General features: G+C 40.9%; 3 protein-coding genes and 2 non-coding genes across 8 annotated transcripts; 1 reads left to right on the top strand and 4 right to left on the bottom strand.

The window, feature by feature from the left end:
- Positions 1-2,826: 2,826 nt before the first annotated feature.
- b3galt6 (UDP-Gal:betaGal beta 1,3-galactosyltransferase polypeptide 6) lies at positions 2,827-8,843 on the bottom strand. The gene is made up of 2 exons (XM_077204370.1): positions 8,539-8,843; positions 2,827-4,405 (listed from the first exon to the last, which is right to left on the bottom strand). Exon 2 carries the CDS (start codon positions 4,396-4,398, stop codon positions 3,394-3,396), a length of 1,005 nt encoding a protein of 334 aa, XP_077060485.1. The 5' UTR covers positions 4,399-4,405; positions 8,539-8,843; the 3' UTR covers positions 2,827-3,393.
- Positions 8,844-19,888: 11,045 nt separating this feature from the next.
- On the bottom strand, positions 19,889-28,657 carry rab43 (RAB43, member RAS oncogene family). Of its 2 annotated transcripts, XR_013195020.1 has the most exons (4): positions 28,424-28,651; positions 21,562-21,745; positions 20,495-20,825; positions 20,317-20,390 (listed from the first exon to the last, which is right to left on the bottom strand). XR_013195020.1 is itself a non-coding variant. In XM_077204369.1 (3 exons), exons 1-3 carry the CDS (start codon positions 28,610-28,612, stop codon positions 20,572-20,574), a joined length of 627 nt encoding a protein of 208 aa, XP_077060484.1. In that variant the 5' UTR covers positions 28,613-28,657; the 3' UTR covers positions 19,889-20,571. The 2 variants fall into 2 exon arrangements, 1 of the variants encoding a protein (XP_077060484.1); XM_077204369.1 differs by having other exon boundaries at positions 19,889-20,825; positions 28,424-28,657.
- Positions 28,075-49,039, top strand: LOC143712163 (kinetochore protein Nuf2-like). 3 transcript variants are annotated; one of them, XM_077204367.1, is made up of 15 exons: positions 28,075-28,363; positions 29,724-29,916; positions 30,118-30,245; positions 30,853-30,927; positions 31,000-31,076; positions 31,158-31,219; positions 33,957-34,054; positions 37,580-37,653; positions 37,731-37,824; positions 39,565-39,627; positions 44,522-44,659; positions 45,726-45,866; positions 47,850-48,025; positions 48,122-48,257; positions 48,608-48,822. In XM_077204367.1, exons 3-15 carry the CDS (start codon positions 30,123-30,125, stop codon positions 48,713-48,715), a joined length of 1,365 nt encoding a protein of 454 aa, XP_077060482.1. In that variant the 5' UTR covers positions 28,075-28,363; positions 29,724-29,916; positions 30,118-30,122; the 3' UTR covers positions 48,716-48,822. The 3 variants fall into 3 exon arrangements, 1 of the variants encoding a protein (XP_077060482.1); XR_013195018.1 differs by lacking the exon at positions 28,075-28,363 and adding an exon at positions 48,896-49,039 and having other exon boundaries at positions 29,803-29,916; positions 48,608-48,775; XR_013195019.1 differs by lacking the exon at positions 28,075-28,363 and adding an exon at positions 48,896-49,039 and having other exon boundaries at positions 29,908-29,984; positions 48,608-48,775.
- A 1,209-nt stretch (positions 49,040-50,248) lies between these two features.
- trnay-gua (transfer RNA tyrosine (anticodon GUA)) lies at positions 50,249-50,334 on the bottom strand. The gene is given in 2 exon segments: positions 50,249-50,284; positions 50,298-50,334. It is a non-coding gene; the product is annotated as a tRNA-Tyr (tRNA).
- A 110-nt stretch (positions 50,335-50,444) lies between these two features.
- trnae-uuc (transfer RNA glutamic acid (anticodon UUC)) lies at positions 50,445-50,516 on the bottom strand. Its single transcript has one exon. It is a non-coding gene; the product is annotated as a tRNA-Glu (tRNA).
- Between the last annotated feature and the right edge of the window lie 21,573 nt (positions 50,517-72,089).

Genomic DNA, 72,089 nt, shown 5'->3' with positions numbered 1-72,089 from the left:
GCCCTCACGCCGCAGATAAGTGATATTGTAGAAACAACACTGCTCATTCACGTCTGTCAGCTGCCGTGCTGCTGCTCCTCTCTGCCATTCACTGAACAGGGTAGACGCAGAGAGAGGTGTGACGGCAGGGAGAAAGCAAACCTCGTGCTCGCAGGACTGAAAAATACAGACAAAGGCGCTAAATTGGCAACACTAGCACAGAGCAGAGCGTACAGCTACAGAGCGTACAGCAGCAACTGCACAAACCTATGGAGAGGCGGCTGAGACGTGCGAGCCAATCGGGTCGATTCGCGCCCAGGGCGCGTCAGAACCTGCCAGAATGGGCGTGGCTTATGCCTATATAAGCAGACCATTTCGCCATAGAATCAGATTTAATCTCCTTCAGCAAGCACCTTCTTTGCTGATCTCCGAGCTTTCGCCATCGACGAGCCCCTGCAGAGGAACAAATGCCGCGTTCCGGATGCACTTCCACCGAAACTGACGGACACAGTGAGTGCGCGCCATGCCTGGGCCTCGCCCACACCGAGACTGCACTCAACTGCACCCTGCAGAACGACATCTGCCCTCACCGGTCGTGCTTACACCATCGTCGGCCAGGCTGCATCGGCTTTGCACACTATGGCAATACTTCAAGTGTTTCAGGCCAAGCTCCTCCGCTCTATGGATGAGACTGGCCCGGACCCTGAGGCCTTTGGGTACTTGCACAGCGCCACTGACTTGGCTCTGCAAACCACTAAAACCACCGCCCAGGCGATCGGCAGAGGTATGGCCAGTATGGTTGTGCTGGAGCGCCACCTCAGGCTAAACCTTATGGAGATCGAGGACGCGGATTGGATGCCCCAATCTCTAACACCGGCCTCTTCGGCCCAGGGATTCTCAGAGCACTTCACTGAGGTGCAGAAATCGTCGCAGGCCACAAGATATTTTCTGCCCAAACGCTCGAGTTCGGCTACAGGGCGCCCCAAGAAAGTGCCGCCCCCTCAGCCAGCCAGGCCCGCGCCGCAGACTTCTCAGCCCCGCCCAGCGGCTGAAGTTCACCGACGCCTAAAGCCTACAAAGTACTACCCGTTCCCGGCACATCAGGGTCGCAGAAATGCACCGTTTGGCCGGCTGGAAATGTTCAAACATCGTAATATACACGCACCCCACACCACTAATCCTAACCAAACGTATAACAGCCTACATATGTACCCCACACCACTACTAAACCTACCCATACGTAACATATGCACGTAAAAACTCATTTTCGCGTATAAACACAATGCCTGCTATAGAGACACATTTAGTGTGACTGGGTTGGAAAAAAATATGGACGTTAATGGCTACCGTCAACTGCTGGTTACCAACATTCTTTAAAATTTCAGTTATTTTTTGGGTCAACCATTCCTTTACTGTGTTTTCGAAAGAAGAAAAAACTCATACTGGTTTGGAACCGAAATGTCACACTTCATATGCACTTTCGGCCTTGTGGACTTACAATGGCTGCTGAGTGCGCGTGTCCGTTAAGTCCGTAGGGTGTCCCTTAGGGTTCAGAAGGGTGCCCACGAGCGCCCCCATTGCGGTTGTTATGCACCCTCGATGCGCACTTTTGCTGAGCTCGAACTGGTGATAGAGCCTAGAATGATTTCTGAAGGATCATGTGACTCTGAAGACTGGACTAATGATGCTAAAAATTCAGCTTTGATCACATTAATAAATTACAGTTTAGAATATATTCAGTATTTCACAGTATTTAATAAAAAAAAACATTTTAAAGCATTGAATAAATTACTGTAACAAATAAATAGAGCATTGATGAGGATAGAAGTTCTTTTAAAACATTAAAAAAATTGTTGGTGTACCACTGAAATAGGCTAAAATCCTTTTGTAAAAGTATAAAGAGATTTAAATTCTATATTATTACGGTTTAGGAGACTGACTGGACCTGTGATTCTCTCCTTACAGTACGAGCAGGAAGAGCTGAGACGCAGAGAAAACATACGAAACATGCCAGAGTCTGTTCGCATGCGGGAAAACTTGAGACACATCACTATCACAGGCTACTGAACTACAACAGAAGAACAAAATGCTTACACAAGGAATTGCTTGTTCTATCAGAAGCAATCATTCTCATGAATATTATTCACTTTTATTTTGTGCTGTGCCCTCTCACCTTTAGTCCATATGCAACCCTTCACTCTTTGATTCTGTTTTTTGTTTTGTTTTAGATTAACTTTTTTTATAACCAGTCATATTTTTACTGGTCAATTTTTTAATTGCATTTATAATAGACAAGGCATTTTAAAATAAAATACTGTATTATGTAGACAAGTTAACTTTTACTTTAAAACTTAAAATTTTACTGCATTTACTTTATTAGCACACATTACTAGTCTTGTGGTGAAAAATTACAATGATAATCTAATAATTGATCATCTTAAGTCAAGGTCTGAAGACTTGCTTCCCCTCTTCAATGGCGTCCGTTCTTGGACAATGGCTGCGTCTGAAATTGCACTTTCTTGGTACTTATTTTGAACAGTTAATTACTTCACAACAAAAGTATTTTCTATATAGTATGAATGTACTACATCCGCCATGTTGTCATTATCATGTAACCAAGCAGCATTGGTTGGGTCGCTTCACTGCCAATCACAATCCTCTTTTTGTGTGTTCCAAGTTTAACAAACTTGTTTCTGATGCGAAATGCTTGGAATTACAGACTTCATTTCGTCAGGGGAATTCCGCCATTCAAAGGTGATGTGACTGCATCCTAATACTTGGATATGAGGCTGCATAACACTTTTTGTTAAAGTTATTTTTTATAAAAAACTTCATACAAGGCGATAGTTGTGGTGTAAAAACAGAACAAACACATTTTTAATAAAATTTGAGGTACATTATTTACAACTCAGTCACATCACATAAAATACTAATAATAGGCCTACAGCCAAACCTGGCAGCCAAGTCCTCAAGACAGCTTTATCATCATATGGCAAATTTGTGAGCAAAACACACAAATGGAAAAAAATACTTTAGGTTCATTCATCTTCAAGTTTCTTTCCTGTTAATAAACTGTTTGTCTGGTTCACATTTCTTATGTCGATTTATTACAACATATACACTCTAAACTTCTCAGGATTTAAAATGGAAAATTTTATCAGTGTACATCAAGTACAGGTGTATGGAGAGACTACAGCAGAAACATCTGATCACTTCCCAGACTCTCTGCACCAACTGATTATCTCATTTACTGATTAAACTTGCAGAAGGGCAGCTTTCTGTACTCTAACCCATACTTCTCATTTCAAAAGCCTTTTTTAAAGGTTAACTAACCTGTTTCAGGTCGACATTGATAATAAATAAATAAATAAATAGCACGTGGGAAAAATGCACAAGATCACGGGTGTCACAGAGTCAGGGGATGCCATCCTTCCGCTGGCAACACTGGGAAGGTGGGACGCTCCAGTCGTAAACATAGGACAGCCTCAGTTTGACCTCCTCTTTGCACAGGTGCCCATCTCGCTGTAGTGTCTGATGTTTCTCCAACATGTCCTCTAAACTCTGCTTGTGTGTGACCAGGTACTTATTGCTGCATCCGCGCGACTTGTACTCCGTGTCGAAGCGTGGATCGTGAAGCCGCTTCACGTCCACGGGGGCCAACCACGCACCCAAGGAAACGTCCTCACTCTGCCAGATCTTTAGAAACCCCACATTGAGATGAACGTAGTGCACGAGGTCGGCGGAGAGCACATAGCCCCCACCCAGAGCATACGGTAAGTAGTAGTCGCACAGATCCCAAGTGCTTTCTTTCCATTTCCCGGCCGTTTTCACTCTCCCGCGTCCAGAGAAGAAGCCCCAGTAGAGGCGACTGGGCTCCTTGGTCTTCAGCTCCTCTTTGAGGAGATCCAAGCGGGCAAAGGTGTCATCGTCGGCTTTCAGAACGAACTTAAAGTCCACGTTTTGGTCCAACCACGAGTACATGTGCAGCAGTTTCTGCGTGAGGTTCTCATACGAATCTCTGAGGTCAGGGAGCAAGAGGAGGTCATGGTGACGGACCTGCTCGGTTCCGATGTTCTGGAGGTCTTCGGCAGGTAAACCCTCTGTGCCAATGACAAACCAGTAGAGCACTTCGGGATCCTGCTTGGTCAGCCAGGTGCTCCGGATAATACTGCGACGCTCGGTGTACTTTGGCCCCGTGGTGATGAGAATGACCAGGAAAGCCGAGAGCTCTCTGGCACGGGGAGGCCCTGCCGGCTGCTTCTGACGGGACTCGGCCCGCGGCGCCACGCCTGGGGACTCAGCCGGCCTCAGCGTCTCAGACGTACATTTGGCGAGGAACAAAAGGACGACGGCAAATAGGAAGAGGACGCAGAGTGCCAGGGCTGTCTTATGACGACACACAAGACGGACCAAATTCATGATGTCACTGAGGAACAGAAGGAAATCGTATCACTTTTGAAAACAAGCCTAACCTAAAATGTGTGCAACATTAAGGCATGTTCACAGCAAGATGAATTGTTCAGTGCGAAAATTTTGCGGGATAAACATTTTAAAGGGATAGTTCGCCCAAAAATGAAAAATCTGTCAGTAATTACTGACCCCTCATGTTGTTCCAACTCAATAAGACCTTCGTTCATCTTCAGAACACAAATTAAGATATTTGTGATGAAATCTGAGAGCTGGATCACTCCTCCATAGGCTTCTACGGGATTGAAACTTGCCGGCCCCGAAAAGTTATTAAAGACATCGTTAAAATAGTCCAAGTGACTACAGTGGCTCAATCTTAAGTTTATCAAGCGACGAGAATACTTTTTGTGCGCAAAAACCAACAAAAATAATGACTTTATTTCAACTATACATTTCCTTCTCTGTGGGCCTCGCGGTCAGTTAGCGTAGTGGGATAGCGTAGTGGGATAGCGTAGTGGGATAGCGTAGTTGGATAGCGTAGTGGGATAGCGTAGTGGGATAGCGTAGTGGGATAGCGTAGTGTGATAGCGTAGTGGGATAGCGTAGTGGGATAGCGTAGTGGGATAGCGTAGTGGGATAGCGTAGTGGGATAGCGTAGTGGGATAGCGTAGTGTGATAGCGTAGTGGGATAGCGTAGTGGGATAGCGTAGTTGGATAGCGTAGTTGGATAGCGTAGTGGGATAGCGTAGTGGGATAGCGTAGTTGGATAGCGTAGTGGGATAGCGTAGTGGGATAGCGTAGTGTAATAGCGTAGAGCTACATCACACGCAGGCTCACTATTGGCCGATGCTGGTCATGTGGGTGATGCGTGTGACGTACAACAACAGAAGCTTGCGCTGTTACACTAGTGAACTCACGCGAGGCCCACAGAGAAGGAAATGAATAGTTGAAATAAAGTCGTTATTTTTGTTTGTTTTTGCGTATAAAAAGTATTCTCGTCGCTTGATAAACTTAAGATTGAGTCACTGTAGTCACTTGGACTACTTTAACGATGTCTTTAATAACTTTTCGGGGAACAAGTTTCAATCCCTGAAGAAGGCTATGTAGGAGTGATCCAGCTCTCAGATTTCATCACAAATATCTTAATTCGTGTTCTGAAGATGAACGAAGGTCTTACGGGGTTGGAACAACATGAGGGAGAGTAAATACTGACAGGATTCAAATTTTTGGGTGAACTATCCCTTTAACTTGAATGAAGGGCTGTTGATGCGTCTGTTCAGACTTACATAAGCATTGAACGCATGCTGTCAGATTTGTTTCAGAGTGGCATTCTGATCTCTTTTCCATTGCACGGTGAATAAAACTAGCCAATCGATAATATTTGTGCATTTGGTCATGTACTCGAAGACTAGAGCTGCACGATTCTGAATAAATTGAGAATCAAATTTTTTTTATTTAGAGATCACGATTCTCCCATGATTCCGAAAAGAGGACTTAGCAAAATGAAATGTAATTTACTAGAGGTACTGATGAAATGTTGATTGCTGCAACCTATTTAATAAAATCTATTTAAAAATCTTGAATTAATTTTGTTTAATTGGTCTGACTCTGAATGAATGATTCAATGACTAGCTCATAAAGACTCTACTAGTTTGATTACTGGATGAATCCACATTGAACGAACATCTTGAATGAATGATTCCATGACAAATAAACAGTCACAATTCGGCCCTGATGATAGTCACTTCAAAGATTTTACATATCAGTTGTTCTTTGGTCAATAAGAATACGTTCAGTCAGACTGTCAGTGCAAATCCGATTTTTGTGCATATCCGGTTGAAATGTGATCAGATTGTGCGAGTGTAAATGACAAACATTTTTTTCAAGCTATATATGTTATTTGAAATCCTATTCAAATTGACCCTTCGCTAAGCCCCGCCCTCCCTAGTTACTGTTGCTACGCCTGTCAAGCTTTCGCGCCTGGCACGTCTATTACAGTGTGTGTACCGGTGTCAGACATTCCCAGTGAGATAATCAGTAATTTTTGGCAAACATGTGAAATATCTTAGAGAGCAAGACAAAAGGGACTGCAGTATGCATTCGAGCGATATATCCACGACATAATATGCAACCGATTATAGAATAATTTCATAAAAATTGAAGCTAAAGCCTATAGTCGCAGCGCAAGCAGCAGCGCCTCATACGCTGAGCATTCACATGGTAAACACACAAACTGAGGAACAGCTATGATCGTGCACAGCAGGGTAAGTGAAATGTGAAAATAATCTAATACTTATAAATCAAACAGTTTATCCATAAATTTTGTGGAATAACACTAAAGCCCGTTTCACACAGAGATTCCGGAAAATACACGGATAAAGTGACCCGGGTTTGTTTGATTTTTGGATCGTTCACACTGCCAGTGATTTTCCTGAATCAGAGAGTGCGTTCACACACAACCCGTAAAAATCCCGTAAAGACACGTGACATCGATGTGACATGTAATGTCTCAGCAGCGTCTATAGTTTGCATGAGCTGCGATTTCTCCCTGGAGAAACCACGCTTGTGCATTTTTTTCTCTGATTCGATCATAAACTAGCGCATTACGTACCGTTTCACTCCTGCTTTCACTTCACTTCCGCGTCATCAATACGACACGGCATCGAGTATGGCTTTTGTTCACACAGCGCGCGTTCTGGGACTGATCCCGGCAATGTTACTAGGTCCCCGACCCGGCATCGATACCGGCATCAATCCCGGGTCGTGTTTGCGTTCACACAGAAGGCGTTCTGGCAATTTCCCGGGATCAACGCGCTGTGTGAAAGGGGCTTAACACAGGGAGAGCCGCGATCGGATTGGGTTAAAGTTACTCAGTCAGGGGTAGTAGGCCGCCGATTAACAAAATGCTGAAATATATTTTAAAGTATGTCAGTGAGCCTCCGTCTTGTCTTTAATCGTCTTATTTTACGTTAAAATATATGCATTATGAACAAAGAACGGTCATTATTTCCAACTTGCAAGCAATATGTGTTTTTGTTAATCCTGTGGACATGTAGTTGTGAATGGGGTCACACACACTGCTGATCCACGAACATCATTTCTCACCTCGGCTTTCAGATTTTCGGGAAGGAAAAAAATTCCACTCCCTCGTCCAAACTTTTAGGATACCGGGTATCAGATTTGCACAATCCATACACACAACGCTTCGGCATGTTTCACTCGCTGGAAAGCTTGCCAGACCTCCCGCGCCTAGTTACGGTTGCTAAGACACGATTGGCTTTTCGGACGTGGCTTAGCGAAGGGTCAATTGCATTTCTGGAAATCGGTTTCATTCTGACTGCTCTGATCAGATTTCCCGTGGCGGACGACTGTACAGAATTAAAAGAAAGCCGTTATGCTGCCTTCACAAGCTATCAGAAATGTCCTACTTCCGTGATGAGTCCATGACTAATTTTTTAACTAGGAAACTAGTATTTACGATAATTCCAATAGCAAGTGAAGACAGTAACCACTGTACATCTGCTTTTAAATAAGCGCCACCTACTGTCAGGGAGTAAATCTGACTGTTCATTCAGCATGTCTACCATATTCACGTCTAACAGACAAATCACATAAGAAAATCACACGAACTTTCATGCTGAACACATTCATGTTGGTGTGAACAGGCACATGAAAATAACATTTTAAATCTTTTTTTTTTTTCATGTTTACATTTTTGTACACCTTTTTTCTTTAGTTCACTAGTTAATTTAAGTTGGCCTTGATTTTTAAAAGCAGGCTACAATAATTTATGCAGTCCTGGTAAACTGTAGATTTAAAATAACAATAATAATAATAATTTATATATATATATATATTTTTAAATCTACAGTTTACCGTGACTGCATAAAATTATTGTAGCCTACTTTAAAAAAAAAAAAGATATATATATATAGAGAGAGAGAGAGAGAGAGAGAGAGAGAGAGAGAGAGAGAGAGAGAGAGAGTTTTGAATTAAGTATAGCATGATTAAGTATAGCATGTCAACTACATAAACAATAATTAAATAATAACTAATAAATTTAGGTTATTTTGTGGAAACAGATTAGAAAGCCAAATCAACCTCATAGATACCACGGGGCACATAGATTGATCACCCATCAGTGCAAATTACCTGGTAGATTTCCGCCAAAGTGGTCATTTACTGTGTTTATGGCTCCTCCTGTGCATCTTTATGAGAGGCTGTTTTGTTTTGCAGTAGCAGCTGATGTGCTGGAGAACAATCACATCTGTCCGTCTTCTGCGCTCCAAACAATATCACACACAGCAAACGCACAGATCTACCGCAACGACTGAAAAGGTCACACTAAAGTGGAAAGTGTGGAAGAGTCATTATTTCTTCATCTCAGCAGTCAGCTCAAAATACACACACACACACACACACACACTGCACTTCCCGTTCACAAGCAGCACAGTGAAATGCTCAGACATCTAGATGTTGACGACTTGCGCCACCTACAGGAATGGATGATTACGTTTACATCATTGGTTTCATGCACTGAATGACATCAGTGGTTTCATGTCCGCAACATCTTAACATTTTATAAAACATTAAACCCACAATTTTATAAAATGTAAACCATATTAAGATGTTTTAATTGATCACATCACAATTATATACAAATATCTGTGAATTTTAAATTATTTCACTAGTTAGCTACATTAAAAAATAATTTCATATTTCCATATTTATAATAAAAAAAACATTACACGTATATTTCAGCCCATTTTTTTCCCCTGAAGTTACTATTTGTAATGCTTCATTAGTTGCTTTACACAATAATGAGTTTAAATAATCTTTTGGGGGTGATTTCTCAGCCAAATTTGATGTGCGATTAATTTGCTTTTAATTAGATTAATTAATCGCCACATTATATAATTAATTAGATTCAAAAATGTACTCGCTTGACAGCCCAAGTTTAAATACGTTTACAGATACCAAGAATTAACATTTCAACTAGTGAGAATTGAGTTCTTGATATCAGGAAATTATATTTGTACTAGCAACAAAGTTATATATATATATTATTTCTTGTAAGAAATATAGCGTATATGTGTACTTGGAATTTTAACTACGAAATCAATTCTTGATATCGACAATTGAATTTGAATGGAAGCCTATGGTGATATTTAATAATGAAAATACAATTACAGATATCAAGAAATATAGTTTTTACTTTAATTCTTGATATCAAGACTTCTTGATGTAATTGTTGATATCAAGGATTAACATTTTTACTAATAGAAATGGAATTCCTGATATCAAAAAAATTTCTGAGAACTTTTCTGACTACTCTGAGAAATACATCATAAAATCATTCAGAAATGTTTCCTTTGCATACAAAAACTATACTCCTCTGATAATTATTCAAGCATGCAGTATTTTTTGACCAAAGATAAGTGCATCAACCAAACATATAAAGTTATTCTGTAACATTTACAGTGTATGTATAGTGTATTAAAGGTATTGAAAGATTGTGTATTTTCAGTTCACTTTAGTCAGATGCATTTACATTGTTACTGTGCCTCAGATGTAATCAACTCTATCTGTGTCTGTAAAGGTGTGAACCAAACGGCCCATACAGATGAATGGCCCACAGAAACTGACTGGTGTGAATGACAGAAACAGCATTGCTCAGAGGAGATTGCAGGGTAGATCGATCTCCTGTGGGAGGCCCTAACAGTTTTCTATTGTTTGTAGCCCATTTATCTTCATGTATAAAGTTCTGTCTCACAGACAGAACTTTGGGTTAAGATTGTTGAAGGGTGACATGCAAACATCGCTCCACTACTTTCAATAAATTCTTCTCCCCACAAGAACTCTGGTCAAGCTTACATAGTTTATGTATTGGACTACACATTTAGTAGTCATTTCCCAATATTTATTGATATCTAACTGTTTAAAGACGAACGTAGTGCCCAGCACAGCATTCTCTGTCACCAAGGTATAGTTCTCCAGTTTTTGAAATGAAAAAAAAAAGCAGTTGATTATAAAAAAAAAAAAATAGACTATAGGCTATCCGGATAGGTGCAATCAATTATAGTGAAATATAACAACTTAAAAAACACCATTGATAAAGTATTAAAGGCTACATGGAAACAAATATACATATAAATATAAATGTATCCCTGCTGTCCCTCCCACCCCGGAACACCATCCAGTCAAAAGCGGGTCATGTGATCATTTTTATTTAGAAATTAGTTTTTCCAGGCACATCTGGCTCTTGATCTTGTTGTGGGTTCGACTCATCTTTGTCAGAAGGTTACACTCTCGCAAGTCGAAAAAAGTCCCGAACCTGGAGGGAAAATTACAATAACCAAAAAAGTTATTGACCAAAGCAGTTGTGAAAAAAACATCAGCTTGCGTGTTGCATTTTATCACACAATCCTGTTTGCCGATCTTTACTGTACCTCATTTTCATTTTAAAATTCATCTCAACAACAAATACAGATTCTTTCAAGATTGGCAGAAGTATTTGTGCATTATTACCACTTCCATCTGCTTGATGGGGTCCTTAAACTTGGAGAAGCTCTCCTGACGGGGACCGTCTGTGACCCTATCAAATCTTTTTTGGACCCAGGCCGTCAAATGAGAGTACTGGAGCTCCTCCTGTAAATCATCACTTGATTCCATTTCCTGTAGAACACATGAATAGTGTGTAATCTTATGAGACAAAACTGTACAGAAGACACAGCGACATCAGTGTGTCTTTATATGCAAGCAGTATATGCTTGCTGTTCTGCTGCCTGCTTTTCTAGCCTTTCCTTCTGGAAACACTGCAAACTCATTTCCACAGGTTTCTTAAGATCAAATGGCATTACATGTGGGGGAAAGAGAAAAAATGGTAACATTACTATAGATACTTTAGGTTTTAAAATAGGGGGATAATGTACAATTTCAAGAAATGAAAAAATTCAAATGCGTTTTAACTTAATAAGGGGATTGAAATAGATAATATAAGGAGAATAGTAAACAAGGTTTTTAAATATTTCTGCTTCTAACAATTATATATTGATAGTCCAACTTTAGTTTAAACTGTATATATAGGCATGTCACCGTATAAAATTTTCATTTAAATAATAATTGCTGAAGCTTTTACCATGGTACGCTCTCAGAAAAAAAGGTACAAAAGCTGTCACTGGGGCGGTCCCCTTTCAAAACATACACCACCTAGTCAACTAGTCTAGTGATGGCTGACTAAAACTACATAGTGAATAAAAATAAATCACAAACTTACCTTTTTTTGTAACGGAACACAGAGACGGATGTAAATGCAAAAGACTCTTTATTAAAGTGTACGAAGACACGTAGGTCAGACACTAAACACAGGTAGTAGATCTCCACAGGTGCAGGTCAAGCGATCAGCGCTAGATGCAAGGTGACACAGGGACCTCGGTGAGCGACTGGTGCTGGTGATACCCCGTGAAGACCCAATGCAGTGCTTGGTAATTCAGTGCAGGTGAAGAATCCAGATGAGACGAAGTACACAGGGAATCCACGATACAACACGAACACGATCCAACACGAACCAACACGAACGAACACGAAACACAGGAACACACAGGGGAAACCACAACGATCTGACAACATGAGACACCAGTTACTGAACTTATAAAGAGACAAACGGATTGAAACCAGCTGGCGCTGCTGATCAGCAGTGATCAGTGACCACGCCCACAGACACACACACACAACCGCACACGAGACGAGAGAGAGACAGTGAATTCATGAACTGTGACAGTACCCTCTCCCCTAGGAACGCCTCCTGGCGTTCCCTGATGGCCTTACCTGTCGATTGTAATCATCGATAAGGGAGTGATCCAGAATGTCTCTAGCATGAACCCAACTTATCTCCTCCGGACCGTAACCTTCCCAGTCCACCAGGTACTGAAATCCGCGTCCCCTCCTTCTCGAGTCCAGAATACGATTAACCGAATACGTTGGTTCCCCATCTACGAGACGCGGCGGGGGGGGGGGAACCGGGACCGGCGGATTAATTTGTGAATGAAACACGGGTTTGATCTTTGACACATGGAAGGCGGGATGAATTCCCGTAATGAATTCCGGGATGAATTCCGATAAATTTGGGAGCAAGTTTATTAGATACGGACCGGAGAGGAATGTTCTTAGTAGAAAGCCACACTTTTTGACCCACAACGTATACGGGAGGCTTCGACCGGTGGCGATCGGCTTTAGCCTTGGTGCGCGCCCCCACTTGGAGAAGAGTCTCACGGGCTCTCATCCAAGTGTGGCGGCACCTCTGGACGAAGGCGTGAGCGGAGGGGACCGCGACCTCGGATTCCGTACTACAAAAACTGGTGGCTGGTAACCTAGACTACATTCAAACGGAGTGAGAACCCGTGGCTGACACTGGCAACGAATTTTGGGGGTACTCCACCATAGAGAGTTGCTGACTCCAGGAGGAAGGATTCCTGGAAACCAGACATCGCAACACTCTCTCCAAATCCTGGTTGGCTCTCTCTGTCTGACCATTGCTTTGGGGGTGAAAACCCGAAGAAAGACTGACAGTCACCCCTAGTAATTTACAAAACTCTTGCCAAAATTTTGAAACAAATTGGGGACCCCTGTCGGAGACCACGTCCGTCGGGAGGCCATGTAAGCGAAAGACGTGATCTACGACAGTTACCGCTGTCTCCTTGGCAGAGGGTAATTTAGGCAAGGGAATAAAATTGGCTGCCTTCGAGAACCGGTCCACGACAGTCAAAACGACCGTCTTGCCCTGGGAGGGCGGGAGGGCGGTAATAAAATCTAGCGCAATGTGGGACCAGGGTCTCGAAGGGTCAGACAGCGGTTGGAGTAACCCATCTGGGGGTCGATTGGAAGTCTTACCAGTGGCACAGTCCGAGCAAGCCAAAACAAAACTGTGGATGTCACGAGCCATCAATGGCCACCAGAATCGTTGTTTGACCAAAAAACTGGTGCGATTGACCCCAGGATGACAAGCTACACTGGAGCAATGATCCCACCGGATGACGTCCGACCGATACCCCTCCGGCACAAATAAATGATTCGGTGGGCAATCGGGCGGAGGCGTTACCCCTTCTAAGGCCTTCATGACCTTCGATTCGACCTCCCATCTGAGAGTAGAGACCACTAATGTCTCAGGTAAAATACACTCGGGAGTCGCCGGGCGTTCGGATTGGTCAAAAATACGAGATAAAGAATCGGGTTTGATGTTTTTAGAACCCGGGCGGTACGAGAGAGAAAAGTCAAAACGTCCGAAAAAAAGTGCCCACCGAGCCTGCCTAGAGTTGTCTTTTAGCGGTTCTGATATATTCCAGATTCTTATGATCGGTCCAAACAATAAAAGGTACCCCTGACCCTTCTAACCAGTGACGCCATTCCTCCAGTGCCAACTTGACTGCCAACAACTCTCTGTTGCCAATGTCATAATTACGTTCGGCAGGTGATAAACGATGAGAAAGAAACATGCAAGGATGCATCTTGTCATCTGAAGGAGAGCGTTGGGAGAGAACTGCTCCTACCCCCACCTCTGACGCATCGACCTCCACCACGAACTGACGTGATGAATCAGGGGCAACGAGGATGGGAGCCGAACTGAAGCGGCTCTTGAGTTTGGTAAATGCAGCCTCAGCTGCATCAGACCACCTGAACGTCGTTCTGGGGGAGGTCAAGGCAGTCAGAGGTGAGGCTAGCTGGCTGAAGTTGCGAATAAAACGCCGATAAAAATTGGCAAACCCCAGAAACCTCTGTAGGGCCTTACGGGAATCTGGACTAGGCCAATCAATCACAGCCTTAACCTTGTCAGGATCCATACGCATTCCCTCAGACGAGACGATGAACCCTAGGAAAGGAACAGACTGTGCATGAAAAATGCAATTCTCCGCCTTGACAAAAAGCCCATTCTCTAGTAACCTCTGAAGCACTCGTCGTGAGGAGGAAGAGAAGCAGCTCGAGACTTACTGAACACTTCTCTCAGGTCCTGGTAATCCTCGGGCACGTTAGACAAATTCACTGCCTCCTCCTGGAACACAGAAACAGGTACAAACGAACACGCAGATACGAGACAAGACTCATGACACTTATTACTCCATAAAGACACTGAATTGTGGCCCCAATCAACTCTGGGATTGTGCAAAGTGAGCCACGGATGACCAAGTACAACTGGTGCGAGTGGTGAGTCCATGAGGAGGAATTTTATAGTCTCAATGTGATTGCCGGATGTGATGAGAGTGATGGATTCAGTAGTGTGAGAAATGTCGGGGAGGAGTTGGCCGTTGAAGGCATAAACGGAGATCTGGTGCTCGAGTGGAGAAATGGGAATAGAAAGTTTTTTAGCCAGTCCAAAATCCATAAAATTACCTTCCGCCCCAGAATCCAGTAATGCCTTGGTGTCGTGTGTGCAGGTTGCCCACCTTAGTCTTACCGGGAGGAGGGTAGATGATGATGGTGATGAGGTCTTCTCGGCGGAGAACCCACCCGATAGTAGCCTCAAAGTTACTACCGGGCTTGATCTTTTACTTGGCAGGCATGAATGAAATGGCCCGCCTTCCCACAGTATAGGCAAAGTCCCTGGGATCTCCGCCTCTCGCGCTCCTCCCGGGAAAGCCGAGCTCTATCCACCTGCATGGGCTCGGGATCGGGGATGGGGCTGACCGTGTCCCTGCTGCCGACCCGGGAATCCTCCATGCTGAGATACTGATGACTCTGCTGAAACCGACCCATCCTGCTCAGCCGTGCATCGACTCTCAGCGCTAGCTCGATGAGTTCGTTCAATGTCTGAGGAAGGTCCAGCATGTAAATCTCCCTCTGGACACGGTCAGCCAACCCATGCAGGAAACGGTCCCACTGCGCCTCCTCGTTCCATCGGCACTCTGCGGCCAGGATGCGGAACTGGATGGAATATTCCGACACCGAGCCATTACCCTGGCGGAGATCAGCGAGTAGTCTGGCCGCCTCCCTACCCGCCACCGCACGATCGAAAACCCTTCTCATAGCGTCGGAGAGTGCCTGGAACGAGGTGCAGCATGGATCTTGATTTACCCACACTGCCGTTCCCCAGAGAGCCGCCTTTCCAGACAGTAACGTTAGAACGAACGCCATTTTAGTTTGTTCTTGGGAGAACGTCAGCGGCTGTAATGAAAAATGCATTGAGCATCGGGTCAAAAATGCTCTGCAAAACTCGGGTTCACCTGAGTATCCTTCAGGGGTAGGTAGGCATTGCTCGCGTTGATGCTGCGGCTCTGGTGGTACGGGTTGAACGGGCGGTGTGGGTGGCGCAGTGGGAACTCTCAGATGTTGTAGTTGTTGGGTGAGCTCGGACACCTGCGTCACAAGCGCTTGGACCGCCCGACCTGAGTTGGCGATGCTCTCTTCCTGTTGGTCCATGCGCGTGATGCTTCTCGAAGCGAACTCATCCCAACTTCTTGCGCCTGCTGCATCCATAATGTGGTCAGATCGTTCTGTGACAGTGACTGGAGAAGGATGCAATAGCAAAACGCTTTATTAGTATAGGTAAGTATTTAAACAACACGGTCAGGCACACAACAAAGGGGAACAACACAGTTGGTCAGATGGTTGATCGGACGGACACCAGCGCAGATGGTGGGTGACGCAGGGACCTCGGTGGACAACCAGTGATGAATCTCCAGTGAGGTGCTTCCAGTCCAGTGATGAATCTCCAGTGAGGTGCTTCCAGTCCCGTGATGAATCTCCAGTGAGGTACTCAGTAATCCGTGCAAGTGCAAGGGAAACTCGAAGAAACACGACGAGGACAAAAGGGTTGTACGAAAGAACAACGATCTGACAACATGAGACACCAGTTACTGAACATATAAAGGGTAAAACAGATTGAAGCCAGCTGGCGCTGCTGATCATCGCTGATCAGTGACCGCGCCCACAATTAACGCACACACACACAACAGCATGCAAGACGAGAGAGAGACAATGAATTCATACACCGTGACAAATGTACTATAATTATATCTCAAAAGGATGGCACGAACTGCTTCGCACTCGCACTCAGGACTGCAGCGCAAGATTTTCATAAGTGTAAAAAGCCGGTAAATAAAATACAACATTAACATTATAAACACTATTAACATAAGCTATGCGTATTTTACTTCCCCTTACTGTATGACAATTCCTTAAATGAATGGTATTCAGAAAACAAGAACGAAAAATAAGTAGCCATGTAGGCTATAATAAAAAATATACATAGAAGCCTATAAAAATAGCCTATTGTGCCCTTTATTACAAACAACAATCAGCCTATTTTAAATGCCAAGCCTAAACTAATTTATTTAAATCGAAACTGAAACTGTACGGACGTTGGGTTCGCACATCTCTCATTCGGTCCAAAGTTTCCATATTTGCAATGTAACATTTGGATGCTAACTATTAATATAAAGGCGGCTTCGTACTTCAGTCGAGTCCCAATTTAGGCTAAATCAGCATTTTCATAATAAGAGTTTGACTAACCGGCACAGACTTGTACAAGAGACAAATTAAATTAAGCATGAATAAATTTGTATATGTTTTGTTGACTGTTTTATTTTGATAATGATATGATATGATATTGCGTGAGTGCGCAAGCGTCATCACTTGGATTTGTTCCTCCGCAGGGTCATTTATAGTCATACAGATAATATACATCATTCGAAAGATATTTCTGTACATTCAAAATGACTACAAAATGTCATGCCTTTGAAAAATAAAGAAAACAACAAGCTTTAGCGCGTTCGACATGAGTTTTAATTCTTTTTTTCTAGTATAATAGAAAATTACTCTTGAACTTGTTTTGGTAAAAATAATATAATTTATTTTATATTGCTTCATCATAATACAACACAATCCTCTGATTTAGTTCACTTGATAGATTGCTTTCTCTTTTTGCACATGGAAATGCATTCACAACATCCATTCTTATTTAGTTTTTTTTTTTACTGAAAAAAGATAATCAATCATTATTCTTTAAATTATTCGAATAACTTTTGTATTCGGTCTTCTTGAACATCTTTCTTGTTTCAAAAATGAACCAAAATACAGCAAAAAGCCTTCTTGGCACGCCTACTTTTGAAAGACAACGTTTAGATTATTTAAATGAATTTAATGCATTATATAGGCCTAAGTCACTTTTGGAATAAATCTTAGCGTGTTTAATGATAAAAAAAAACGTGACTTTAGTTTACAGTCCAGAAAATACAGTAGGTTATAGCAAATTATTTCACGGACCCGCCTGGCACTTGAGAACAAGAAACATAAGGGTACCTTAGACGACAAACCAGCACAGGATTGAAAACACAAAACACATGAAAGCACACAGCTAGTGTAAAACACAAGCTGTGTGCTACACAGTACAAGACAAAACAGAAGTGTCAGGGCTCTGTCACAAAACTAAGAAACAGACTAGACAGAAGTGACAGAACCCTGACACTATGGTCTACACAGAAGAAATCCCTGTCTAGGCTCTTCCCCGGTACGGGTCGTGTCGAACCATTAGTCTGGTTGTTTGATGAGAAAAGGATGAAATGTAGGCTAGTAGTTGCAATAAACCCGTTCAGAATCCGCACAACTGCAGCAGCGGAGGACTGTTATTCTGCTGAGCGGAACTGAGGAAGAACTGAGGAAGGAACAGTTTGATCTTCGGCTGACAAATCAGAGGAAAGGGGCGTTTCGTTCCCGCCCACGTGTAGAAATCGAATATTCAAGCTGTTAATCATTTTTTTCTAAGATATGCTGTGATAGTTTTATTGATAAAATAATATAACAATTTTTAACCAAATACAAATTGATATTCTCTCAAAACATTTAACTGATTGACAAAAAACTGCATAGAAATATATCATGACATTAAAAACTGCTTTAAAAGGCACTATAATTTCTCTTAAAAATCTTGCAATATTATTTACCTTCAAGTACATCCGACATCACTGTATTTAAACTTCATTCACTCCTGAACTTCAGCAGCAATTCTGTACATCGACACACTACACATCTATGAAACTACAGAGTTTCCAACTTATAACCCTGATTCCAACCCTGATTCTGATTATACAGATCTCGATTTAAAACACTTGTACATCAGTCAGTTATACATGTATTTCAGTACCAACATGAGTATTGCAGACAAATATAATATTAACACAAGCTGTTGCGTGTAAAACGGCTCTGGTTATTCATGAAACAGCAACTGATGTCATTCCCTATCAGAAAAATGTTTAAAAAGCTAGTTTATTATAATTTTTTTGTGGTATGTATAAATGAATGCAAAATGTATAAAATAGCAATGTCCATGTGACATTATAAAAGGGGCTGTTTTTAAAATGTGCCACGCTTTAAAAACATGTACATTCACGTAAAATAGTGCACAGTTGGAGTAAAGTACACAATCATGAACCTGATCAAGTCATTTACCCAAGAGACCCGTTTACCACAGTAATGGACATATTACAGATTCAGAACAGAGCTACACATATGCAGTCTTTAATATTAACTGAAACTAAACATGTGATAAAATGCATTAGTTCCTTGCAGATGTAAATTATTATTTTATATATATATATATATATTAAACATTTTCTTGAACTTTACCTTAAAGTTTACTAAAACTTCACACTAATTTTACTGTGAAATGTACGGTAAAGAATGAGATCAGTGAGTGTGTGAAATGAGTGTGTGTTCTCCAGTAAAGTGCAGATGTAAATAACAAGAACAGCAACGTACAGTGACACACGTTTAAGATTATTTCAAGTCATTACAAATAATTGGAATGGAATTTAAAAAAATATATTGATACGAATATTTTCTGCTAATCTGAGTCTTCATTTACATTGCTGTGTCTATTTTGATATCACTGTCGCTTGCAGTCGACACACACTTCCAGAAGTTCGCATGTCATTGGTCCTTTTAGCAGCTCGAAAACTAGACTTTTATTCAACGTATTATGAACAACATGAGGGAGAGTGATTACTGACAGAATTTACATTTTTGGGTGCACTATCCCTTTAAAGTAGTCTACACACACACACACACACTGCACATGATCTCTCACTTACAGTGTGTCTGTGTGTGTTACTGAGAGGATTGGCGGGAGCGACAGACATGTCTGTGATTGGCTGCAAAACACACTGAACAAACTGGAGGAACATTTCACATTTTCCAGCCACAAAGTCAAAAAAGAGTGTTTGTTAAATCTGTTTGTCTAATAATATTATTTAATTACAGTCTCAGCTGAGGTGCTTTCCTTTCAGAGTGCTTATATTTACATTTGGCTTTGTGAGTGAGTGAGTGTGTGTGTGTGTGTGTATGTGTCACTGTCGCCTTTGTCGCCATTGGCTTTTGGCTTGCTTAGTTGGGGACATTTCATTTTATATTTAACAATATTATTACAACATTATTTTCCTGTTATCTCTGTAAAGCTGCTTTGAAACAATCTGTATTGTAAAAAGCACTATATAAATAAAGTCGACTTGACTTAATTTGTCTGTCTGTCTGTATGTGTGTGTGTGTGTGTGTGTTTGTGTGTGTGTGAAGCTGCTGCTGATACTGATATCATGCATAGAATTCAACGGTCAGTAGAAGAAGAGAATTTCTGGTCAATACTGATGAAAAGGAAACTCACATACCAATCAGGAACTATTAGGAAGATTCATTTAAATGTAATTGACTCTGACTGGAAGAGGCTGAAGTATTTCAGTGGGATTTGATCCGTCATCAGCAGCTCAGTTTCTATTTCTATTAGCCCCGCCCACCTGAAATCTCATTGGTCCAAACTCTTGCTACACATTAAACCTCACGCTCTGATTGGGTGTGATTGTGTCGCACAGTAGTTCAGCCGTCAGTGTGGACTGACAAATTGTTAGGATTACTTATATTTTGGGTGGTTAAAATTTTGAAATGTTCAAATATTCCCACCATTGTCTTCACAGTTGAGTTGTGCGAGTCTGAGCATGTGATAGGCAGCCCCAGCCTGCACTGCTCAGGTCTCTGCTGTGATTGGTTGTTGTATCCGCAGACCCAGCCTGCACTGCTCAGGTCTCTGCTGTGATTGGTTGTTGGATCCGCAGACCCAGCCTGCACTGCTCAGGTCTCTGCTGTGATTGGTTGTTGGATCCGCAGACCCAGCCTGCACTGCTCAGGTCTCTGCTGTGATTGGCCGTTGGGTCAGCATCCGCAGCCCCAGCCTGCACTGCTCAGGTCTCGGCTGCTGAGCTTGAAGCTGTCGGTGACGCTGTCGGTGAACACGGGTCCTCCGTGCCTCAGGATGAGCTCGCTGGCCATCGTGACGAACGCCTGCTCCACATTATCCGAGTGTTTGGCTGAGGTCTCGATGGCACTGATGAAGTCCAGCTGACGAGCCACGAGCTGAGCGTCAGAAAACTGAACCTCACGGAGATCAGGCAGGTCCGACTTATTACCTGGATCATGCAAGATAGAGTTAATAGAGTTTACCAGTACAGGTTATTTAAAGAGGCCATATGAAGCTGCTTTAAACGGTCATTCCTAGTTATTCGCAACTACTAGATAGTTTAATGTGCTTTCAAGGTGCAGTGTGTGATGTTTAGCGGCATCTAGTGGTGAGGTTTTGAATTGCACCCAACAGAAGTTACGGTAGCCGACAGGAAGTGATGTCATCGTCTGAGACAGCAGAGAGTAGCCAGTTAAACAGAGGCTTAAAAAGATAATTTAAGAAATTATGTTTACTTTATTATTCAGTAAAACGATATGTCATTGCGAATATTATTGTTACGTGTTCATCATTGTGTCAGTGTTTTATTCGCTGACTTTAGTAGCTTCTTTACACGAAGAACAACATAGTGACGAAATGCGTTTGTCCGTTCAGGGCCACCATAGACACATGTGGATTTAAGGAGACCCGCGGTGTGTGTAGACAGAAACTGCTCATTCTAAAGTAATTAAAAACATAACGCTTCATTATGTAAGATCTTTATACACCACTGAAAACATAATTATGTATACGATATTGCATTTCTGTCAACAGATCCTCCTAAATATTACACACTGCACCTTTAATACACATACTGTACATTATTTCAGCTCCTCTATTCCCAGTGAGTCTGAAACACTGTGATTTGTATTCATGTAAGTTCAGGCGTTCATACACACACACGCTGGTTTAGTGTTTGCACTCACCGATTAAGAGAGGCACGATGTTGGAGCCGCCGTACTTCTTCACGTCCTCCATCCACTGCGGCACCGACATGAACGAGCGCCTGTTTGTGATGTCATACGTGATGATGGCTCCGTTAGCGCTACGATAATAGCTCTGAGTGATCGTGCGAAAGCGCTCCTGTCCGGCTGTGTCCCAGATCTGCAACTATAGCACACAATCCTGACACTGTTATCACTGTTACTGCTATTGTACTTATATACGTCTACTGGCCTTTATCAGTAGGAGTGTAACGATATCCTCACGTCACGATTCGATACATATCTCGATACTGAACTCACGATACCATATTATTGCGATACTCCAAGACATGATAAAAGAAAACAGAAAATTGATGAGTAACAGAAAATTAACTGTTGATTAAAATACTAAATTTGATACTAAATTGTGTGTGTAAATGAATATGATTGGACTTGGTGCTGAAACCCAAAGCACAGGACAATAGAGACAGCAGAATAACAATATTCATAATTCTGAAGCTGAAAATACTGAATTATTTTAGAATTAAATGCTTGCACTCTTTCACTGACTAGATATATTTAAAATAATGTAGGCCACTTTTACTGGTAACATCAGACATTTGGCATTATCAGGACCCACAAATATTATATTATACATTATATATAGTAGTTTCATGTAGTACTGACACTAAAACTTGGAAAACTGGAATTTTTTTCTCACACAATGTTTTTTATTTTGGGAGAACTATCCACAATACATATTGTTGCACTTTTGTATTGCGATATATTGTGACACAATATATTGTTACACCCCTAGTTATCATAGTTAGCCAGATAAGAACATTTGTCCGATATATTAAAGCTGATAAATAATGTATTATCTCCTTCAGCTGAGACGCTTCAGATGCGACTGTTCAGCATGATGGTTTAGAATTGCTTGAAATATGATTGAAATCTCTTTAAAAAAGGAAAATACATTAAAGTGCAACACAAGTTTGTCATATCGGCTACATAAAATTATAATGTGAACATTATAATTGTGTGTTTGGGGCATAATGAAACATTGATGAAAACTCTGTTCAAGAGCCGAACGATCCACATCTGAAGACTAAACACATTCAGATAAAAGAAGCACAAGTAACACCCAGAAATAATACAGAAATGAAATGTCAGCAAACCCAGATATAATGTTTAAGTAAACAGGTCATTTGTATGGTGGAATTTAATCGTCAAAAATATCAAGAACACGGTTAAATAAAGCAAGATTAAGTCTATTAAGTGATGTAGTTGTATTTTTTAATTATTGAGTACAGTGTTATTTCCTTGTTTAACTCATTTTGAGGAACAGAAAATCCGTTTTTTAGTAAAAGTACAACATGTAAAGTGCACTGTTGCAGAAATCTGCTTCTGTCCTTCAAAATCTGGTTTGCACCAAACTTTATTTCTAGGTTAAAGAGAGAAAAAGTAACTTTTAGATGGTCATCAGTCACTTTCTGCTTTGTAGATATCAGTACTGAAAACACACGACATGCTTCTCTAGGTGCAATCCTACAGAATTTTATCTTTAAATAATTTCAGATGTACATTACACAAAGAGCTCAGAAGGAAATCAGCTGATAAACTCAGACAACAGTGAACAACATAGCTGAGTCAGCCAATGAGATGCAGCGATCACAACGCCTGAACTGAGTCGGCCAATGAGATGCAGCGATCACAACGCCTGAACTGAGTCGGCCAATGAGACGCGGTGATCACAACGCCTGAACAGAGTCAGCCAATGAGACGCGGTGATCACAACGCCTGAACTGAGTCGGCCAATGAGACGCGGTGATCACAACGCCTGAACAGAGTCAGCCAATGAGACGCAGGGATCACAACGCCTGAACAGAGTCAGCCAATGAGATGCAGCGATCACAACGCCTGAACTGAGTTGGCCAATGAGACGCGGTGATCACAACGCCTGAACTGAGTCGGCCAATGAGACGCAACGATCACAATGCCTGAACTGAGCCGGCCAATGAGACGCGGTGATCACAACGCCTGAACTGAGTCGGCCAATGAGACGCAGGGATCACAACGCCTGAACAGAGTCAGCCAATGAGATGCAGCGATCACAACGCCTGAACTGAGTCGGCCAATGAGACGCAACGATCACAATGCCTGAACTGAGCCGGCCAATGAGACGCGGTGATCACAACGCCTGAACTGAGTCGGCCAATGAGACGCAGCGATCACAATGCCTGAACTGAGCCGGCCAATGAGACGCGGTGATCACAACGGCTGAACTGAGTCGGCCAACGAGACGCGGTGATCACAACGCCTGAACTGAGCCGACCAATGAGACGCAGCGATCACAATGCCTGAACTGAGCCGGCCAATGAGACGCGATGATCACAACGCCAGAACTGAGCCGACCAATGAGACGCGGTGATCACAATGCCTGAACTGAGCCGGCCAATGAGACGCGATGATCACAATGCCTGAACTGAGCCGGCCAATGAGACGCGGTGATCACAACGCCTGAACTGAGTCGGCCAATGAGACGCAGCGATCACAATGCCTGAACTGAGCCGGCCAATGAGACGCGGTGATCACAACGGCTGAACTGAGTCGGCCAACGAGACGCGGTGATCACAACGCCTGAACTGAGCCGACCAATGAGACGCAGCGATCACAATGCCTGAACTGAGCCGGCCAATGAGACGCGATGATCACAACGCCAGAACTGAGCCGACCAATGAGACGCAGCAATCACAATGCCTGAACTGAGCCGGGCAATGAGACGCGGTGATCACAACGCCTGAACAGAGTCGGCCAATGAGACGCGGTGATCACAACGCCTGAACTGAGTCGGCCAATGAGACGCGGTGATCACAACGCCTGAACAGAGTCAGCCAATGAGACGCAGGGATCACAACGCCTGAACAGAGTCAGCCAATGAGATGCAGCGATCACAACGCCTGAACTGAGTCGGCCAATGAGACGCGGTGATCACAACGCCTGAACTGAGTCGGCCAATGAGACGCAACGATCACAATGCCTGAACTGAGCCGGGCAATGAGACGCAACGATCACAATGCCTGAACTGAGCCGGCCAATGAGACGCGGTGATCACAACGCCTGAACTGAGTCGGCCAATGAGACGCGGTGATCACAACGCCTGAACAGAGTCGGCCAATGAGACGCGGTGATCACAACGGCTGAACTGAGTCGGCCAACGAGACGCGGTGATCACAACGCCTGAACTGAGCCGACCAATGAGACGCAGCGATCACAATGCCTGAACTGAGCCGGCCAATGAGACGCGATGATCACAACGCCAGAACTGAGCCGACCAATGAGACGCAGCAATCACAATGCCTGAACTGAGCCGGGCAATGAGACGCGGTGATCACAACGCCTGAACAGAGTCGGCCAATGAGACGCAGCGATCACAATGCCTGAACTGAGTCGGCCAACGAGACGCGGTGATCACAACGCCTGAACTGAGTCGGTCAATGAGACGCAGGGATCACAACGCCTGAACTGAGTCGGCCAACGAGACGCGGTGATCACAACGCCTGAACTGAGCCGGTCAATGAGACGCAGCGATCACAACGCCTGAACTGAGTCGGTCAATGAGACGCAGGGATCACAACGCCTGAACTGAGTCGGCCAATGAGACGCGGCGATCACAACGCCTGAACTGAGCCGGCCAATGAGACGCGGCGATCACAACGCCTGAACAGAGTCGGCCAATGAGACGCAGCGATCACAACGCCTGAACTGAGCCGGCCAATGAGACGCAGTGATCACAACGCCTGAACTGAGTCGGCCAATGAGACGCAGGGATCACAACGCCTGAACTGAGCCGGCCAATGAGACGCGGCGATCACAACGCCTGAACAGAGTCGGCCAATGAGACGCGGCGATCACAACGCCTGAACTGAGCCGGCCAATGAGACGCGGCGATCACAACGCCTGAACTGAGCCGGCCAATGAGACGCGGCGATCACAACGCCTGAACTGAGTCGGCCAATGAGACGCAGGGATCACAACGCCTGAACTGAGCCGGCCAATGAGACGCGGCGATCACAACGCCTGAACTGAGTCGGCCAATGAGACGCAGGGATCACAACGCCTGAACTGAGCCGGCCAATGAGACACGGCGATCACAACGCCTGAACAGAGTCGGCCAATGAGACGCAGCAACGGTTTTATTAAGTTGAAATAGTTGCCGAATGCCCCTTTAAACCATTTATATTGACAGATCTGAGTGTTTCTCCCATATTTAAACTGTCACTATTGGCATATAGTGCAACAAGGACTGCTAAAGTCAACAGGTTTTACAAACAGACATTAAATAATGATGCTGCTATCTTTCCCTCTCCTGAAAACAGGAATACTTTTTGTGCGCAAAACCCCCCAAAAATAACGACTTTATTTCAACTCTTGATTTCCTTCTCTGTGGGCGTCGAGTGAGTTCACTAGTGTAACAGCGCAAGCTTCTGTGTTGTACGTCACACGCATCACACACATGACCAGCATCGGCCAATAGTGAGCCTACGTGTGACGTAGCACTACGCTATCACACTACGCTAACTGACTCGAGGCCCACAGAGAAGGAAATGAAAAGTTGAAATAAAGTTGTTATTTTTGGGGGGTTTTGCGCACAAAAAGTATTCTCGTCGCTTGATAAACATAAGATTGAGCCTCTGTAGTCACAACTAACTTTTCGGGGAACAAGTGTCAATCCCTTAGAAGCCTATGGAGGAGTGATCCAGCTCTCAGATTTAATCAAAAATATCTTAATTCGTGCTCCGAAGATGAACGAAGGTCTTACGGGGTTGAACAACATGAGGGAGAGTAAATACTGACAGAATTTACATTTTTGGGTGAACTAACCCTTTAAGTAATATCCTGGCTCTTCCCAGCTTTATAATGGGAGAGAATGGAGCCTGAGATTTTGAAGAACATAAAAGTGCATCCATCATCATCATCACAGTATTCCATACGATCCAGGGGTTAATAAAGGCCTTCTCACGCCAAGAAAAATATCCATATTTATAACTTATAATTTATAATGATAATCACTGGCTTCTGGTAAATTCTTGGCTTCAGAAGGCCTTTATTAACCGCTGGATCGTACGGATTACTGTGAATTACCATTCACTCCCATTATAAAGCTCGGAAGAGCCAGGATATTATTTAATAAAACTTAGAAGAAAGTCATAAACACTAGGATGGCTTTAGGGCGAGTATGGGGTAATGTTCATTTTTGGGTGAACTATCCCTTTAACAATAATCTTGGTTATTGCATAACTGTGCAACTTTAAGCCCTAAACCAACAAAACAAAACAAACTTCTCAGTGTTTCGCTTTTATTTGCTCCACGTCATGAGTGTCAACGTCGACAGGAAAGACTATAAAGCGGTAACAGTCACAGATTTTAGGCTTGTTTGAGATGCGCCTTCCCTCGCCTGAAGTGTAGGCTAGAGTAGCGGCTGCAGTGAGAGGAGGAGTGAAGATAAAGCGCAGGCAAGCCGGACAGTTCTCGGTTCTCGCAGTGGATCTGACTCATGCGAGATCAATGACTACGTTCACATGCAGCCAATTTTCGGGTTATGGTCGGGTTAAGGTCACTATCCGGGTTTCTGAAACATTAGGAATAACCCGTTTACATGCATGAGCAGAGTGAGTTACTCCTGTTCACATAGAATTGCAATATCCCGATGTAAACGGCGACGTACGGTTAGCGTCTGGACGTACGGACAACCTTAAGATGCAATATGCGTCATTTCCGATTCTTCTTCCTGTATCCAAAGACAACAACAGCAGCACGCGGATAATGAATAGTTCGGGGCAGATAGTGATCGCCTTTGTTTGCGCTTTGGTGCTGGTACTGACCTCGCTCCAAATGTATGCAGTGCTGCGTCTTGCCATGTTTACTTCCGGTATACTGCACGCGGGTTTGTGTATGCGCCGAGAAGTTCCTCTACTCAAAAGACCAAGATTCCTTGCGAATAGAACATGCGCAGAACACAAATCATTACGGGGATATGCCGATACGCGTTTACATGACCAAAAATTCGGGTTAGAAAAAGGGTACCCCAGGTATCATATCCCGGTTTTTAAAATCCGGGATATGAGCATATTCGGGTTTTTGCCGGTGTTTACATGGCCGTGCGTGACCGGGTTATTGCTAATATCCCGGTTTTGAACAGGTTATTGGCTGCATGTAAACGTAGTCAATGATGGATATCACAGGATTCACGCTCGTGCACAGTGTTGCTAATAAACTGGATAACATATACACACAAAACATGATATTCGAGTTTTAAAGTCAAACATTTTAAAACAGAACAATACATCACGGTTGTTTAAACCAATGAGCATTAAGCTGTGTCGTCAGCAAGTCGTTTCCCATCATGCTTTTGATCAGTGCAGTCTGTGGAGAGCAACTGCGCGCGACTGCAGAATCCGACACGTGCGCCTTGAGCTCGCGAGAGTTTTTTTTGACACACGTCAGCATGACATCAGCGCAAGGCGGACCGCACTCGGACACATTTCTAACCGGCATGCATTACGCGCTGATCACCGGTGATCGGTTCTGCGCAGATTTTGCTAATCTCAAACAAGCCTATTATTATAAAGCTGATGTATTAACATCACAATTAATGAACATTAAACCAACATTTCCTGAAAGCTTCTTATACGACTCGGGAATGAGGTTTGCGGTAACAACAATAACAGTGACGCTATTTCTCGGAAGGGATTTTATGGAAGGGACGTGGTGTAACGTGCAGAATTCATAAATTTGACACTTTGTAAGTTCTATAACCATAAGGCATAATAATAACTATTCTAACTAGCAGTAAGTTCCGAACCTTCACCCGTTTCCCCTGTATATCCAGAGTCTTCATGGTAAAGTCCACGCCGATCGTGTTGCCCTGTTTCTCCATGAACACTCCGCTCTTGAAGCGCTGAACCACACAGGTTTTCCCGACTCCAACATCTCCTACTAGAACTATTTTAAACACTAAATCGTAGTTTTCATCAGAATCCTGCGATGACATCTCTGTGCTCGTGCTCGTGCTCGTGCTGACTGACGTGGAGACAACATCCGCGGCGCGCCTTTAGGTGTCTCAGTGCAGCGCCTGATAGTAATGGGAAGTTCGGATCTTTTTATTGACTCGGATCTTTGAATCTCGTTCATCGAATCTTTTTTCGAGTCGTTTCGATAATTTCAGCATAATATAATTGTTACATGATGAAATAGCCAAATCCCCAAGCACATAACATGTTTATCACACTTTAGAACAAGAAAATAAATAGCAATGCAAGGACAAGGCTAAATAATGAGACACCGAAATTATTAATTCATTGCTTATCTGGGTCTTTGCTTTCCCGCGGCGATTATACTGAATAACACACACACTGGTTATATTTCAAATATTTTCAGCAGAATGCTCACATTATAACAAACGATACAGTAGTGCTGTTGAAGAAATTCTGACGTCAACATCCAGCCAGCCAATCATCGGCCTGCGTTTCAAAATGAAATGCGTATGATCGTTTGTTTGAAGATTCATAATCAATGATTTTTAAAAATAAATTACATCAGCTTTCCCCTCAAAAATTCTGCTCTAATGAGGTTTTTATTCAGCTGCTTTTAAAATTACATTGTAGTGTAAAAGGCATTGCTTTTTTTGCATTTCTATATTTCTCTGTTGCATTACATATTATGAATAGATTTCACTTTAATTGGTTATTGATTAATTGGATGATTTCTGCATTGATCAGGGGCCCGTGGAAACGTTTAGAGAAAAGCAGTGTAAAAATTAAATAAATAATAAAATAAAATAAAAATAAATGTATTCAAATAAATAAATAGATCAAAATAAATAAATACAATTTTAATGACATAGTAAATACATATTTTGTTTCTTAAACATGATTTAAATAAAGGACTAAAACTTGATTTAAATAAATAGAAATTAAATGATTTAAATAATAAATTAATACATTTTATTAAATAATTAACAAACAATACATGAATAGAAAAATTACTAGAAAAAACGCAATGATGAAATGTAATTGAAACAAAATCTTTTACACATTCATAATATTCATTTTTAACAGCATTAATTTGGTCTTTGTACATGAAAATATATCATTAAACTTTAGGATGTTGAGGATTTGAAAACCCGCTGCACTAGTGGACAGATACTGCGCATGTCCAGTAGAGGGCGCCACACGCGCAGCTTTTGTGGTGACACGTGACGACGTGAGGAACGTATGGCGGAAGTGACGATAGAGGCGCGTTAACTAAAGTTTAAATTTGCTCCAGTTGACGACGAGGGACGTGAGTCTGAACTTGGTTAGTACAATAGTTTGGTGTTAGTTATAGATTTTAAGTAATATAGGACCAACGGTGTGAAAAAGAGGGAAACTATAATTCTGTGTCTTTGAATTGTTTCGTTATTGTTCATGAGAGGATCTGTCGACGCTTCTGCTGTAAACATCGTCTGACTGACTGGATAAATGTGGTTTATTAATGTCGTTTCTTCTTTTGGAGCAGCAGGAATGAGTGAAAACACGTTCCCGGTGTATAAGGTGGATGTTATTGTGCAGTTTTACCGAACCGAAGTTCTGACTGGACAAGAGGCGAAAAACTTCACCAAGAATGACATCACTCCCAACCCAAAGGTGGACATATATAACGTTATACGGCTATACTTTATCAAAGTAACGTTGTTCCAGTGTAAATCAGTTGTTTTGTATGTGAATATATAGTAAAGTGTAATTTATTCCTGTGATTTTTATTCCTTTGAATTTTCAGCATCATTACTCCAGTCTTCAGTGTCACATGATCCTTCAGAAATCAGTATAATATGATGATTTGATGATCAAGAAATATTTATGATGTGGAAACTGTCATACATTTTGTTTTTCAGGATTCCTTGATAAATAGAAAGTTAAAAAGAACAGCATTCATTTGAAATATAATCTTTTGTTAAATTATAAAAATGTCTTTACTGTCACACTTGATTGATTTAATGCGTCCTTGATGAATAAAAGTATTAATTTCTATCAAGAAAAAAATACTTCCCTGCCAGGATACATGATGAGGAAAAGTTGTTATCTGGCAAACATTTAAAGTCCTCCTGTCGTCAATGATTGTATCCCTTAAAAATCCTCTTTGATAACCAAAATAACATATTATTTTTTTTCTGAATGCCTTAAAATATCTTGAATCTAACTCGACACCCTTGCCTCATTAAAAGCTGGATTTTCAAATCTGTTTGTTTTTCAGGCCGAATCCATTCAAAGACTCTACATGAGAGTTTTGCAGCTGCTGTTTCGGTTCAGACCCGAGTGCCATTACACGGTGAGTGTGGGGTTCATATGCATTATCAGATCAGATCTGAGTCTCGATGTTTAATGCTCCTGTTTTCCACAGGTGCCGTTGTCTGAAAACGTCCAGTTCCCAATGCTGTACGAGTGGGTTTCCCCAGTCATGAGCGTTTACATGCGCATGTGAGTGAGAAGACTGTGTTATTCAGCATCTCTTCTGAAAGATCTGATGTTTACTTCAGCTCTAATCTACCTTTCTTTTAGGTGCCAGTTCTTACCGCTTTGTCATGTATATGATTTTTCCCTGAATGACCTGCTCAACCCCAGTAAGTGTCTTGTTTTCTCTCTAAACCGTGAGAATTAATTCTGCTCATTATTAATCATAATGGTTGTTTTTCTTGCCCAATTTTCATTGGCCGTGCCGCAAAAGAATGAAGGCAAAGAGCGGATGGTTTATTTTTAACGATGTTCAGGATTGTATAAGAGCTGTTTTTTTACTTTACTGCAGGTTGTGTTGTAAACCGGGCACACTTTACTGCAGGTTGTGTTGTAAACCGGGCACACTTTACTGCAGGTTGTGTTGTAAACCGGGCACACTTTACTGCAGGTTGTGTTGTAAACCGGGCACACTTTACTGCAGGTTGTGTTGTAAACCGGGCACACTTTACTGCAGGTTGTGTTGTAAACCGGGCACACTTTACTGCAGGTTGTGTTGTAAACCGGGCACACTTTACTGCAGGTTGTGTTGTAAACCGGGCACACTTTACTGCAGGTTGTGTTGTAAACCGGGCACACTTTACTGCAGGTTGTGTTGTAAACCGGGCACACTTTACTGCAGGTTGTGTTGTAAACCGGGCACACTTTACTGCAGGTTGTGTTGTGAACCGGGCACACTTTACTGCAGGTTGTGTTGTGAACCGGGCACACTTTACTGCAGGTTGTGTTGTAAACCGGGCACACTTTACTGCAGGTTGTGTTGTAAACCGGGCACACTTTACTGCAGGTTGTGTTGTAAACCGGGCACACTTTACTGCAGGTTGTGTTGTAAACCGGGCACACTTTACTGCAGGTTGTGTTGTAAACCGGGCACACTTTACTGCAGGTTGTGTTGTAAACCGGGCACACTTTACTGCAGGTTGTGTTGTAAACCGGGCACACTTTACTGCAGGTTGTGTTGTAAACCGGGCACACTTTACTGCAGGTTGTGTTGTAAACCGGGCACACTTTACTGCAGGTTGTGCTGTAAACCGGACACACTTTACTGCAGGTTGTGTTGTAAACCGGGCACACTTTACTGCAGGTTGTGTTGTAAACCGGGCACACTTTACTGCAGGTTGTGTTGTTAACCGGACACACTTTACTGCAGGTTGTGGTGTAAACCGGGCACACTTTACTGCAGGTTGTGTTGTAAACCGGGCACACTTTACTGCAGGTTGTGTTGTAAACCGGGCACACTTTACTGCAGGTTGTGTTGTAAACCGGGCACACTTTACTGCAGGTTGTGCTGTAAACCGGACACACTTTACTGCAGGTTGTGTTGTAAACCGGGCACACTTTACTGCAGGTTGTGTTGTAAACCGGGCACACTTTACTGCAGGTTGTGTTTGGGTTCACAAATAAACTTTATAAAATGGAGTGCCTGCATTGCAATCGGACAATCTCATAATGTTTTCTGTGTAAATAAGTTTGTTTTTTTATATAACATTCTTTTAAACAATCGCATGAAATCAGGCTTATCATTAAAGGGTTAGTTCACCCAAAAATGAAAATTAAGTCATTAATTACTCACCCCCATGCTGTACCAACCCCGTAAGACCTTCGTTCATCTTCGGAACACAAATGAAGATATTTTTGATTAAATCTGAGAGGTGGATCACTGCTACATAGGCTGCCAGAGGGAATGAAACTTGACGGCCCAGAAAGTCATTAAAGAACATGTTTAAATATTCCATGTGCCTACAGTGGCTCAACTATAAGTTTATCAAGCGACGAGAATACTTTTTTCCCGAAAAAAAAACCATAATAACGACTTTATTCGACTATTCCTTTTCATTCCTTGTGGGCCTGAGACGAGAGTTCAAGAGATTTCCACGACGCATGCGCGAGAACTGAACAAGAAGTATTAGAAGAAGAACGTTCTCTTCTCAGTTCTCGCGCATGCGTCGTGGAAATCTCTTGAACTCTCGTCTCAGGCCCACAAGGAAGAAAAGGAATAGTCGAATAAAGTCGTTATTATGTTTTTTTTTTCGGGAAAAAAGTATTCTCGTCGCTTGATAAACTTATAGTTGAGCCACTGTAGGCACATGGATTATTTAAACATGTTCTTTAATGACTTTCTGGGCCGTCAAGTTTCATTCCCTCTGGCAGCCTATGTAGCAGTGATCCACCTCTCAGATTTAATCAAAAATATCTTCATTTGTGTTCCGAAGATGAACGAAGGTCTTACGGGGTTGGTACAGCATGGGGGTGAGTAATTAATGACTTAATTTTCATTTTTGGGTGAACTAACCCTTTAAGACTAATAAAAAAAAATCTATAAATTGATATTAAGCCATGAAAAATATATTAAAAGAAGAACGTTAAATGGAAATTAGAAATGCTGCCTTGGCAAAAAAAAGAAAAGAAATAAGTTGTAAGTACTAATTATTATCTGGAAATAAATAAACCAGACCTGAAATTAAATATTTTTTTAACTAATAAAATGACAAAAACACAATGACATTACTAAAAATGTAATTAAAATTAAAAATGTTCATATCAAAAATGCCATATCGTGCTTTCGGTTTCAGGCCGTCTGACGGATGCTTTGCTAAAGCAATAGTGCCAAACATCATTAGAGTCCTTTTATGTTATTATGAGAAGTTTTATAATAATTTCAGTTCATAATGAAACTGCGGCCCAGATTAGACTCTGGCTGTTCTGTCAGCTGACCTGAAACACTCACACTGAACCGGCTCTTACTGTTCTGCCCTCATACAGTTTCATGCTTTTGTTGCATAAAGTGTAAAGCTGATGTGAAACGGGTCACGCTGAGCTGATTTCTTTCCTCACCACTTTCGACAGAGTTGAAGCGAACGCTCACTATTCTGAGCTCAATCCAAAACTTCCTCCACTTCCGGAAGCAGAGGCTGGAAACGACGGCCGCCCACCAGCAAAGTTTTGTAAGTTGCCGTTTTTCTTTAACGTTTGAAAGGAATATTTATGTCGTATTTTTGATGTCCACAAATTCCTAATTAATTCAGCTGAAAATGCGTAACGTGTTACAATCATCTTAGAGAATTGTAGTTTTAGTTGTGCTAAACCTCTGGCTTTATATCATGTTGAGATTTGAGGATCTGCAGTGATGAACCTTGATGCTTGACTGCTAATCCCTTTGTGAGAGACTGAGCTTTGCAACACATCACAGACACGTTACACACAGGTCAAGATTAAAAGCAGCATATGACCCGAATTCGGCACAATGATGTCGAAATGGCGCAATGACGTGACGCGGGATCAAGCTGTTTCTCCTATTGAATAAAGTGTGGTATAAACGAGTGTCTCTTGGGGGCGCTAGCGAGCAGGCAATGGAGTAGGTTGCAAGTTTAGAGAGCTCTGCACAAAATTATATTTTTTTACCCATTTTAAATGGTGCTTTGGTCAATTGTATGATACAAAAAGACTACCCAAGACTGTTCTGCATCTTCGAAGACGATTTACTCCCTGATAAATGTAAATGGCGAGCAACCTGCGCAAATACAAATATACGGGCAAGGCCTCTGCTAACAAGACGAGCACCAACACACCTAGTGTTAGCAACGTAACTAACGCGACACTCGAGATGGCTGAACAAGCTCTACAAACTCTAGAACAAATTGATATGATGAAGGAAGAGTTATTGTCCTCTATAATGATATCAAAAGTCGATATTCATTCTACAATATACGCAGACTTTTGAATATCCTCCATTATCCCACTCCACCCGATATACCTGAGGTGCTTCTGTCACTTGATGCTGAAAAAGCATTTGATCGGGTGGAGTGGGACTACCTCTTCTATACCTTGAAGAAATTTGGCTTTGGTGCCAAATTCATTTCATGGATTAATGTTTTATATTCCTCTCCTGTAGCAGCAATTTGGACAAATAATAACATATCACCATTTTTCCAATTAGGCCGCAGGACTAGGCCGGGTTGCTCATTATCCCCCTCATTATTTGCACTGATGATTGAGCCCCTGGCAGTGGCAATACGGTCCGATAATACTATTAAAGGCATACTGAGGGGTGAATCCGAACATAAAGTGTCCCTTCATGCGGATGATACTCTCTTGTATGTGTCTGAGCCGCATAAGACCCTGCCTCGTCTACTGTCATTACTTGGTAGTTTTGGGAAAATATCAGGATATAAAATAAACATGCAAAAGAAGTGAACTTATGCCGATTACCATTGCAGCCAGACTTATCACATTTAACTCCTTACCGTTTAAATTGAGTAAAGAAAAATTTAAGTATTTAGGTATATCGGTTACTAATAATTACAAGAACCTCTATAAAACTAATTTTATTCCATTGATGAATTCTATAAAACCAGATTTTGAGCGTTGGGGTACATTGCCGTTATCACTAGGAGGCAGGATAAGCACCGTCAAGATGAATATCCTACCTAGATTTCTATATCTGTTCCAGTGTATCCCGATGTTTTTAACCAAATCGTTTTTCCTACTGATAGACAAGCTGATATCAACTTTTATATGGAATGGGGGAAATGCACGCATCCGTAAAAGTGTTTTGCAGCGACACCGAGAGCATGGAGGACTATCATTACCCAATTTTCAGTACTATTATTGGGCAGCCAATGCTCGTTCTATGTTATATTGGTTTAACTTGCATGCTGGTGGTCCTAAGTGGCTGTCCCTTGAGAATTTGTCATGCCATCCTGCTTCTTTACATGCATTGCTCTGCTCAACATTGCCATCACCTCATCCAATATATAAATACTCTCTGAATCCAGTGGTTAAGCACTCCTTCAAAATATGGGGACAGTTTAGAAGACATTTTACACTTAATGACGTATCAGTCTTTTCTCCTATAGTAAGAAATCACATGTTTACTTCTTCTATTATAGATGATTATTTTGGTGCCTGGTCTGTAAATGGCCTTAGGGTACTAAAGGATATGTATATTGATGGCACTTTTGCAACCTTTCAGCAAGTGAAAACTAAATTCCAAATTCCCAACACTCACTTCTTCAAATATCTTCAACTTCGCAGTTTTGCTGCATCGTCTGTTAGTCACTTGCCCTCATTACCACCTGAGTCACTTCTTGAGACTGTCCTAAAAGTGAATCCATATGCCAAAGGGGCCATTGGTAAAATATATAGTGTAATGAATACTCATAATATGGGACCTCTGGCTCACGCGAAAAGATTGTGGGAAGAGGAACTTTCTATAGGAATTTCTGAGGGGAATTTACATTGAAAAACATTCATTCATCTTCAATATGTCAAAGACATCGAGTGATTCAATTTAAAGTTGTTCATAGACTGCATTGGTCTAAAGTAAAACTGGCAAAATTTAAATCAGACATAGATCCTCACTGTGACAGATGTGAACCCGAACCAGGTACTCTGTCTCACATGTTTTGGCTCTGTCCAAAACTTGAAGTTTTTTGGAAGTCTATATTTAAATTTATTTCCCACACTTTGGGGCCAGTCATAGAGCCTGATGCCATGATCTCTGTATTCGGCATTGTACCGCAGCATTTTTACTTAAATCAAAACAACAAAAGCCTCATAGCATTTACTACTCTTTTAGCTCGACGGCAGATACTGCTTAAATGGAAAGACAAGTACCCTCCAACATTCAAAATGTGGCTCATTGATCTTTTATACAATCTGACCATGGAAAAAATACGCTACATTTGTAGCTGTAGCTGTTACGCTACAGCAGGCTGTGCCTATACATTTTTGGATATCTGGCAACCGGTTCTGGACCAAATTAGGAAGGTGGATCCCTCTCTACTCTCAATTTCAGAGGAGTAATATACTGTACATACTTGTGCTTGGTTCTCTAAAACATGTCAATAATTTTTTTTTTTTCTTAGATTAATATGTGTATTGGTGCAACAGGTGGGGATTGCTCTTGGGTGGGTGGGTTAACATAAAAAGAAAATGTATTGTACAAGTATATCTTATGTTTGATAAGATGTTCAATAAAAACACTTTGAGGAAAAAAATAAACGAGTTTCTCGTCCTCCTATAATCCTGCTTTCTGTGTGTGTGTGTGTGTGTGTGTGTGTGTGTGAAGTGGAGCAGGACGACGCCACCAGCGCTCGCTTCACACTCTCTCACACACACTCACACGCACACATAGGTTTTGGACATTATTACTGTGTGATCAATATAAGCAGCGGTTCATACGCTCATTATCTCCAATTTATGACCAGAAATGGATAAATATTAAGTCTGCTGATTGAAACAGAACCAGTGTAGGAGAATATAGTTATTATGCACAAACAGCGGGAAACTGTATATTCGTGCAGTGTGCGCATGTCAAACAATATATCCCGATTTGAAGCTTGACACATAAAAGCGTTCATGTAAACACTGCGTTCAGATTCATCAATCGTAATGAACTCAGTCCGACTGAAACAAAGTTGTGCATGTAAACGCAGCCGTGTGGTTTGAGGTGTTCTGTTTGTCAACAGCGGTGTGATATGGACAGACTCCAGGCGTACACAAGACAAATCAAGGAAGCTGAGAAGAAGATTGAGAAACTGACGTAAGTGCAGTGTTTTTTATTTAAACGTCCATTACTAAAGATGCTTCTTTCTGAGCGTATCAATCCTGCCTTCACAGAACCATTCCTCCGGAGCAGCAAGCGGAGGCTAAAGAGCTAGCGTCTGCCCTGGCAGAGCTCACCGCTAACACACAGCGGGAATACCAGGATGTGGTGAGACCTCAATGACTTCAGTTTACTAATGTAATATTACCTAAGGGTGTTTACACACACACAAACACACACACGGCTCGTCTGGAGTGTTCGTCTCAGAACCTGCTGTGTGTTCTCCTTTGCTTCAGTTCGTTTAGGCCTATGAACACCGCAATCGGTGTTGGGCGGTATGAGCAAAAATCCATATTACAGTAGTTTTCTAAATTATACTGGTTTCACGGTATATGACGGTATTATTGTTTTTTCAAGCATGACTGGGTGTTAACTACATTTTCTACTATTGAGAGGAAATACTGCAGTAGATTGACTAGAATGCTCTATTTTACTGTCATGTGTGAATATTGTAGAAAATCCACACTAGTATTAATACAGGTTTGCAGTGTTTATGAAGAGCTCCAGCAGGAGGCGCTGTAGGAGCGGCAGAAACAGTGGTTTCCACGGTAACAGCTGAACACAAACCAGTACATAAATGCTGCTTTAAAGAGAGAGAGTATAAAGACAGTAGAGCTGCACGATTAATCTTTAAACGATCTCGATTCAAACACCCATAGAGACGACTGTTAAAGCTGCGGTCCGTAACATTTTTGTGTTCAGAATTTACAAAATGTATATAATGAGCGAGTACATCATGAATGCCTTTTTTCAAACTGTGTTTTTGTCTTATCCTGAGTCACTACGGTCCGCCTGTAATAAGCGTTTCTACTGGGACTACTTTACACCGGCCGGCAGCGGAGGAGCACAGTCTGCGTGACTTGCCATAGGCGTATACAGAGAGAAGTCGCTCCGGCAACAATGTTCATCCGCAAGACGCACGCGGTTCTGTTTATTAACCGCTAGAGCTGATTCATCCAGTAATGAAATGAGTTTTTGTATTTATTTATATAGCACATTTAAAAACTGCAAACAGGGCTGACCAAAGTGCTGAACAATACACAAGATAAAAAACAAGGACAAACCACACATTGATGACAGAAGCTCACAATAAATTAAAAGCTAAAGCAAAAAAGTAGGTTTTGAGAGAGGATTTCTAAACCGTTAAAGATTGAGCAGCTGTGACGTAAACCGGAAGGCTGTTCCACAGCGATCGCAGAGGCTCTGTCCCCTCTATTCTTTAACCTCAGGTTTCGTACGGGATTGTGTGGGCAGAGTAGCTCACACAAATAGCTTGGTGCCAGGTTATTTACGGATTTGAAAACAAATAAAAGAATTTCAAACTCAATTCTAAAATACACAGGTAGACAATGCAGTGATTTTAAAATAGGAGAAACATGATTGAATTTGCGTATAATAAGCGAAGTCTTTATCAATCATTCAAACCGATTCTGCGTCACCTGTCTGGATCATGTGTGTTCAAGCATATTCTGCCCTTCTGAGAGTGTATTCTGCACTGCTGGAGATGCAAGAAGCTGGGAGAGCTCCCAAATTAATCTTAGAGAATGCAGAAATGTTTCTTTTCCTTCAGAAAAAATTGCTAAATGATGTTGAATTTGTTGACATTACCAGTCTGTTAAACTCATTTGACAAGTATAAAAAATGAACACAAAGGATTGTGCATTTTTCCCTTACTACTATTTTTTTAATAGTTGTTTTAATAATTTTTATTGAATCGGAACCGGAAACTTTCTTATGATTCCTAACCCTATCCACCAACATGATGCATGAAAACTGTTGTCACATGATCCAGTGTTTTACATGCCTTTTTTTTCCTTGTCATGTTAATTTTAAATGTTCTCTCTTTAGACTGCAATGAATGAAATGGTTGCACAATGCAAGACGGAGATTGCTGAGATCTCACAGAAACTGGTATGTATCAGATCATTCGTTCCTTTAATTTTCCGCACTTTCAGTTTGGATGAGGGTTAAAGTCACCATTTAATGGAAGTAGCGACAGATATATGTATCATATTACAGAAGAAAAGATCTGAGTAAAACCGATTGAGGAAGAAAAAAATAAAGGGCTGGTGATTGGTTTTAATCCATCGGTTTTGGTTGGATGGAGGCAGATCTTGATGAACTTGGTTGATTGTATTGTAAGTGTGTTTCTATGGTCGCAGTTAGAGATGCACCGGTTGATCGGCTGGTGACCGGAATCGCACGATTTTCACGTGATCCGCGACCGGCCGGTCTGACGTACTCCGATTTTATGCCTGTCAAATGCACTCGGGCGCCGCATGATTAACATCGCGCAACATCAGCATCACACGTGCACACGGAACACACATGTAGGAAACCTTGTGCCCTTCATCTGCATGCCATGCAGGCTAGAATTGCGAAACATTAGTGGATAATTCTTATAATTGACGTTTCTCTGGACCAAGCGGAATCTTAGCACTTTTTCTCCTGGCCAATCGGAATCTTAGCACTTGGCGTCAGAATCTTGAAGCACACAGCGTCAACTGAGCTCGACATTGGATGAGACACCTACGGTGGCCGAGAGAGCTCAACGTGCTGCAACTGAAGAAAACGCATGCAAATAGTAAAAAACGCATGCAAATTAAAACAACATCTTCATCAGTTTCACAACACGCGTGTGCTCCAAATACTCACAGCACAACCAAATACAGAAACGCGCTGCAAATAACACAGACCACAACGGAAATGTTTCCAGGGGAACCAAATAAGTGACGAACCCGGCTGGGACGTGCTTATTGCTCGTGAGCATCCCTATGCCCTACTCCCTTCGAAGGGCAGACGGCGGAGCTCTTCAAGTGGGACTTGGGAGTGAGCAGGGCACTAGTGTGCCATTATGTAGCCGTTTGGACGCACTTGATGAAGGGAGCAACAAAAGACAAGTCATTTCCTCATTATTTTCACCTGGGATGTTCCCATGACAACGCAGCACTTTGTCCATCAGCTGAACAGCTGTTCTGACGACAGAAATATAATGCTGTTAACATAACAGTTGCAAATAAATGTATTTTTTTATTTTTACTTCACAATTTAAAAAAAAAAAAAATGCGTTATGTGTCAGTGTCTCAACTTTACCCTACATTACCTAACATTTCTTTATGAAAATTTAAACATAACATGAAACAATTTGTATAGTGTAACTGATGTATAGATTAAAATCTTTCCTTCATGATGTTCTTCTCTATCTTTTTATTTATTTATTTTAGTTTTCAGCTCATTGCTCTTTTCTCATTTGTATTCTGATGACATTGAACATATTGTTAATACATTTTGTTTATTTTATACAAGTTGTATGTCATAAAAACGTAATCTCTGTATGTTTTGCAAAAAAAAACAAAGTTAAAATAAATAAAATAAAGTAGAATATTGAGCTGTATGCACGTCCGAGCCGGGTTCGTCACTTATTTGGTGTGTGTTATTTGCAGCGCGTTTCTGTATTTGGTTGTGTTGTGAGTATTTGGAGTGTTGTGAAACTGATGAAGATGTTTTCTTAATTTGCAGGTGTTTTTTTCTATTTGCATGTGGTTTTCGTAAGTTGCAGCACGTTGAGCTCTCTCGGCCACCGTAGACACCGGACTACCACGCGAGTCAGATGGAAACTCATAACGTGAAGAAAACTTCACAATAATGATTGGGAATGTGCTAATTAGACTTGAGTGAGACCATAGACGTCTTTCGAGCTGTTGTGATCTTTTTTGTCGCTCTAATGATGCGTGACAGTCACACACATCGCTGTGAACCGATCACATGTTCCGCTTTACAGCGCCACAAAACACCATGACTGAACTCAGGGCTCGACACAACGCTTGTGCGGGACAAGTGAAAGATAATTTTAGTGGCCCGACCGGACAAATAGCTTAACTTTAGTGACAGAAAATAACCAGTGTTACAATCCCGGCTCTAGGGATGCAACATAAAGGACACAAAGACAGAAGTCTGACAATTAAAACAAAGTTTATTTAATATAAAAAGGGGACGGTAGAAGCAAAACACAGCTACTGCTCTGCCGGCTGCAGGACGAGAAAGGAGAGAGTGCGAGCATGCGTCCTAGATTGAAAGTAGCTCCCGTCAGGTGACACCAATTAACCGGTTGATTGCAGGTGATCTACCAGGGAAACTGCAATGACATACAGATTAGAACACACACATAACACTAGAGAAGCATCGAAACGCAAGAATGATTGTGATTTTTATTACATTCAATGTAAACAGCGATTGGTAATGGGTAGTGCATTTCTGGGAACAACGTCGCGTTGTTTTTGTTCTATTTCACAGACGAAAATATTTCCAAAGGGAAGCAACAGCAGCGCAGTGTTTAGTTACTGAAATTATTCAGCGTTTTGAACGAATCTTTTGTGTGAATGACTCAATGATTCACTAATTAAGACGGTCACTTGCCGCCACCTATTGGCAGTTTAGTTTCATGTTTAAAGCTGCAGTAGGGAGTTTTGAGAAAATGTTGACTTAGCCTGAACATTTGAACAAGCACAACATGCAGTTCCAACCCCCTTGCTCTCTGCTCTGCTCAGCAGCTGGTATTTACCGCTCCTCCCTCCACAGCTCCTCCCCCACAGCTCCTCCCTCCACAGCTCCTCCCCCACAGCTCCTCCCCCACAGCTCCTCCACAGCTCCTCCCTCCACAGCTCCTCCCCCACAGCTCCTCCCTCCACAGCTCCTCCCCCACAGCTCCTCCCCCACAGCTCCTCCCCCACAGCTCCTCCCTCCACAGCTCCTCCCCCACAGCTCCTCCCTCCACAGCTCCTCCCCCACAGCTCCTCCCCCCACAACTCCTCCCCCACAGCTCCTCCCTCCACAGCTCCTCCCTCCACAGCTCCTCCCTCCACAGCTCCTCCCCCACAGCTCCTCCTCCACAGCTCCTCCCTCCACAGCTCCTCCTCCACAGCTCCTCCCTCCACAGCTCCTCCCTCCACAGCTCCTCCCCCACAGCTCCTCCCTCCACAACTCCTCCCCCACAGCTCCTCCCCCACAGCTCCTCCCTCCACAGCTCCTCCCCCACAGCTCCTCCCTCCACAGCTCCTCCCCCACAGCTCCTCCCTCCACAGCTCCTCCCCCACAGCTCCTCCCCCACAGCTCCTCCCCCACAGCTCCTCCCTCCACAGCTCCTCCCTCCACAGCTCCTCCCTCCACAGCTCCTCCCTCCACAGCTCCTCCCTCCACAGCTCCTCCCCCACAGCGGAGCCTGCCGTGAACGCGCAGGCTAGTAAGCAGGACCACCGAAGACGGTGGATTATAAACAGTTATGGAACATTCACTAATAGGGACGAAACATCAACAATATGCTTTACATTGACTATGGCCTGCCCATACTTTGACTACAAACTTGGTCCTCAAATCATTATGTATTTTGCAATACATGTAACTTTATAACGTTGCACTCTTTCTATAAATTATAAGTAGTAAGATAACATTAAAGGATTAGTTCACTTTTAAAAAAACTTTTGCTGATAATTTACTCACCCCCATGTCATCCAAGATGTCCATGTGTTTCTTTCTTCAGTCGAAAAGAAATTAAGGTTTTTGATGAAAACATTCCAGGCTTTTTCTCCATATAATGGACTTCAATAGGACACAAACGTTTCAAGGACCAAATGACAGTTTCAGTGCAGCTTCAAAGGGCTTTAAACGATACCAGACGATGAATAAGGGTCTTATCTAGCGAAACGATCGGTCATTTCAAAAATAAATACAAAACTTTAAGTTTTATAAGCACAAATGCTCGCCTTGCCCTGTTCTGTGATGCACGTTCGTGATCCTTCAAAATGAACAAATCTTTTTTCGAGTCATTTCGTTCGTTGAATGAACGAGTTTGAAGAGGAGAGTCACGAACGACGGTACGCGCTCGCGCTGTGCAAGAGAGGGGTGGTCAGCGCGTACACGAGTGTGATTGACATTGCTAAGACATTCCTCCTGGCTCTGATTGGTTGTTTCTGACCGGGAGCGGTGTATTTCTGCAAATGGCTATAGGACCACAGGGAGGAGCCAGAGGAGCTTGATTTTTTTCACAGATTATCTGTCACATATTCTACTGTCAGGACATAATGACAGTTTTAACAAATATTTGTTTACAAAAGTTACATACTGGAGCTTTAAGTGTTGCATTTTTTTTATTTGTATATTCAAACATTTATTTAAAAAATCAATCACATAACATTATTTATTGCAGTTGTAATTTTGCAGTGCAAATTATTTAATTTGATGGGTAACAGCCCTATAGTGTCTTATTATTATTATTATTATTATTATAACTGAATTTATTGATCAAACGTAAGAATTTCACATGAAAAATTATGCATACATTTAATAAGTTAATAAAAGTTATCTTTATAAAAATAAATAACACTCTGGGGTATATATCACAAATATGAAGATTTTAAGTATGTAAAATCTGAAAATATTGCTTCAGAATAAATATATTTACACCACCAAAAAATCCCCCCCTCCCGTACATGGTACAGTACTTACAATTTGCTCTGTACTGTAACTGATAGGACCCAAGCCCTGCAAACCCCCCCCCACCCACACCGCTAGGACCCACGGCAAAAAATGTTGTATGTTCCAACATGTTCTATTAAAGAGACGATAGAAAATAAATATTTGTGTGTGCTGTAAAGTGGTTTGAGAAAATGAAACTGGAATCGGCTCAAACCGGTATCGGCAGATCAAACTCATGAAGAATCGGAATCGGCCTAGAAAATTGTAATCGGTGCATCTCTAGTCGCAGTGACTGTTGTAATTAGAGATGTGAATCACTTGTTTTACAATCCAGACTCAAAGGAAAGTGGATGTGGCGACGCTGAAGGATGAGATCTCCAAGTTCAAGTCTCAGATCGTGGAGTCGCCCGAAGAGCTAAAAAACGAGATGGAAAGGATGAAAGAGAGCGTGAAGAGCATTAAGATGTCAAAAGTATGTTTCATTTGCATGTTGCACACCTTCGTTTACATGAGAATTTGCTTGACAGGTTGCAAGTAACAACAGGTGTTTAACTGCAGGTCTCTGTTCTGTCACTGATTATTTGTGTGTGTGTGTGTGTGTGTGTGTGTGTGTGTGTGTGTGTGTGTGTGTGTGTGTCTGTCTGTCTGTGTCTCTCACTGATTGTGTGTGTGTGTGTGTGTGTGTGTGTGTGTGTGTGTGTGTGTGTGTGTGTGTGTCTCTCACTGATTGTGTGTGTGTGTGTGTGTCTGTGTCTCTCACTGATTGTGTGTGTGTGTGTGTCTCTCACTGATTGTGGGTGTGTGTGTGTGTGTGTGTGTGTCTCTCACTGATTGTGTGTGTGTGTGTGTGTGTGTGTGTGTGTGTGTGTGTGTGTGTGTGTGTGTCTGTGTCTCTCACTGATTGTGTGTGTGTGTGTGTGTGTGTGTGTGTGTCTGTCTCTCTCACTGATTGTGTGTGTGTGTGTGTGTGTGTGTGTGTGTGTCTCTCACTGATTGTGGGTGTGTGTGTGTGTGTGTCTGTGTCTCTCACTGATTGTGTGTGTGTGTGTGTGTGTGTGTCTGTGTCTCTCACTGATTGTGTGTGTGTGTGTGTCTGTGTCTCTCACTGATTGTGTGTGTGTGTGTGTGTGTGTGTGTCTCTCTCACTGATTGTGTGTGTGTGTGTGTGTGTGTGTGTCTCTCACTGATTGTGGGTGTGTGTGTGTGTGTGTCTGTGTCTCTCACTGATTGTGTGTGTGTGTGTGTGTGTGTGTCTGTGTCTCTCACTGATTGTGTGTGTGTGTGTGTCTGTGTCTCTCACTGATTGTGTGTGTGTGTGTGTGTGTGTGTCTGTGTCTCTCACTGATTGTGTGTGTGTATGTGTCTGTGTCTCTCACTGATTGTGTGTGTGTGTGTGTCTGTGTCTCTCACTGATTGTGTGTGTGTGTGTGTGTGTGTCTCTCTCTCTCACTGATTGTGTGTGTGTGTGTGTGTGTGTGTGTGTGTGTGTGTGTGTGTGTGTGTGTGTGTGTGTGTGTGTGTGTGTGTGTGTGTGTCAGGAGCTGGCTGAGGAGAGGCTGGTGGAGCTGCAGATGCTGGTCCAGTGTGCTGGTCAGGTGGAGGCAGAACTCCAGGTCCTGCTCAAACAACTGCAGGACTTACAGATTAGCATGTGCAAGACCAACCAGCAGAAGGAGGAGGTAAAGATCGACACATGCGCTTGCAAGGAGCTCTGACTTTCAATTGGAGAGTCACAGCAGCAAAAAATGTTCAGTCTGTTCACCTGTGTGGCACTAAAAATACAGTCAAAAAAGTACATTTCTTTAATGGTACACACTAGAGGTCAACCGATAGTGGATTTTACCTATACCGATATTTAGGTTTGACCATAAATGCCGATAACCGATAATTCAACCGATATTTTTTAAAATGGATACTGGATTAAAAACAAACATAACACTTAGAAGTAAAACAGTGCTGAACTGAAATGTGCTAAATTAAATAAATATGAATATATTAAAATAAGAAGTTCTACAGAATGAACTCTATATAGAAAATAATTTAAACATTAAAATATTACAAGTTTCGTTAGCTATAACCTAGAAACATACGTAAATTTCATAGGTAACACTTTGCAAGTGGCATTTGTTAACAAGGATGTGTTGGCTAGCTTTCATGAACTATATGCATTATGCAATATACGTTTTTACTGCATGTATTAATATGAGCAATACAATTGAACCTTTATCATTCATGTCAGTTCATAGTACATCAACTAAGGTAATAACAGATGAAATAAGAATTAAAACTCCATTTCAAATTCATTAGTAAATGTTGAAATTAACAAACTAACAATGAATAATACTTCTACAACTTTTATTAACCTTACTTAATGCTAAAAATGTAATCTTACTGTAAAGTGTTACCATTTCATATCATTCCAAAGAGTCATTCTTAAAGATGGCCATTAAAATTTAATAAAGACCTATATTACGTATACGTAATATAGCCTATGTATATTCTCTCACTTTATTTGCTTCTATTTTAGAACACTTGATGATTATCTAATCAAAATAACAAGATGTATTCTAGTGATAAATAAAAGAACTTAAATTGAACGCGTTTCTGATTTGTTTATGTTTCTGTCGGCTAACTTACATGAACATATCAATGTTGAGAAAGCAATCACGTCACTAGTTTTAAATGTGTAACTTCGTCGCCTAATGAATGCATAAAAGTGACCAGCTGGATATAAAATAATGCAAATAGATGGTAACAATTGCAACATAAAACATTTGGGTCAGGTCTGCGTGTGTTTTTGACAGTTTAAACCACTTGAGGTACTAATGTTAGAGTCCTCTCAGCCTCGACGGCAAACACACTTCTGCTCTCTCTCTGCTGATGCAGCATCTAGTCAACAAATTAATTACTTTATAATGATATGGCAATATACTTTAGTGTTATGTATTCATACCGTTTCGCTGTCGGTGTTTTAAATGCGTGTCTGAAGTGCCAGCGCTCTCTGCTGTGTGTCAGCAGTCTCTTCTCAGCGCTCTCGTACTGTGTAATGACTCCGCACACTTCTCAGCCGCTCCAGCAACGGATGCGACCCGGAAAAACTATCGGTGTGGATTTTTACCGATAACGATATTTACACCAATCAACTATCAGTGCCGATTAATCGGCAAAACCAATGAATCGGTCGATCTCTAGTAGACACTAAACAGCCACAGAGAAGAGTCAACTTTAAGATGTTATTGACATTAAGTAGAGCTGCACGATTCTGGATACATTGAGAATCACTTTTTGTTTTTAAATCAAGATCATGATTCTGAATAGCCAACTAAACAAAATAATGTCATAGACTTCAGCAATTAACATTTTGTCAGAACCTTTTTAAATTTAAGTGAACAGTTGAGAAAGAAAACACATGTGAGACAGTATAATGGATCCACGCATCAGGTCTTAAAGTGACAGCAGCCTAATAAACCTGCTGACAAATTATGAGAGATTAACAATATCTATCTGGCAGTTTTTCCCCAAGGGTGTCTATGTGTGGCTAGTAACTTTAGTAAACCACTGGCCACAGCGACTGGAGAACAAAACCTATGAATACAGTCATTATTTAAGCATGGCATTTCTTGAGTTGTTTTTCACCTTTTTAAATGATCACTACTGTACAGGTCCACAGATTAGCAGCCATGATTGAAACCTTGGAGAAAGAGCTGAAGAGCCTGAGCAGTGAAGAAGCCCAGATGAAGAGGGCGTTTGCCATGAAGCTCGACAAGCAGTCGAAACATCAGATCCGGCGGCAGAAGAAAAAAGAGGTCAAAGATCAGCAGGTCAAAAATATTTATGAGTAAGTAAACAGAAGATTAAGGATTAAAGGATCCTTTTGTACGACACTGCATTTGATAATACACTTCAATACATAGGCATCATTTATTTTATTCAGGCAATATGACAAAATCCACCAGAAACGAGAGGAGTTTGTGAAGAAAATGGAAGAAAGCAACCGTGAAACTAAACGGATCAAGGAAAAGATGCAGGAGCTTAGAGAAAAGTGTAACCAGCACACACAGAAAGCCCAGGTGCGTTTCACTTCTGAAGTCCGTCTCGTGTTGCTGACTGTTACAGAGCTGACTGTTATTGGGGAAATCTTCTGTTTGTTCTTCATTTAAATGGCCTAGTTTAACATTTAAAGGGATAGTTCACCCAAAAATGAAAATAAGCTCTGTGTGTGTGTGTGTGTGTGTGTGTGTGTGTGTGTGTGTGTGTGTGTGTGTGTGTGTGTGTGTGTGTGTGTGTGTAACGTCTGCTTCTCTGCAGGAAATCTACGAGCGTCTCCTCTCCACACTGGAGCAGTGTGTGTGTGTGTGTGTGTGTGTGTGTGTGTGTGTGCTGTCCCGGTACAGTGTGTGTAACGTCTGCTTCTCTGCAGGAGATCTACGAGCGTCTCCTCTCCACACTGGAGCAGTACCACAAGCGCATCGAGAGTGTAGTGGTGGACACAAATGCAGACGCCCTGAAGATGAAATCGCAGTTCTAGAATCCTACACTTATTCCAAGTTCTTACTTTTGTTGAAGTCTGTCTTGTTTCATTGTAAATGTGTATGTTTTTTGTTAATTAATTTTCAGTAAAGTACAGCTATAATAGAATTGTATCATGTTGTGTTATGTGTCAAAGTGACTTGTGGTTCAGACAGATCGGTATCGGTCTTGAATAAAGCGTTTATTGGGTCCTGCTTTTTCAAACGAAGCGTTGAGTGACTGAAGACACGATTAATGTACGTCTGTCTGAAACACAAGGCTTCGGTTACGAGCTTCTGTCGTCATCATCAGCTGTTCTAACGCTGTAACACCAGTTAAACATGGCTCTTCTTCAACTCAAGCTTTGGGTTTTGCTGAAAGAAACGGGCCACACTGGTGGATAGTTCCTAGAGCTATCCGGTACGAAAGCCCTTGTTGACCGGACAATTTTACGGTTTGTTTTTACTTCATGGGAATGGTACGAAACTTTTGGTTTTGGCACTTGCTGTGTGAACACAAAAATCTTGGATGTGATTGACGTCATGGAGGTTTAATGGTCCTGAAAAAAGCACACTTGTATTGTTTGTGGTCTAAATTGGAAATGAATGTGAGACTAATTTCCTCTAGTGGAAGCGTTTGGTTCTGTGGCCAAACATCTCACTGAAACACCATTTACTGAGATATTAAGCTCACATTTGGAACACAACTTGTTTATATTTGTGGCTTTGATTTTCTTGCAGTTCTAGAGTAAAACATGTTTTGGGAAATATATATTTCATATACAAATTGAAAATAGTTTTTTTAAATGCAGTTTTCATGACAATAAACATAAAACTAACTTTTTTTAAGTTCACTTTTTAAAACTTTCACTTCAGCAATAATCTGCCATGTGTCGTCTTTAAAAAGATCAAATTTAAGCCTTTGCTTTAAAGCATTCAAGCTTTACGACAGTTTTCATTTTCAGGTCTATGCTCAAATGGGGAATAAATGGATTGTAAATAGTTTAAATATAATTTCTATATTAAATACAAAACATTATCGAACCAAAATATAGTACATTCACTTAATTGAATAAAATAATCTGTAATTTTGACCGACAGGTGAAGCACCAGAGGGTTAAGAAAAGAAACAAATTATGTTCTTTGTTATGATTGTTGATAGATGGCAAATATATTACTGATATTAAAATTATCCAAATCAAGAGTTTACTGGATTAAATCGTGTTGTTTCATTGAAGGGAAGTGCCAACTCGCAGTAATAGCATAATAGAAACTATGAAGAGTCAAGCGTTTGAAAAATCGCATTCTATTGAATGGTATTCGTTATCTCACGGCAAAATCAGCGTTTTGTTGGACTGTCAGATTACATAAACAAATAAATAAATGATAAAACATGTATTTCAATCGGTCTAGTTTAGTTGGTGTGCTCGTGCGACGAACGCCAGCCAAAAACAGATGCGCGCGCATCTCTGACTGCAAATGGAATAAAGTCTGGAGGTTTACCTTGTGTGATGATGTGTGAGAGTGTGTGTGTGTGTGTGTGTGAAAACATCTCCTTCGAGCCGGAGTCGAACCAGCGACCTAAGGATTGCCGATGCTCCACTACAGTCCTCCGCTCTACCAACTGAGCTATCGAAGGCACACGAGCTGAGAACAGAACATCATTCTCTCATCACTCTATTCTATTCAACTCTATTCTGCTGCTCACATGAGGGACGAAAACACATCGAGGAGCCAAAGATACACTCCTTCCCATACCGGGAGTCGAACCCGGGCCGCCTGGGTGAAAACCAGGAATCCTAACCGCTAGACCATATGGGAGTCTTGTGTACCTCAGTGTGTGTGGCCACACTGTGTGTGTGTGTGTGTGTCTGAGAGAGAGAAACCTTTAAAAGAGTCATAATGTAGTATTAACTTTGATACCCACGCTCTATTATACTCATTTCATTCCCTTCTAAAAAAGAAAAAATGGAAAAAAATAAACACCGAGCTCGTTTGACCCTTATTTCTGAATGCATTATTGTCTCGCGAGATCTGATGCGAGGTTTTGGGTGTCGTGGACGGTCATTTTAATAATGCAAATGAGGGGCGCGTTGATTGGTGGCAGGAAGGAGGGGGCTTGACACCGCAGGTAACTTCAGCATATCATTCCAAAAAGAGATCATGGCGCAAGTTGTTAATGAACCCGACCTGGCCGCGACCTACGGGAAGAGGAAAAACAGTCAATTGAAGGACGTCTACATCAACATGTCTCTGAATGGTAAAGACAATTTTTTTGACTGAGACATATACATTAACATCAGTAACGAGCTAAAACGTTTTTTGCTATTTTCTCCCACATAAGTTTAGCTTTAATTTAATGTAGATTACATTAACGGAGATGTAGTCTACTTTATTTTCAGCTTACAGTGGTTATAGAGATTAACGTTTGCTATAATGTGTTGTTTTTGCCTTTTTGACGTTGTGGTTTTTTAGATATTTAATAATTTTCATCTGCAAACATGTAACGTTATGTTTTTCTTTATGTTTATTAATTCTTGACTGTTTTTTAAATTGATCTATCTTTATCTATTATATAAAAAATCAATACAATGATATGTTGTCATTGTTATATTATATACGATTATATTAAATAATAGCTGTATCATTTTCTGTTTATCACTGAGGGAAAACTTCATAATTACAATGTATCAGATTTTAAATTAGTTTGGCTAATGATGTTTTGTGGTATATTGTTTTCAGAATTACATTTAGCAAACGGTTTTAGGCACTGAGCATGGACTCCTGTACCGTAACTAACGTTACTGTAGTGTAAAACAAAGTGGAAAGATGTGGCTAGCATTCGTAGAGTCCATTCCCCGTGTTTACATCACATACATTAACCGCATTAGTAGTTAGCTGCTGTTTGTTACACAAAATATAGTAATAAAAACACAGTCTTACCGTTTCAAATTCAGGCAAGTCCCTGATTGTTGGAATGGCACCTTTTTCCAAACGTAGCTTCGATGCCAACTTCGCCTGATATTGCCCCAAATTTGTAAAAGATTCTTTTGTGAAATGTTAACGCAGACACCTAACGTTGAGCAAGTTGAGATGGTTGTTGGAACAGCGTCATTAAAAATAAATTTCATCCACTTGTCCCTTGTAGTTTGGTCAGTTTTGGGTAAAGAAAAAACATTAGAATGTGGATTATGACAGTCAACCACAGAGCAACTCACGTGTGCACTACGTTTCTGCATCTTTCTTGACTGAATATGATGGGGAGAGGGGCAGGGCGGGCCTCCTCTGCGGTGTCCATATATGGTATATCCGGCCCCGTCTTGACGTCAAGTCGGGGGAGAAATTGAAATCTCGTATTTGAGTGCGCGTGCACGTTGGCTAGTTTAAGAACCCTGGGGTAAACAAACGCTTCACTTTTGAATATCGGCATCCCGGTCAATGTATAATCGTTAGTCAATCATAACATACATTGATTCTCATGGAAAAGTGAAAATTGCACATTATGACTCCTTTAACAACGTGAGACTGACCAGTGATGATGAAGCTGCAGACTCGGAGACCTGCATCTACAGTCCCCCTGCACCCAGAGTCCCGCATTCTCAGACCCCTCGTTTTTCGAGACAGCGCCTCCTATCAAATTCTATCGGATAAACATGTGAAGAACATGTGAAGAACTTAAGCCAAAACGTGAGTAGGCTATCTTCAATTTTATTTAGCGAATCGTAGTAGCCTACTCGTTTGATTTATTTTTTAATAAAACTAATTTAGCTCATCGATACAACATATGAATAGTCCATTTAATATTTGTAAAGATAGTTTGTAACAAGATTTGAGCCGTTAATGTATGTTTTTTCGCCCTCTTCCCCCCGAAAATATTTTGATAGCTAACGTTAGCCTTTAACCTTGGACTTTTTGTATATGTCATAAATGCTGCAGTGATTTTCACTGCCCATTTTGTGCCCCCATATATTTCAAACCCACAAAGTTGTCCAAAGTTCAAAAACATCTCAAGGGACACTTCAACAGAGCAGTGCAACATGAAGGTAACATTTGCAAACATATTTTTTCTTTTTGAAACATCATAAGACATGTGCTATCGGGCCTATACTGTTGTAGGCTATTCCAGCATACATCGATGGAGTCGCACCTGCCGAACCCAGCAACATAACATTTTATGATTATGCAAAGCGACTTATAAATTAGTTTTTTTAATGCAATTGAAGACGAAAACTAAAGTCACGAACACAGTTTTTTCTTCCTTTTTTCTTTACAGCAAGATGATGTTTAGGTGATCATTAAATAAAGTACAGAATTGTTTATTATTGGTGTTTTGTCTATTCTGATTTGTTTTGCTTCGCATTCAAAATATCAAAAAACAGATTTTGTAATGTTAGCATGGTAATGTTAATTAGACCATTATAGGTTGAACTGAAAGAAAAATTGGAGTTTGAAAAAATAAAATATAAAAAAACATTGTAGCAATATAATATCACATACTATTTTTCAGAAGATAGTTCAATCTGTAATTGTATCCCTTCCATCGCAATGAGTTTTTTTGGCACATGCATTAAAGGTGGGGTATGTGATTTGCAAAACGGCCGGCAGATTTTGAAAATACACAACTCATAAGGTCCTACCTACTTCTCCTCCAACGCTGGCTCTGACTCCACCCATTCGAAAAACATGGACGCGCAATCAAGCACGAGCGAAAACTCAGATGCCCATACATAAATACAATCGCTCACATCAGCTTCCTCCCCAAACAGGTTGTTTAGCTAGCTAGTTCTACAATTGCTCTCTCGAAAATAGATTTCCTTTTCTGTGATGGTGTCTTGTCTGACATTCTCCAAACGGAAGCAACTATACCTTCTCCTTCTCTCTCTCTCTCTCTCTCTGTACCGGGGCGACTTGCACTTCCTGTGACTGGGTCACGAGCTTTGAGTATGCGCACGAACGGGACACGCGCGCTAGGGGGGTGGGGGGAGGGGCATGGTAAGACCGTTTGAGTGACGCATTCTCTGTCCAATGATTCTAGGCGGTCTTGAAAATGATTGGCTGGAGTTTTTCGAGTCCTGCCCATTCCACAGATGATTAATATGCTTAATTTTCATTTCAGGGCTTCTAATTTACAGCCAGCAAGTGGGTCAGGAATCGGATTTCAAGTGATTTTGAAAAAATGGTCAAAAAAGAAAATCACATACCCCACCTTTAAGCAGGGAACACAAATATTTATTGGATCATTTATTTGGAGACAGTAATATTGCATCCTATTATTTTTAATTGCATTTGGATAAGCGTGCGCTGTACTATGTGTGCGGGTGTTATACGATCTTTCGAACAGCAGGAGGCGCTGTGTTCGAAAAACGAGGGGTCTGAGAATGCGGGACTCTCGGTGGGGGACTGTGGATGCAGGCTCCGAGTCTGCAGCTTCATAATATTGGTGGCCAGTGCAAGCACAGGGTGTGTGTGTGCGTGTGCGCGCGTGTGTGTGTGTGTGTGAGAGAGAAACCTTTAACAACGTGAGACTGACCAGTGATGATAGTAGTAATGCATTAATAGCGCATAGAACAGTAGGCTATTTAAAAGTTTATAATAATACACTTCTAATATTATACACTGATTATTGACAGTGTGGAGCTTAAGGAGCATTTCTGGTTCGACAGTGTTTTGGAGAAAATAACTGGCTAGACTAGTGTCCAAAAGTTGATAAATACTCAACTTTACGCAAATGTAAATGTAACACGCCAGGCGGCAGCCAATCGCTGTGAGATACAGGCAGTGACGTCAGTCATTACTCATTCGCGTTTAAAACTGGAATTTCTGCTGGATTTAGTGTGTAAATCACAGCCTATTTACACATTACTATATTCAAATTCAGATTTCTAGTGCAGTTCATATGGTTTCATTGGCCCTCATTTATCAAAAGTGCGTACACCAAATTTCCAGCGTACACCTGGCGTACAACCCAAAACCACGGTGACTTTGATATTTATCAATATGGAGGTTGGCGTACGGCACGCTCAAATCCTACGAGGTGGTGTACATGTACGCACGTTTTGAGTTAGTGCGGAAATGCGCAGAAAAACAATTCCTAACACCACAAAACGCACTGACAAACTAAAAGATATGAGGAACTCTTTTCCAAAACGCGATAAACGCCATTTTTAAAAATAAATTTGTATTTTACTTCTATTAATAAACTAGTGTTGTGTCTGCAAAGATGAAATTGATGATCACCATATCCGTAGTGAACGCGCCTATAGAGAGAGTAGCCTATTTCTTTTCGTTTATAATTATTTCGTTTAAAGACATTTCAAGCTTTCTTTATAGATATATTTCTCATGTCTGTGAGGCATATACTGAGTTTCGGTTAATTTGTGATGAGATGCGCTCCAGTTCACGTGCAATGCAAGGGACCGCGCTCGCGCCTCCATGTCATGACTCATGATTATATTGTCTGCTATTTGCTTCTTATTTATTAAATCCAGGCAATTGGTTGATGAAAAAAATATTAAAATTAAGATACAATTTATACAAAACGAAATTCACTTTAAAGAAAGGCTTTCTACAAAACAAAACTTAATTAAGTGGCCAAAATCATGTCTGAGCATGTCTCCCGATATATTGCGCATCCTATCTTAGTCTATGTTCACTTTTCATAATAAACATAGATGGGGAAAAAATAACATTACTATTTTTTAACAAATATGAAACTAAATGCACTTAGTTAATGGCTAAAAATTTTTAGACAAAAAATGGATGGATTTATAGCGTTTTGAAAAAAAAAATACAATTAACTTTGAATTTATCATCAACAATATTGTTGTTTGATTTAATAATAATTTTTGATGATGGTGATGGTCTCGATCTCCAGAGAAGTGTCTCCTCTTTGCCGTCTTCCGTGTGTCCATGGCGTAAAATGAGGGCGTGGGGGAAGCGGATACTTGAATATATAGGGGCGTGTTATTCTAATGACGATCGTTTTCAGCCGCGGCATTTATCAAGGGCAGGTATTGCGTACACCTGGATTTCAAAGGTACGCACAGCTTCATAAATCAGGCGGTGAGAGGAGTGTAAGCATAATCTTACACCAACATATACGCCCGTTTCTACGCAAGAATGATAAATGAGGGCCATTGTGACTGGCTGGGTTTACAAAAGTGTATTAAATGTATCTTTATTTTAGGAATTTAAACAAATAAAGCTTGCATCTTTCCTCCTGTAATCATGTGTATAAACTATAATTTTACTCCACAAATCTAAAAACATCCCTCATTAACACATTTTTTTATATTAAAAAAAAAAACCACTGTCACTGTTCACTGTTTTCCAGACACAAAATTAACTTCAAGGCTGTTTTTACTGATTTAATCTCACAAATGTTGATATTTATAAAGTCAAGTCAGATTTATACAGCACAGATTGTTTCAAAGCGGCTTCCCAGTCATAAATAGGAAAATAACGATCAATCATGCAAACTTCTTCAATTATGAGACAAAGAGATCACTAGTGTCATTATTCAGCTCAAATCACTTCAATGTTAAAATTCAGATGAAATGACAAAATTAATAAGGGTATAGCTATTTATCAAATGAGTTCACATGATATTTTGTGTCATCTGTGGTCAAGAGAAACAATTAAAGGAGTCATGACATAAACAATCCAATTTTTTCGTGATCTTTTGACATATAAAAGATCTCTGTAACATTAAAACATCATTCAAGTTTCATAGCTTAAAATAATAATATGTTTATTTTATATAGTGCCTTTCAACCACACAATATAGAACAATACAGTAGGAAAGAAAAGTGCGAAATAAAGCAATACACACAAATATTATTCTTGATTATGTGATTTTAAGGAAGAGTTTTTTTTAGTTCTCCCTTGAAGTCAAGAGATATTTCTGGTATTAAAAACGTCCTCTGTAGAAACAAAACATTTATTTAATCAAGATTCAATTTGGATATTTCCGGAAACACATTTGCATATGCCCGCCTCCAGAGCAAGCTTATTGACGAATAGTCACACATCATCACACCATAGCCCACTGGCATTTTGGGGGGTTTTTTTGTAAAAGAGTTCGCAAAGAGACTTTTGTTGACAGATGAAGCGTCTGACAACAGCTGCATCACAAACCATTGTAATTTTTCATAATGCTTAAATGACTGCTTTATATTGATCAATGTTTTCAAAACTCAAGCAATGACTAGCCTTAAAGGAGCCACGCCTTAAAAATCATTTCAGACAGAGGCTTGAAAATAATTGTTTTTCCACATATAAGTTATTTTTTGAGCATAAAAAAATAAAAATATATATATTTAAAATATACATTTTTAATTATTTTAAAAAATGAATCCATGTCTTGACCCCTTTAAGACGTGTGGGTCATCTTACCCCGTCTTATATTTCAAAGCACTGTGGTATTACATAACAGATAATAGCTCCGCCCCCTCAAGGGTCGAAGCCCCGCCCACTGCACACAGAAGCCACCCGACAACACAACACTGTGTGATCCGGTAGAGAAACTCTTCAGAAACACAGATTTCTCGGACCTTTTCTCCGTGGGAACTGAGCTATCGCAGGCACACGAGCCGAGAACAGGGCCCGTATTCAGAAAGAATCTTAATGCAAAGAGTAGCTCCTAGTGACAAAATTCTAAGAAAATTCTTAGAAATTTGGGCGTTTACTCTTAAAATTAAAGAAAAAATCCTAGTAAAGAAAAAAGTAATTCAGAAAGCATCTTAACCCTTAAAAGAGGTCTTAAGGTCAAAATTGTTAGGAGCATGGACGATGACTTTTAAGAGGCTTAAGAGTTTCTTTAGCAGAGGAGAAAATGGCAGAAAGAAGAAGAGGGAGAAGAAATGCATTGCAGACAATAGATGACAGTGAGTTAATAAAACACTATAGATTAGATCGTGCAGGGATCATGTTTGTGACCGATTGTATTAGAGACACAATAACATCTCCGACACAGCGCAGGAATGGCGTAGTGTCAGAAATGAAATCACTACTGTACATTAAGATATTTGGCAGCTGGGAAAATGCATCAACGCAGCAGTGATGATTTGGTTCTGTCGCAACCTTCTGTAAGCAGAGTGATCACAAACAATTACAGCACTTCCAGAACCTCTAATTGTGTCACAGTTCATTTAGTTTCCACTGGACATTCCCACATTGCAGGCTCAAAAAAATGCTTTTATGAATATAGCAGGCTTCCGCACAAGCAGGGGCAATGAACCGTAAATAATTTATTATTAACCGCTATAAGCTCCCACGTCTGCTTCTGTGCTGTGACACCCGGCCAGTGGCGCCTCCAGAAATGTTTCATAGAGGTGTTCAGATGGGGCCACTTAAAATCTTGGGGTGGCACACCAAAACTATAAACCATAATTTCAGAATAATGTTACTAATGATATTAGTAGGGCCCTACTAATATATATTATATTATATATAATGATATATATTATATAGATATGATATATATAAGGGCCCTTGCCCCGTGGCAAATTTCCAGATACTTACATAATTGTGATGAATTTAATCCTTTTTAAGTTATTATTTTGCAGTGTAAGATTACAGTTAACACCTTTAAATATTACATAAATGTATTATGAATTTTTAATAAACTTAATGAGTGTATAAATTAGCAGCAAAAAGTAATTCTTGAAAAAATCTGCACAGTAATTTTATAAAATCTAAATATATTAATAAAAACAAATTACTATTAGTTCTCCTATAAAATTCAATCAGGCAATCATACATTTCACATTTATATATTAATGTCAAGAATTCAGAAGTGCATATATAGCCTACACTACAAAGAAATAATATACCATTAAATTATGCTTATTTTAAATGTATTGAGCAGGCTAGGTATAACAAAATATATTGGCTTTATATTTCTATATTTATATTTTATATTTATATTTTTAAATTGGCTAATAATATTTCAGTGCGCAAACCCAAACAGAGCGCACACAGCGGATGCAGAACTGATGGGTAACACTTTACAATAATAGTATATTACTTCAGCGCAGCGCTGTATAAGTGCGCATTTAAAAGTTCACGTCACAGAGCGAAGAAATGTCGAGCGCACAAATCCTAGTGCAAATTGTTCCTTTGTTTCACAGTTTTAAATTCCAGTTATTGTGCGTTTGATGCCGATTCACAGTCCTTGTGATGTGTGTGATCTAACAAGCACACGGTGGTGAGTCGTTTAAAAACAGCAACAAACTCTAACAAAATAAAGTAATTTTATGCAAATCTACAGCCTTTTATCTACAGATCATGCATTATAATGTTAATATATCATATTGGAGAGAGTTTTACCGTGCATCCAAGAGGCGCGCGCGCTGTTTGAATATGAATGGAGAATGATTGACAGCCGCAGAGGAGGGAAAACGAGTTTCCGTATACTTTAATGATGTAAATATAGACTTCTGTCCCTCACATTAATCCGTGGAATGACTTCAGATGACTTTGTCACCCAAACTGACGTGATAAAAGCGGGAGGCGCCGAAAAGCGCGCTGTTTGCATCCCTGCTTGTCAAAATGTGGCAAAGACACATCGAAAAGCTGCTGTAACAGTATACTGTAACCTGGCACTTAAAAAGCACGTCACGACACATAATTCCCCGTCTTCTTTTACTAAAGAATATTTTTGACTTATTCATGAAATGCACAACTGATGCTACTAAAATTTATACTGGCCATTGGGGTGGCCAGGAGTCGGCCAGGGGTGGCCGTGGCACAGTAAACACTGTTCCTCTGTCCAGTTCAGCTTTCTTGTCCTTCTTGTTTTTTATTCCATGTTTGCTACATTAAAACCAACATTCAAACCACCACTTAAATAGACAGTGGAACATTTTTTATCATTCTAATCCAATCAAATACCTTATAGGAAATTAACAGTATGGTAAATAAAAAAAGGATTTATATACACAAATATAATGTGTGTGTGTGTGTGTGTGTAAGAGAATGGTCAAATAGGAAAAATTACACATGTAATTTCAAAGTGAAGGCTTAGAATAGACCCTATACTTAAAATCACACTTTTTTTCCTTCTTGGACAACCAACCAATCACAGTCTTCAAAAGATTGTGTCATACATAGCAACGGGGTCAGCCCCGCCTCCTCACTAAGATAAAAGTTTTTGTCTTTTCCTTACTCAGAGTTACTGTCAGATCGGTCCCGAATCGCTCTTAAGCTAAGACTCCTACGTAAAAGATTTTAAGCTAAATTAAGAGTTTTCTGAGAGGATTCTTAGAATCTTTATGAATACGGGCCCAGAATATCATTTTCTCATCACTCTATTCTATTCAACTCTATTAGCACTCGCACTACACTCACACTACTCACTGCACTCACACTGCACTCACACTACTCACTGCACTCACACTGCACTCACACTGCACTCACACTACACACTGCACTCACACTACTCACTGCACTACACACTACTCACTGCACTACACACTGCACTCACACTACTCACTGCACTCGCACTCACAACTCACTGCACTCACAACTCACTGCACTCACAACTCACTGCACTCACACTACTCACACTGCACTACACACTACTCACTGCACTCACACTACTCACTGCACTCACACTGCACTCACACTACTCACTGCACTACACACTGCACTCACACTACTCACTGCACTCGCACTCACAACTCACTGCACTCACAACTCACTGCACTCACACTGCACTCACACTACTCACTGCACTCACACTGCACTCACACTGCACTCACACTACTCACTGCACTCACACTACTCACTGCACTCACACTGCACTCACACTGCACTCACACTACTCACTGCACTCACACTGCACTCACACTACTCACTGCACTCACACTGCACTCACACTGCACTCACACTACTCACTGCACTCACACTGCACTCACACTGCACTCACACTACTCACTGCACTCACACTGCACTCACACTACTCACTGCACTCACACTGCACTCACACTGCACTCACACTACTCACTGCACTCACACTGCACTCACACTACTCACTGCACTCACACTGCATTCACAACTCACACTGCACTCACAACTCACTGCACTCACACTGCACTCACACTACTCACTGCACTCACACTGCACTCACAACTCACTGCACTCACACTGCACTCACACTACTCACTGCACTCACACTGCACTCACAACTCACACTGCACTCACACTACTCACTGCACTCACACTACTCACTGCACTCACACTACTCACTGCACTCACACTACTCACTGCACTCACACTACTCACTGCACTCACACTCACTGCACTCACACTAATCACTGTACTCACACTACTCACTGCACTCACACTGCACTGAAGGGGGTGGATTGGAATCTACTGCTGCTTCAATGTATATGTAATGATTGATTATAATTAAGGTATTAATCAATATTTTTCCTTCTAAATATCAAATGAGTTGAATGACTTCTCTGGAGATTTTACTTTATTTATATAAGTTACGAGTGTGATTACTGAAATGTTCTTTTCATGTATTCTTTAATGTCTGTATTTGATATCTGAATGCAGTGCTTGCTTATTTAACCCAGCTTCCAGAAATGAAATAGGGACTTGTTTTGTGTTGGAGAAAGGTCTTCAAGGCAGAATAACTCAATCTGCTCATGGGCGGTTGAGAACTGTAGGGCAGAAGCACTCAACCGCACCGCCGAAGAGGCCGACTTGGGAGATGGGGGTGTCGAGCAGACGGGTCCACCCGACATCGTGCACCTCAGACCGGTCAGCCCCAGAATGGTGAACATCACCTGACTCCGAGAGCGTACGGCCACTTTCGTCGCTCGGAGAGCAAGGTCAGTGGCGGCGCGCAGCTCACTGAAGAGCCTCGGGTCAGTCCCGCCCTCCTGTATGTCCATGAGCATCTGGGTCAGGTAGACCAGCAGAACGGTCATGGGATGCAGTGAGGCGGCTGCCTGTCCTGTGGCACTATAGGATTTCGCCACAGATTAGTGTTGACGAAAAGAACTACAGGCTTTGGACGGGTGCTTAGGATTGCGCCGGGAAGCACTCTGAGGAAAGAGTAGCATGGCAACAGAGCGTTCAACCGGGGGGACCCCAGTGTACCCATGGGCAGCGGCCCCTGAGGGGAGGAAAGGCGGATGAGACCAACGAGCGGACCCGTGATCTCCTCATGCACGTCCGGGAGGAAAGATATTGGGGTTTGCCGTGGACGCGGGTCGGCGGCCTCACCCAAAAACCAATCGTCCCGGGAAAGCATGGCCGTCATCTCCGGATCAGACTCAGGCACAGCCGTATGCACACCAGAGGGTGGCAGCTGTGACGAGTCGTCATTTCCTGAAGAATCAAGCCCACCTAGTGATGCTGCTACAGACACAGCATCATTTTTTCATTTTTTTTGGGGGGGTAGACTCGTGGAATCATCAGTTCGCTAGCGGGCACCGTCATTAAAGAGGGGGGCTGGGGTCGCGGACACAGAGTCGACGCCTTGTTCCAGACCAACACCCTCAGGTCACCCTGGCCACCAGCCGAAGATCGGGGGGTGGATGAGGGGACTCTCACTCTTGCGAGTTCACCGAGTCTCGACCTATATATGACGCGATGATCACGTTCCCAGAGAGAACATGAGTCATCCACGAGCGCTGTTCAAGCATGATCAAAGCCCAACACACTAGACAGCGCTCGTGCCCATCAGAGTCCGATACCAGTCCGCTGCAACCAGAAATGCACGGGCGAGCCGTCTTTAAAAAGACGTGCCGCGTGCAAGCTCTTTTAAGAGAGGAGAAAAAAACTCCGCGATGTTGAAGCACACAGGGAGACACACACACACTGGCAGATCACTGCACAGATCAGCAGGCACTGTGAGCTCGCTGCAGATCGCCGTCACACCAACATCGGAGAGAGAAGCTCGTCTCGTAGAGCGAAGTCAGAGATGACTGTGGAGTGAAGAAATATTCTTGGCTCCGAAGCGAAAACATATCTGCATGTTGCTGGCGTCCTCCTTTTATACCCACGAGGTAAGGCGGAGATACGCTATGCAAATTCCGCAGACCCATGGCATTTCTTTGCCATTGGCTCGTTTTGTAATACTCGAAGTCGATAGGTGTTCTAAGCGAAACCCCATTCGTCGTCATCCGACGTAACTCGGAGTGACAACGAAAGGGAACTGAATTACTCTCTGGATTAGTATTTTATATAAATTGGAATTGTAAAGAAGATTGCCGTCCATTCTGGGGTAAAACTCTTGTCTAAATTCAACTGAGGGTCTAAATTTAAATAGACAACTAGGTGGGATCATAAGGATAAACGTAGAAAAAAAAAAAATTTATATATATATATATAATCTTGACGGCAGAGAGACAAAGTGACACATTGGCTAAGTCACTATCCAAATTATCCAGAGTGAGCTCCCTCATTTTTATTGAAAGGCCGGAGGGCGAACAAAGGAGGAGTGAATATAACTTCTAAAAAGAAAAGGTTTTATTTCTCAATCCATTAAATGTATGTATGACATTAGATGTCTAAGAAAACTACAATTTAATAAAGGTAAAAAGAGAAAGCAGCTATATGGCTGTGGGCTGGGATCTGAGTAACATAATATTTTGGTTTTGTTGAAGATTTTATTAGTTAGAAAATAAGTAATTTAGCTATATATTTATACACAATTATTTCCTCTCTGTGTGACTTTGAATTTCTTTTACTCTCTGTGTGACTTTGAATTACCTCTGTGAGTGATTTTTGAGAGGCCTGGAATGTTGTTTGCTGCAGAAAATTCTATTCTAAGAAGTCACGTGGGAAAAGACCTTCACCACAAATAATCTATAGGTTTGTGACTAGGGCTGCAACAACTAATCGATAAAATCGATTATAATCGATTATGAAAATCGTTGTCAACGAATGTCATTATCGATTAGTTGGTCTGCTTACGTCACGGGGAGCGTTTACTGGTACGCACACACACGCAAGGTCTCTCTCCCTCAGGCGCTCTGCCGAGCGCGCGCGCTACACGGTTTGGAGGTTTGGAGCAGTCTCTTATGTCTCGCATGCGCGCTCTTGCTTGCGCGCTCTAGATTTCGGGAGTTTGAACTAATTCGCGGGCATCAGGGAGCCGCAATCAATATGCGGGAGACTCCCGGACTTCCGGGATCTTGGGATGTCTGTATTTTGTCTCGAGCATCAGGTTGCGCAATCAGTTCGCTCGCAACGTAAGTGATGGATTAAAATAGCGCTACCGCAGAAATAGGTTAAATTAAAACGGTGTTTACAAAGCGAAGCACTAAATATAAAGGCAGTTAATAACAGCAGCAGTAAAATATTGTTTTTTAGTCACTGTACTCAGTGGTTTTCAGCGAATGCTTGTGCACTAATGCATAATTTCTCCTGTCCTTTACTCAAGCCTGTTAGCTTGCTGGGTAACGTTACCTCCATTCCGTTCTCTTTTTATAGCATTTGTCTACTAAGTTTTAATTGTTTTTCAAACGCGATCTACTGCGGCTCTACGTTCACACAATTGTTTTCAGTCTTTCTATATTTATTTAATCAGTTTATCCTTATATTATTCTTTTATATATTATATATAATATATATTATTATCCTTATATTCCTTATATATAATTAATTTTAAATAAAAATTAAATGAATTATATATTTTAGATGTTTTTAGTTTGTTTTTAGTTCAGATATTCACATCTGAACAACATGTTTGTGTAAATTTGTTTTAACAAAAATTGTGTTAAAACATAATATGTTGGATATCATTTTTTTAACAATAATCATGTTTGTCAACTTGCCATCAGCAATTATCATTAAAAACAATGCAAATATTGATATTAGTAAAACTCAATGTGTGGCTTTTGCACTTTTTAAAGTACACTTTTACACATAAATACCCTGATTTACGGTTTTATTTAGTCATAATAAAAAAAAATCGAATTTAATTTCTATCCGATTAATCGATTAATCGAAAAAATAATCGTCCGATTAATCGATTATCAAAATAATCGTTAGTTGCAGCCCTATTTGTGACCATCTTGGTCGAAAGGCTTGGTATATAAGGTAGAATGAGAAAGACCTCGGGAGCGTGTCTTCTGCAGAGAACGTTAGGCTTTATTTGTTGGAAAATAAAGTCTGTTATTTCTGAAATCCAAGATCTCTGAAGTTATTTCTACAAAGACTGAAAACCACAACATTTGGCACCCCAGATGGGACTTCCGTAGGGGCTGGTGACGAACCGTGGTGGGCTTCGCTGGACGAGCGACACAAACAAAAAGTGGCCACAAGGTAAGCAATTTTTGCTTATAGTTTGTGTGGTTCGCCCGGATATTTGCCCTTTACGGTGAGACACTTAAAAAAAGCTTCTCCAAAATTAAAGAACTACACATTTTAAACAGAGGTCTCTGATTTCGAAATAATTGCATGCAGTGTGATGTCCAATAAGAAGGCCTTGGGGATATGAAATAAATTGTAAAAACGGAACTCTCGTTTGCCAGTGTTTATATAATCTGATGCAGGTTGTATGAATATTGGTATCAATTTGGCACTAAAGGTTTTATTATACGTACGTAAAAGATTAGGTATACTGGTAAAGGTTATCAGGTTTTTGTAAATTTGAATTAATGATAAGGGCTATCATTAAGTATACTGGTAAAGGTTATCAGGTTTTTGTAAATTTGAATTAATGATAAGGGCTATCATTAAGTATACTGGTAAAGGTTATCAGGTTTTTGTAAATTTGAATTAATGATAAGGGCTATCATTAAGTATACTGGTAAAGGTTATCAGGTTTTTGTACATTTTAATTAATGATAATTGGTATCATTAAGTATACTGGTAAAGGTTACCAGAGCTCTGTGTTACTTATTAAGAGGGCCTTGAGGATAATAAGTTAATTGCATGTGCACAGATTAACTTTGGATTATTGTTACCGCCTTGTTATAGGTTAACTAGGGACTGGGTAAGTTTTCTGTGGATTTTTGCCAAGAGGGCCTTGAAGGATGGTGAATATTGCAGAAAAAGTTTAGCTTATAGTTACCACCTTGTTATAGGTTAACAAGGACTAGTATATGACTCTGTTGTGTTGGAGGAAGTGAATCGCAGAGGTCAATGATAGTTTTGAAGTTGTTTTTCACTTGTCTTGGGAAGTGTATCAGCAAATCTTATAGTTTAAAGTGTTTTTTTTCAGTGAGTAGAACTGACAGGGAGTGGAGAAAAGACTAACTTGTGTGTATGTGTGTGTGTGAGGATGAGCTCTGGGTGTCAGTGGTTAAAAATAAGCTCTGCTCCTTGTGAACTTTGATCCCTTGCTGACCGTCACAGACTGCAGTCTGGTGGTGAGGTGAAATTGTTCACTTGAGAAGAGATAAGGAGTGTATGTATGAGTCCTGAGGATAAAGTAATAAGCCTCAGGAACAAGTGTGAAAGAATAAAAATTGTCCCCATTCAATAATAAAGGACTATTGTGAATGATTTGAATGTTGCAATACTGTGAATGTGAGAAACACCAATTTAGAAACCTAGCTTTGCAAAATAGAATAATATATGAGATATCCAGACGACTGGTGCTAAAATAATTATTTATTCTGTATATGCAAAGTATAAAAGACAATAATAGGAAAATACTATAGTCTAAAATAAAGAAGTTGCTTTTATTGATGATTGGCAATATTCAAGTATAAAGTAATTAAAGAAATAGAGAAAAGCTGAATAAACATTCAAATACAAGCTATAGGAAAGAGAAAGAAAATTTCATTACATACTATTTTGAATGCCTTTGCAAAATAACATTTGAAACTAGAAATACAAAGAGTGTTTCAAACCAAAGGTAATTACTTTATAAAATAATAATTGATTAGAGGAGAATTATGGCCTCTCCAGTAGAAATGCTGGGGCTAAAATACCCATTGTGTAAGGAATTAATTGATAAAATGTCAAATAAATGGCAAAAGAGAACTCAAGATATGATAACAAAATGGCCTAAGGAAGGAACATTTGATGTTTCATTATGCGAAGAAATGGAAACTTTGATAAAAAATTATAGAATAAAGAATAAGAACCTTAAAAGAAAAACTAGAGAAGAAAAACGGGAAAAAGAACAGGCAGTGCTGGCATTGTTCAAACAAGAGGGAGAAGAATTATTGAAAAATATTAAGCAGGCAAGGAAAATAATTAAAGAGACAGACAAGGAAACAAAGAAAAAAGAGGAAATCTTTCTCAAACCACCTTCAAATAAACTAGAAGGTCAGTTCCCAATGCTAAAGGGACTGGTAGAAGTTATAGGAGAAATGAAAATGAAGGGACAAGTGGAATTAGATAAAGACAAACAAACAGGACCAGATGTGAGACAAAAAATGACTCAAAATAAAACGTTTAAGAAAAGCTTGCCCTTAGATTGCAATAAAGAGGCGCGGAAAGCATTAGAAAAAATAAAAACACAATATGAGGAGAAAAAAATAGATAAAGTAGAAGAAGAGATTGAGATAATAGCACAAATGCTTGATGATAAGATAGATCAAACAATTCAAGAAACAGAAAAATTAATAGATGATACAGACAAATTAGTCAAAAATAGAAGTAGACTATTGGACAGTTTAAATATAGGAAGTGAACAGGAGTTGTCATTTGACGAGGAAAGGTGGACACAGGGAAGAGAAAAAGGAAGGCTGAGATCTCTGGCAAAACAACTCCCAATTCTAATTAAGGGTACAGAGGGTCAATATGTGCCCTGGGCCTCACAGGACCTTGAGGGCTTAGTCACTCGCCTCCCGAACATTCATGAGGGGGCTGGAAAGTGGATCAAAGTGTTTGAAGAAGAAACAATGGGCAAACTGTTATCTGTGGGGGACATTAAAGCACTTCTGGCAAAAATATTAGGTGGATCAAAAATGGAAGAAATCCTTCAAGCGTCTGATTTAAACAGAGCTGTTGATTCATATTACATGGATGGGACTGTTTTTGATGCATACCGTCCAGCAGTATGGCAAGCACTGCGTGATGAGTATCCAACCAGAATAGACCCTAAAGCATTAAAAGGGGATCAACTGGGAGACACAGAAAGCCCAATTGCATATATACAGAGACAATTAAAAAGATGGAAACAAGAGACTGAGGGGAATCCAGAAGGAGACCCATTAATGGCTACATTGTTCAGAAATGCTGTGGTAGATGCTATGCCACAAACTGTAAAAAGCAAACTAGAAGATGTAGTCGGTTTGAACTCTAAAACACACAAAGAGTTTTGTGACCATGTGACCCATTCTGTAGAACAATACAGGAAAAATGAACAGAGAATAAAAATTCAAGAAAACGAGCTACAGAGAAAACTGACTCAGTTACAGATTGAACAGCTGACAAGCAATAATAAGAAAAAGATTCAAGCTATTGTAAAAAGAGAAGAGTCAGAACAAATGACAGTGATATGTCCTATGAGTGCTCCACAGTCAGCTATGCAGCAGCCCCCACCTCTACCAATACCTCAAAATACATACCAGATCCCTGTACCCACTGTCAATGTTTATGCTCAACAGCAGCGGCCAATGGGATGGAAAAGTGCTTCACCACAAGGGGGACAAAGAGGAAAAGGCAAGCCAAATAAAAATTCTCCAGGAGTGTGCTGGGGGTGTGGACAGCTTGGACATGATAAAGCCAACTGCCCCGTCAATCCATGGCAACAGTCACCGGGGAGTGGGAGGGGGGAGAGATGGCAACAGCCTTTTCGGGGTCCATGTCAAGGCCCAGTAAACCCTTGGGGAGGTCCAAATCAGGGATATTAGGGGTGCCCAGAGAATCCTATAGGGGAGAATCAGCTGCCAATTTTAACAACCAATGCTGATCAAGAGCCAATGCTAAAAATCAATATAGAAGGTAAAACAACACCCATGTTAATAGATACTGGAGCAGTTTATACATGTGTAAATTCAAATTATGCCTCACATCTCCCCTTGTCTGGAAAATTTGCCAAGACAATAGGATTCTCGGGACAAATGCAACTAATTCCTATGACCGCTCCAGTTTGTTTACAAACTGAAAATAAAAGTGTGACACTACCTGTCCTTGTATCAAATCAAACTCCTGTTAATTTGCTAGGAAGAGATGCATTATGTAAATTAGGGCTTCAAATTTGGTGTTCTTCAGAAGGAGTATATATAGACCTGAAAGGAATAAAAACTCAAATGATGATCTCTGAACCAAAAGCAAACGTATACTGGATAGGACAAATAGAAAATGAGGTAAGACAAATAATTAACACATGGGGAAAGTTCATTGAAGCACAGATTTTTGAAGCACAAGTACCAAAATCTGAATTTCATTGTACTATGATATATGACCCAAAGAGAGATGAAAAATTAGAAAAACTATGGCAGGAAAAAACTAACAGTCAAAAAATTGAACTGAATGTGAAAGATATCATAATAGGAAAACAGGGAGCAGCAATGAGTATATTACAAACTGAATTTGTAAAAGATTGGTTTAATGTACCTAATTCTGTGCCACATATATCCTTATATGTAGGAAGTAATTGGGAGACAAAAGATTTAGGACCAATGATGAAAAAAGCAGAACAATGCCAGTGGGAGCCAACAATAAATCCGCTAATTTTTCATTCAGATGACAAAAATTTCATTAAAATTTTGTATACATCAAAATTAATGGGGTCTCCTCAAGAAATCATCATTAATCAAAAAATGCAAAAACAAATGATAACAAAATCCAAATCAACAGAGACTATTGATAATGAATTATTTAAGGAAACTGAGCAACAAGTACCAACCGAGTTATGGTCTCAACATGACACTGATGTGGGATTGGTTAAATCAGCGAGTCCAATAACAATACAACTTAAGCCAGGTGCACGCCTGCCTCGTAAATTACAATACCCTTTAAGGCCTGAAGCAGAAGCGGGCATAAAAGACACAATTGAAGGACTGGTGAAAGCAGGAGTGTTAATAGAAACAAATAGTTACTGTAACACTCCAATTTTACCTGTAATTAAAGCAAATAAAACTAAATGGCGCCTCGTACATGACTTACGAGCAATTAATGAAATAGCAGAAGATTGGCCGGCTGATGTCCCAAACCCACATACACTGTTAACAAATGTACCGCCTGATGCTAAATATTTTACGGTAATTGATTTATGTAATGCCTTTTTCAGTATACCAGTGGAAGAAAAAAGTAGATATTTATTTGCATTTTCATATGCTAATAAACAATATACTTATACAAGAATGCCGCAGGGATTTAAGCATTCTCCACATATATTCAATCAAGTTCTTAAGGCTGATTTAGAGGACCTTGTAATAGACAGCACTTTGCTGCAATATGTAGATGATTTGATGATTTGTTCAACAACACGAGAACAGTGTCACAAGGATTCTATAAAAGTGCTTACAAAATTAGCCCACGGAGGTCACAAAGCATCCAAAAATAAACTACAATATTGTCAGCCACAGGTTGAATATCTTGGAAGAATGATTTCATATGGGACAAAAGCAATAGCTCCAAATCACTTAGAAGGCATAAGTAAAGCACCATTGCCACAAACAGTAAAACAAATGATGACCTTTCTAGGAATGACTGGCTTCAGTGCAGATTGGATAGAAGATTATGCAATAAAAACAGCTCCACTGAGGGAAATCATGAAACAAGCAGGAGTACAAAATTTAAGTAATCCATTAAAATGGACTACTGATGCAATGATAGCATTTGAATCTGTTAAAAAGGAATTGCAAAGGGCACCTGTAATCGGAAACCCTGATTACACTAGACAATTTTACTTATATGTAGCAAATAGAACTGATGGCTATGCATCAGCTGTTCTGATGCAGGAAACTTGCAGTGGCAGAAAGAAACAGCCCATAGCTTATTATAGCACCAAGCTAGACAACGTAGCACAAGGCTACCCACCTTGCTACCAACAAGGTCTTGCAGCAGTATATTATGCTTATGATAAAGCATCTACAATAACTATGGGATACCCAATAACTATTTATGCGCACCATAAAATTGTGGAATTAATAGAACAAGGCAAATTTGTATTAACTCAAGCTCGTATTCTAGCATATTCATCATTGCTTACATACCCAGATGTTACCATTAAACGATGTGATACAGTGAATCCAGCTGAATTAATTCCTCTGGATTATGAAGGTGAACCACATGATTGTGTAGCCAATTCATTGGCATTCACCAGATTGAGACCAGATCTTGAATCAACACCAATACCTGAAGTAGAAATAATTTACTTTGTAGATGGTTCTAGTTTTAAAGATTATCTGGGGACTCATACAGGATATTCAGTGGTAAGAAAAGACAAGGATGAATTTGTACCCGTAATATCTCAACATTGTATCCAGCCTTGTTCTGCTCAATTAGCAGAATTAAAAGCTCTTACGACTGCATGTCAATTGGCAAAGGGACAAACCGCAAATATTTTTACGGATTCAGCATATGCTCATGGAGTGTGTCATCTGTTTAGAGCAGTATGGAAACAGAGAGGTTTCAAAAAGAGTGATGGAACTCCCATCCAGCATGCAGAACAAATAGGTCAATTAATTTCTGCTATGATGCTACCAACACGATTGGCAGTCATCAAGTGTCAAGCACATAAAAAAGGAAATGACTTTGTCATTAAAGGTAACAACATAGCAGATTTGGAAGCCAAAAAAGCATCAGGGTGTCAAGTAGCAATATTAAATCCGGTGGTTCTGATAGAACCACAGCCGACATTGGATGATATCGCTCGAATTCAAACAGAAGCAGGCCCTTATGAACACTCTATGTGGTATCAGAGAGGGGCCAAAAAAGATGCACAAGATATTTGGCGTTCACATGAGGGACAGATTGTTGCACCAACAGCGTTTTTAAATATTCTCATTGCAGATGCGCATGGATTTGATCACTGCGCGAGAGGGGAAGTAATTAGGAAAATTAAAAAACAGTGGTATTGGTCCCCATATTTGTATGCAATGGTTGACGATTTTCTGTCCACATGTGAAATTTGTGCCAAATATAATGTAAGGAAAGGAACAGCGACACCAATAGGCCACATACCAGTACCAGAAGGACCATTCAGACACTTGGTGATGGATTATGTGGATATGATAAAGCGAGTACAAGGCAAAAGGTACATGCTTGTGATAATAGATAGATTTAGTAGATGGGTAGAGGCGGTACCATCAGCAGATGAGGGGTCAGGAACAGTGATTAAATTTTTGACAAGAGAAGTAATCCCTAGATTTGGGATACCATCAGAAATAAGTTCTGATAATGGGTCAGCATTTGTTCAAAAGACTGTAAAACAAGTACTGCAGCAATTGAGAATAAAACAGAGATTAGGTTGTGTCTATAAACCGCAATCGCAAGGAATAGTTGAAAAAATTAACGGTACTC

Source organism: Siphateles boraxobius, unplaced genomic scaffold (assembly GCF_051911475.1).
Source record: "Siphateles boraxobius isolate OS27281-9 unplaced genomic scaffold, OSU_SipBor_1 5, whole genome shotgun sequence".
Classification (NCBI taxonomy): domain Eukaryota; kingdom Metazoa; phylum Chordata; class Actinopteri; order Cypriniformes; family Leuciscidae; genus Siphateles; species Siphateles boraxobius.
Note: the sequence above shows the minus strand (reverse complement) of the source record. Positions and strands in the feature narration are given on the sequence as shown.

Excerpts from the sequence above, each read along its gene's own strand:
- b3galt6 (XM_077204370.1), bottom strand. The coding sequence starts at position 4,398 with ATGAATTTGGTCCGTCTTGTGTGTCGTCATAAGACAGCCCTGGCACTC.
- rab43 (XM_077204369.1), bottom strand. The coding sequence starts at position 28,612 with ATGTCATCGCAGGATTCTGATGAAAACTACGATTTAGTGTTTAAAATA. Across the intron at positions 21,746-28,423 it reads TACAGGGGAAACGGGTGAAG|TTGCAGATCTGGGACACAGC; the intron begins GTTCGGAACTTA and ends TGTGTGCTATAG. Across the intron at positions 20,826-21,561 it reads CATCGTGCCTCTCTTAATCG|GTAATAAGTCGGACCTGCCT; the intron begins GTGAGTGCAAAC and ends TGCATGATCCAG.
- LOC143712163 (XM_077204367.1), top strand. The coding sequence starts at position 30,123 with ATGAGTGAAAACACGTTCCCGGTGTATAAGGTGGATGTTATTGTGCAG. Across the intron at positions 37,825-39,564 it reads AGCGGGAATACCAGGATGTG|ACTGCAATGAATGAAATGGT; the intron begins GTGAGACCTCAA and ends TTCTCTCTTTAG. Across the intron at positions 44,660-45,725 it reads AGAGCATTAAGATGTCAAAA|GAGCTGGCTGAGGAGAGGCT; the intron begins GTATGTTTCATT and ends TGTGTGTGTCAG.